Here is a 71669-nt window from a genome sequence, read left to right as displayed (position 1 = left end):
CAACAACAATGGGAACAACGCCCCGACTACGAGAAGGTACTCAGCTAGACTTACCTGTCTTAAACCAAAATAAAGCGATACCAAGGATTATGCAAAGCTTTCTTTAGTGGGCTAGCTGGCTCGTTTGCGAAAAGCATAAGCTATCAAGAAGAAACCATTTTAAGTACTTTGCATCATCTTTATTATGACCTATCCATCTAGGTAAGCACCTATACTATAGCAATCACTTGATTAACCAATAACATCCAGTTACCAACTTAGATTTAGCATATCCCATACCATCCAGATAACCATCAGTGTTCCATCATAATTACTATGATGTTGTAGCTCGAGTCAAGTGCTGACTATCCAGGAGCGATGGCGATTCGAATCGATTCCTAACCAGCTAGTGATTTATTCCTCACACAAACCACACCCACCGATCAAGTGAGCTATAGATCACTAATGACACTTTCCAAGTAGCCGCGGGATAACAGTCATAGACCGCACTACCCAGGGACCGCTCGACAGCCAGGACGCACCTTGGGCTCACTCTTCGCATCCCCGTCATACCCCCTTCAGCACCAGTCTACGAATCTGAGTTTATCCCGGCTCAAATAGTGTCACTAGCTTCGTGGTCAAAAGGTACTTTATTCGGCTAGCTAAATGTGAGGCATGCGTTCAACATGACAAGAGGGATGAGCAACGATCAGTCCTTAATCGACACAGACGGAAAACTAACAGCACCCCAGAAGCCTGTCTGGTTGCCTCCAACTTTTCCGTTCGGTCTCCAATTATCCATCACACATGGTTAATTCTAGGATATCATTCTTTCCATAGCTAAATTCTTTCAGTAACCACCTATAAATGTAGGTGACCGGAAATCACTGATCGCTACCGGTCTAAGCAAGGCTAAGCAGTTATTTGATCCTGACCTAACAGGGTGAAAAGGTAATAAGGTAGGCAAGGATAGTAATAAATGCATCAACGGTTTCAATCAACTCCTACAACTTAATGCAACAATATATAAACTCATATAGAGAAAGAATTGCTTTTATAAAGTAGGAGGCTTAGAATGCTCCGGGGCTTGCCTCGTTCGAACGAACTAGGTTGATGATCCACGCACTCGGGCAAGTCCTCTCCTTGCTCTTCTTCCTCTGGCACCTCCTGTGCCTGGATTTCTTGTGGATCTGTCCTGGTCTGCTCTTCCTAAACTGCTACTAGCAACTCCTCCTACGATCCTGTATGATGCAGATGTATAAGTGCTCATGCATAGGTGCATCGGAGAGATGACATGTAATGATCATGATGCATGGAATGTAGATGAACATGTTTTACTTTATTGGACATAGTAGAAGTAAAACTCTTCTACAAGGTAGCCAACATCATCCAAGAACATGTACTACTATACTACTACTACAACCACTGTACTAACATGCCAAGTCACCACAGCAAGCTAAGATGCTTCAAAGATACACCAAAGCAAACATTATTAACTAAACATGCATTAAAGAAGATTATTTTATTTCATTTTAAACTAGGGCTGCAACAGCAACATGTATTTCTGGTGCTCATAAAAATCTGAGAAAATTACAGTAGCATAGTACTACTCTAAGTAGACTACCATAAAATTTCATGGCATTTGGATAAGTAAAATAGCCTACATAAAAATAACAAGCTATGGTTGATAATTAAGCATGAAAACACTTTGTACTATGAAAAGTATCAAACAACAGATTTAATATTTTTCCTATGTTCTACACAGTAAACAATCACTGCATAAAAATTATCATACACATGTCTTATACAAATTTTGCTCTCTATTAAAATAACAAAAATCATCAATTAAAGGCGCTTGAACTACACATCAATATTTCTCTACAGAACATGCATGACATATATTTTTCCTACAAAGTACATCTCAAGAATAGATCAACCAAATTGGAATCATATTTTTCTGATGTATATTCTATTTATTAAGCATTTTCCAAGAAAATAGCAAATACAAGAATTAAATAAAACCCAATACAAAAGTATCACAAAACTGACATGCAACATTTTTATATTGTAGATCTACTTCTAAGAAACACAACAAAATTGGTCTCACTTGATTTCGAGCTAAAATGAGCAAACTATGGATTTTTGAAGCCTTTAAAAGCATTTTTCAGAAATCTTTTTCTTTTAAAACAAAAATCCAGCCGACCCTATTTGCTAGATGCACCCGGATCCACACCCAAAACCGCTCCAGAGAGACAGATAGGCGGGACCCAGCGGGTCAATTGACCCCACCGGTCAGTCAAACCCGAGCAGGGCTCGCGTTTGACCGGCGAGATCTCGCCGTCGGCGAGGTTGTCGGCGATGAGGTCACCACCATCGTGATCATCGTGCCAAGGCGGACACGGCAGTGCAACAGGCATGGCCAGAGGTGCACGAAGGTGACCTCGCCAGCGTGCATGGCAGCATGACGGCTCAGCTCTCTGGCGGGAGCGCGTCTCCAGCCATGGGGTGGCGCGGGGAGCGGCGTGGGACCTCCACCGAGCTCGGACGGTGCTCATGCACGAGAAAAAAGAGCGAGAAGGAGAACGAAGGGGCGAGGTCCACAGAGCAGAGCACTCCGGCAAGGAGGAGCTCACTCTGGTGAGCGATTCACGGTCGATGAAAGCTTACCACGGCGAACCGACGCGAGCACGGGGTGCGCGAGGTGGAGGCGAAGCTGCTGGCGAGATGGAGCGGTCGACGGCGAGCTGTGGTGGCCGGGCGAGCCAACTCTGGCGAGGCGCGGCGCGGGTGGTGGCGGAGGCAAGCGCGCGCGTGCTCTGCTGCTGTGCTGCAGCTGGCGAAGTGGAGAGGCGAGTGGGGAGCGTGGCGTGGTCGGGCAGGTGAAGGTGAGCGCGTGGAGTGGCAGGGCCCGCTGAGGTGCCACCTGTATGCCGTCGCCGGCGTGCGGCGGCCGTGGCCTGACGCCGGTCGGGCACGACGCGCACGCGGGCGGGCGAGCGAGCCAGCGCGGAGGCAGGCCGGGCCGGCCTGTGCTGTTGGGCCGAAAGGGAGGCAGCGGCCCATTAAGGTGAAAATGATTTTTCCTTTTTATTTTCTTCCCCAAATTCATTCAAATGAATTTTTAAACCTTTTCAAAGTAATTTCAAAAGTTGGACCCAAAATAAAAGTTGTTTAGAAATTTAAACTCTACAACTTTGTCAAAAGGTGCAAGGTCTAAATCCAAACAAATTTTGAGATGGAAGTTAAAAGCTAAATAAAGGGTATTTTGACCATTTTTAATAATATTTTTGAAAGCAAAATTTGGGAAAATTTGAATACCAACCTTGCTCCAAAATGCACGTGAAACATTTCTAAGTCATTTGTACTCTCAAACAATCATGTTAAACATCATTACAAGCACAAACACGACCCAGGTTCATTTAAACAGTAATGCAACATACATGTTTCACGAGCATGTTTCATATGTTTCAAAGCATTGTTTCAGTTATTATTTAACATGATTATGCATGTATGATTATGATGCTTGATGATGTATTATGTTCATGATTTGCAGAATGTTAATGCATGCTTAACACTAGGGTGTTATAGTACAGCAGGTTACAGGGTGCCTCGCCGCGCTCAGCCGCTTCCTCTCATGCCTCGACGAAAGAGGTCTCTTCCTTTATCAGCTTCTGAAGAAGGCCGATCGCTTCGAATGAACATCTGAGGCCCAGGAAGCACTTGACATGGTTAAATAGCTCCTGACAAAGGCCCTAATCCTGGTTCCTCCTACCAAGGGAGAACCCCTTCTGCTCTACATCATGGCCACCATGCAAGTAGTCAGCGCCACCCTGGTAGTAGAGCGGGAAGAAGAGGGGCATGCCCTCAAAGTACAGCATCCTGTGTACTTCATCAGCGAAGTCCTATCCAACTCAAAAACCCCCCTACCCCCAAATCTAGAAGCTTCTGTATGATGTCGTTATCACCAGGAGGAAGCTATGCCACTACTTTGAATCACATCCAGTGATGGTCATGACGTCCTTCCCCCTCGGTGAGGTCGTCCAAAACCAGGACACAACGGGAAGAACTGCAAAATGGGCGCTCGAGCTGATGGGTTAGGGCATTGCGTATGCCTCCCAAATAGCCATCAAGTCCTAGGTGTTGGCTGATTTCATCATGGAATGGACCGAGGTCCAAATGCCACCGGCAGTCATCGATTAAGAGTACTGGACAATGTACTTCGATGAATCACTGATGAAGAAGGGCGCCGGTGTAGGGCTAGTCTTCGTGTCACCCCTTGGGGTACGCATGAGGTACATGGTCCATCTCCATTTCCCCTCCTCCAATAATGTGGCAGAATATGAGGCGCTCATTAATGGCCTACGCATTGCCATCGAGTTGGGCGTCCGATACCTTGATGTTCGAGGAGATTCCCAGCTGGTCATCGACCAGGTCATGAAGAAGTCAAACTACCATGACATCAAGATGATTGCATACTACTAAGAAGTCTACCAGTTGGAGGACAAGTTCAATGGCCTCGAGCTCAACCACATCCTGAGACATCTCAACGAGGCGGCTGACGCACTTGCAAAAGCAGCATCCGGCCGAGAGTCGGTGCCAATGGGCGTCTTTGCCAGCGACCAGCATAAGCCCTCGATTCGCTATGAGGAGTCAAAACAAGGAGGTGATAGTCCATCCAAACCCAGCTCGGGGGCTGACCAACCGTCGGCTACATCTAGCTCCGAGGTCATGGAGCTCTAAGAGGACCCAACGGTAGAGCCCAACCCTCTGGTAGACTTGAGGACGCTCTACCTCGACTACCTCCTCTATGACACACTACCAATGGATAGGACAGAGGCTCGACGGCTCACACATCGTGCCAAGTCCTTTGTTCTTGTGGAGGGCGAACTCTACAAGCGAAGCCACACCGGTATCCTGCATCGCTGCATCCCCTTTGAACAGGGGAAATGTTTGCTGAGCGATAACCACATTGGGGTCTATGGTCACCATGCCGCGCCTAGAACCCTGGTCGAAAATGTGTTCCAATAGGGCTTCTACTGGCCTACCATGGTAGCCGATGCCAAGCAAATCGTACACACCTACGAAGGGTGCTAGTACTATGCTCGGTAGACTCACCTATCGGCTGAAGCACTCTAGACGATCCCCATAACCTAGCCATTCATAGTCTGGGGACTCAATCGGGTTGGACCACTCAAAAAGGCACCCGGGGGCTACACCCACTTGCTTGTCACCATAGACAAGTTTACAAAGTGGATAGAAGCTCAACCGATTTCCATGATCAAATTCGAGCAGGCCATACTGTTCTTCCTTGACATCATCCATCGCTTCGAAGTCCTGAACTCCATCATCATGGACAATGGCACATAGTTCACTGGTAAGAAATTCCTCTGATTTTGTGATAAACATCACCTCCATGTCGACTGGGCCTCTGTAGCGCACCCCTAGATGAATGGGTAGGTAGAACATGCAAATGGCATGGTTCTACAGGGCCTCAAGCCTAGGATCTTTAACCGGTTGAACAAATTCGGCGCACGCTGGGTCACCAAACTTCCTTTAGTACTCTAGAGCCTGAGGACGACCCCTAGTCGAGCCACCGGCTACATGCCCTTCTTCATAATCTATGGTTCTGAGGCCATCCTCCCAACTGACCTTGACTATGGAGCCCTAAGGATCAGGGCATATGACAAACAGGGAGCCGAGGCATCCCACGAGGATGCCATGGATCAGCTGGACAAAGCATGCAACATCACCCTCCTCTGCTTGGCCAAGTACTAATAGGCATTGCGATGGCACCATAGCAGATGAGTGCGGGGCTGAGCCTTCAACGTCGAGGACCTGGTCCTCCACCTCGTGTAGAGCAACAAGGACCGCCACAAGCTCTCCCCACTGTGGGAGGGACCATACATCATCATAGAGGTACTCTGGCCAGGCGCCTATAAGCTAAAAACCATCGACGGCGAGGTCTTCACCAATGCCTGAAACATTGAGCAGCTACATTGCTTTTACCCCAAAATAAATGCACACTTTTCACTTATCAATTTCGTTATCAAAACTCCCCGATCCTTCGTGACATCTGACCCCAGCGAATAGTAGAGGGTCAGGCCTCACTCAGGGGCCGATATGAGTACATTTATCCTACAAACATTCTTTGTGCCTGCCTTCTTTTCTCACGTTAAGTCCTAAGAGCTAGGTTTTTGGGAACAAGCTCTGAGTAAAACTGGGTGAACTACGAGACACCTATGCCCCAACGGCTACGGTGCCTTCACTCACCAATGTGATCAGAGCTATCTCACCCACACTTCGAGCCTTTATGACCTTAACTATGGGAAGGGTCAGAATGCACTAAACCTCTTTTACAAAAAGAGGGAGAAAAGCTAAAAAGGCTGTTTGCTATAACAAAGAGCTCGTCCATTTTGCACAAATTCGACGCTTGGCTTATCTACCTAAGTAAATTCTTGCGCGGGATGTCCTCATCCTCTATTTCCGTAGGGAAATCTTGTCTCAACAGGTAACACGAGTCAATTGGATGACTTGGCCACTAACAAGAAATGGATAAGGAGCAAGCAGGATCATGCTCATATTAGGGGGAGGCTCTCTGAACCCATCACTCTTACCATCGAGGTAAACCGGTGCCCAGGTCGATCGGACGGCTTAACACCACTGCTGAAAGATAAGCATCCTCACTTGCTTACTTTACATATTAATTCCATTACCAAGCCTCTGACCCCAGCGATGGCAGAGGGTCGGGAATTGCTTGGGGGATGGCAAGGTGTCTGTTCGCTAGACATTCTCTTTGCTCGGCCCCTCCTTACGTTTAAAAAACTGGAGGCACGGTATGCGGGCGCAAACTTTGAGTAAGCTTGGTCAGACCGCTAGGACCCTACGCCCCAGCGGCTACGGTGTTTTTTTCCACCAACACGATCAGAGTCTTTGTCTCTACACTCCAAACCTTAACCTCCACCTTTTGGGAAGGATTTGGAGGGGCCTACCTATAGAATCTCCATCAAGGAGAGGATGTCAGGTCACCTAAATTGATCAAATTCCTCAGGCTACTGCCTAAAGATAGATACGGAAGAATGGGAGGCTCATGCAAGTTACGCCAGATGTTGGACCCAAACCCCACACGGACATATCTAGTAAAGAGCTCCTAGAACCCGTCACTTGTGCCATTGAGGTAACATTATCGACCCCCATTTTTTCTTAAACTATGATCATTCATACATTCATCCATCTAACCGTCCCATACATCCAAGCATTGCACATGTGATTACCGCATCACAACGCTTCGCGTCGCGTCACAAAGTGGTAGTCATCTCATTCGATATGAACGGCGATCGATTGAGATTCGAAGGCTGACCCGTGAAGGGCTCGAGGCCGCCTCATGTCAAACAGAGCTAGGGGAGAAAAACCGAGATGAGCCCTAGCGGCCTTGCCCAACCCCGCTTAGAAGTGGATAGGGACATCTTGACCTTTCTCATTCGATTCTAAACCTTGAGCCAAGCCCATAGAATCTCCATCGAGCAAAGACCAATGGGCCACCTGAGCCTATCGAACAGCTTGAGCATCTACTGGGAGGCAGGTTAAGAAGTAGTGGAATGCCATATGAGGGCTCTACCGACCCTGTTAGCGGATGATGGACCCAGATTTCACTCGAACATGCCCGTTAGCGAGCTCACCGATCACGACACTCGAGCCATCGAGGCAAGTGTCGTTAGCTCAGCCCCTCCAGTTGCAGAAACCATGGATGTGGTGACGCATGAATCATGGCCGACCCCTATCGAACCCCAAGGGCTTAGGGGCTCAAGCCACCCGATCCTAGATCAAAAGACCATTACCGACCCTGTCACAAGCAATGGAACCGAATTCCATTCGAACATGCTCGTTAGCAAGCTCACTGAGCACGTCACTCGAGCCACCGAGGACAGTAACATTAACTCAACCCCTCTAGTTGCGGAAACCATGGACAGGGTGACAATTACAAAAATGAGCCGACCCTTAACTGAATCCCCGCCACGTGTGGGGGCTCAAGGAAGGTTGGACTTGCAAGGAGACCTAACACACGGTCGTAGAATGATAGCTAAGAACCTAGAGGGAGGGTACGGGCGAACAAAAAGAGATGTATTCTCCTAAAGTTTTGCTATCCTCCCCTCGATATTTTAGTAACATCTAACCCCAGCAATGGCAAGGGGTTCGATCTCACTCGAGGGCTGATAAAGGTATAAGTATACCTTTTCTAAAATAGTCGCTGCGTCGGACCTCTTCTTCACACTAAGCCTAGTGGCAAGGTTTGTAGAAACGAATAATGGATCATGTCTGGTGGGACTACAAAACACCAACGCCTCGGCGGCTATGGTGTCTTTGCTCACCAGCATGGTTGAAGTTCTCCCTTTACACCTCGAGCCCTATGGTCTTAACGAATGGAAGGATCGGAATATGTGAGCCTTCTCTTTTCGCATACAAAAAGGGAAGGAAACAAATTCAATCAAACAAAACAAAATAACGAAGTTACGAATTTGTTCTAGTGATAAATAAGGATCAACGATTGTCCATAGGGTACAATGATGTTCATCTGAGATCATCTAACCTAATTGACTAACTATCCCCTCTGGGGGAGAACTATGTCTTCAACTTTGTCCGCCAGGTTCCACGCGACAGGAGCCACTGCCTTCTCTATCTTATCTAGCTAGGAGGCTTCATAGCCAGGCGCGAAGCCAAGGCTCATTATCTCCAAGTCAATACTATCGACCTAGTGGGAGCAGGCAATGGCAAAGGCTTGGGTGATCCCAGAGTGAAGAGCTTCCCTCTCGAGCTGGCGCACCCACACCGTGATATCTATGGCATGGGCCGTAAGCGAGCTGGTCCCCTCCGATTGTGCCACCTCTAGGTCATCGAAGACCACCCCAAGGGCAGCGCGTAGGAGATTGTGCTCGTCGCTCTCCACCTGAAGGAGCCTCTATGCCTCAGTGAGCTCTGTGGCCAGCCCAGTAGAGACGCTCTTGGCCTCCAGCCTTTGGGTTATCGTGGTTCTAAGCTTGGCCTAGAGGGAGCTAACCCCCTTCCATGCCTCATCGCGCTATCGGACAGCCTAGTCATGCTCCCTGCTGGCCACGCCATGCTCCGAGCGGAGCCGCTCTGTGGTCTGGCATAGCTCATCATGCTCCTTGCGTAGCCAGGCAATCACCTTGGCATCCAGGTTTGCCTTCTACTATAGGGCCGCAGACCTCTTCTTGGCTCCTAGCTTAAGCTCTCGCTCTATCTCCACCTCAGCCAGGAGGTTAAGGACCCACTAGCGGGCCTCGATGTCCCTCTAGAGCAGCTCATCCCACTCCTTTCAGACTCTAGCGGCCTCCTCCTCATCCTGTCGTGCCCTCATTGACAGATCCTAGAATGCCTTCTCAGCATTCTTCATGTCCCGACGGGCCTCGGCCTCCCGCAGCTAGAGACTGGATGCCTCCTCGGCCAGGGGAGTCAGCTCAGCCACCCTCTGTTGGGCGACAGCAAGCTGGGCGCTCACATCCCCGTGTAGCCAGGCCTCTTCAGTGAGGTAGTCCCATTTCTCCTTTTGCTCATGAAGGAAATGGGATTTCTCCTGGCTACGAGCGATAAGGGGCTGAAAGAAGATCAATGTCAAAACACAAAGATACATGAACAAAGAAGAAAGCGAGAGGAGAGATTAAGTGAATACCTGACCAGTAGGAATGATGATGTCATGCAGGACGCCCCTGGCCTAGTTTAGAGCTTCCAGCATGGCCGAGATCCCCTCATTGAGACTCTCCCACTCTATGCTCTTAGTAGCATCATCGAGCAAGAAGAGTATCGATGTCGGGTAATGCAGATCCATCTACTGGAGTAGTGGCTCACCCCACGTTGGCGAGTGGTTGCTCCCCGACATCAGGGCCAAGGGCGACTCCTACTGGTCCCCTCCACCATAGCCATGGCACCCGGGGACCCCTCGGCCATGCCTCCCTCCAACCGGCCCACATCGGGTTCCATCCACCGATGGCGTAGATAGTGCTACTTCCTCGAGCCCCGCTAAGGCTACGTCTGGCTACGCCTGGCTTATCACAGTCACTGACGCCTCCATCTGCATTAGAGGGGCCTCGACTGGCGGCATCACGCCCATAGCAGTCGGCGCCACGAGTGCGAGCGGCAGCTCCATTCGCTCCAACATCGACAGCGGAATCGCTTCCATCGCCGGTTCCTCGGCGACCTCTAAGGGCGTTCCCTTAGCCCCGGCGACCGTTTGTCCCATCGAGGGCATGGGACCACCACGTCGGCGCCTAACCGGTCGACGAGGCTACGACACCAACTCTGCTCTCACCCGAAACAAGAGCGTCGTTGAGCGATGGCCAACGTCTCGCCTGAATGGCGACACTCTTCTTAGGCTCCAGCGCCAAAAAGTGCCCCGTCTCAGGACGCTGCAAGAAACAAAAGGCATGAGTCATGCTGAAAACAGAGAAAATAGAGGAGTCAAATGACTTACATCGACGCTGTCGAATGGAGGATATGTTTGGGGGATGAACCCCTAGGTCCTTGCTCCACCTCATCAGGGTGGGGCCATTTTGAGCCTGCCCCATGCTCTCAAGCAGAGGGGCTAGCTACCCTTGCATCCGGAGGCTCGGTGGCAGAGCCATCCCCCTCTGCCCCGCCCCTACTAGCTCTTGAGGCACGGTGGCGGGGCCACTCCCCTCCGTTGGCATCTCAGGCATGGTGGCAGATCCGCCCACCCTAGCTAGTTCTGAGCATGGGCCTATGGTATGGCCCGTCTCCGTCAGCCTCACAGACTCACTTCCCCCCACATAAAATGGGAAGGGTCCCTGCAAGGACGAGTGGATACCTGTCAATGTATCCTTGCTCTTTAGGTCACCCCACATGGTGTGGGCAACTACCCTCATCTTCTTCTTCCTCATCGTCATCATCGTCACTGTTAGTTTCTACCCTATGCTCCCGTGCACGTAGCTTCTGCTGCTTCTTCCTCCTTCGCCTTCCGCTGCCGCTCGGCCGTGGCGCGGTTGGCCATCATCATGGATGGGTCCTTTAGTAGTGGAGCTAGGAGATCTATGAGGATGAGGTTCCTCAGCTGGTCCCCCGCTCTTAATGTCAGTATCGAGGGATCAGAAGCCCAATTAAAGAAGAAGGCACGAGGAAACTTACAAGCACAATATACCCTAGTTCTAACCGCATCGGAGGATGCCCTAGCACCGGATACATAAAAATTGAGGACAACACCGACGTCATCCCACGGAGGCTCCATCGCCTCCTTGATGCACTGCACCACTTCAGAGGGGGAGAGCGCTCCCTCAGTGAGCACCATCCCGTCGAGTGATGCCCCAGGCGCCATCATGTGTAGGGGAAGCGTGCGCCTCATCAACGGCGCCACCCTCCGTGTGTGGTAGGTGCCGATGATCCCCAACCCCTTCATGCCCCTCTCCTTTAGGACTTGGATGGCGGTGAGATGGTCCTAGATTTTCTTTTTGTCCTTCTCCAGGACTCCCCACTTCCTCCATGATTCCAAGACCTCTTTGATGACGCGCCCGGTGAACTCTAGCAAGGGGGTGGCTGCGTCGTTCTTGACATAGAACCAATGTGAATGCCACCCCTTGTTGGAGGTCGACAGACGCATCGGCGGGTACTCGTTGACCCGGTTATTGTGGAGCAGAATGTCGGCGCATCCCATTGGCACGTTCAGCTCCTACTTCTTCTCCCGCTTCTTCAGGAGGGTGATGGCGAAGAAATACCGCCATAGGTCGAAGTGGGGACTAATCCCTTGGAACCCCTCACATAGGGCGATGAATGTCATAGTGTGCTGGATTCCATTGGGATTAAGATGCTATAGCTCTACCTTGTAGTAGTGCAGCAATCCCCGAAAAAACTTGTGGGCGGGGGTGGCGAATCCCCGCTCATGGAAGTGAGCGAAGGACATGATATAGCCGTCGGGCGGCGACGGCGCGTCCTCATCGCCAGGCAGTCGCCACTCCTCGGTGGCGGTCCACGCGCAAAGAAGACCATAGTCAACGAGGCCCTCTAGGCGCTGCAAGGTGATATCAGATGGCACCATAGCTCCATTGTAGGATTGGAGTGGTGGATGTGAATTGGACGACGGCAGAAATGCGGATGTAGGAGGCTTAGGCGATTGACGGCAGAGGTTGTAGATGCAAAGGCAAGGAGGCAAAGTATGAAACCCTAGGGGCGAACCCTTTGGTTTTATAGGGGCGACGGATATAAGAAAGGCAACCGTCTGCCTAGATCTCCACGCCTACCACGATCCGTCACAATGTCACATCGTGGGATTTGTGCACGCAATCCCTATCCTTTCCTTCGAAAAACCCATCGGACGTTTTGCCTCCCTAGGTAGATCGGGACTCGCTACGAGTATGAGGAAAACAAATCAAAAAACGCCTCTACGACCTATCTAGGCCTAGGCGTCTGATGGTTGGCCCATCAATGGGTCCAATAGCCGCTCCAAACACCCCTACGACAAAGGGTGGAAAAGAGCTAGGCTCCACAAATGGCCAGCACCTAGGCACACGAGCACCACGGGTATCTTGGCTCACGATTGAGTCTCAGCCAGGCTAACCCTGGATAGATCCCTGCGAGTAGGATGCTAGGATCCCAATCAAATTATCCAGATAACAAACCACCAAATCTCACAGCCATACCTGCTAAAGGTCCAAATCACCTCCAAGCGATTCTATCCGAATCACCTGGAAGCTCGGGGGCTACACCCGACGGGTGTGCTCGCGTGCACCCTCTGGCAAGTCAAATTACCCCCGGGGGATTTTATCCGAATCACCTGGGGGCTACACCCGTCGGGTGTGCTTGCGCACACCCTCTAGCAAGTCAAATCACCCCCGAGCGATTCTATCTGAATCACACGAGGGCTACTGTCGGGGACCGAGTACTGGGGTAACCAAAGAGGACGAGCTAATAACCATCAAACATTGATGCTTCCAAATAGACAAGAACGTGACTACACCTCTTGCCCAACGACCGAGGGTTAACTCCATCTTGTCCGACCCCCAAAGGTTGGTTTCGCCTCGCCCGACCCCTAACGGCTGGCTCCACCTCGCCCGACGTTTAAGGGTTGGCTCCGTCTCGCCCGACCCCTAAGGGCTAGCTCCTCCTCGCCCGACGTCCTAAGGCTGGCTCCGCCTCGCCTAACCCCCGAGGACAGACTCCGCCTCGCTCGATGTCCAAGGGTGGGCTCCACCTTGCCCGACGTTCGAGGGCTGGCTCCACCTCACCCGATGTCTGAGGGTAGGCTTCACCTCGCCCGACGACTGCGTGCTGCTCCTTCATAACTATGCGCACAGATAAGACGGGGCACTCAAGTCAACCGCAATACCGAGGACCATACCCTGCACGCCTATAGAAAAGTACTGTCAGGATATGACAAGACGGGCACTTTAAGCCCTTCTAGGCAAGTCAGAAGCCCGAACAGTGTTGTGGGCGCCGACATTTATCTTACAGTGTTGTGGACGCCGGCATTTGCCCTTGGGCACAGATTCTGACAGAAGTATACGACAAACACTACGGTCCAGGAGGAAACTCACATCATATACAGTACGGATGTGGGTCACTGCGCCGTCTGCTCCCCGTAGGATCGCGGTTCAGCACCCTGGTCCATCGCGCCGCTTGCCGGGGCAGAATGGGACATGACCACTTGCTGACAAAGCCAGAGCACGACTCTATCAGGATCAGCGGACATGCACCCAGCATGGAGCTGTCCCTGGCACCATCTACTGTGTCAGCGGGGCTCGCTCAGAGGAAAATAAAGATCCGACATCTTTGAAGGACCTCATTGGCCTCTGATTTTTCTTCTTTCTCCCATCTATAATTCCTACCCCTCCCCCCTTGGTCTATAAAAGGAGAGGTAGGACACCCCCACTAAGGGGACGGATCAATTGAACACACGACGCATTACATCTCACAGAGCTGAGCAGCAACCAAGCTCTCAGCACCCATTCGATCTTTCCATCAGAGACTTGGGATCTTCCCTCTCTCGCCCGTTTGTAACCCCTACTACGAACCTTTCAATGCTAATAACACGAGCAGCAGCCGCAAACTGGATGTAGGGACATTCTGCCCGAACCATTATAAACCTTGTGTCTTTTAGCACACCATCTGGGTCCAACGCGCAATAATACACATTTACTAGTTGGTGTTTACTCGAAACACCGAGAACCGACAAGCTCTCCCGCCGCCATCTTCTCTAACTTCGGCGAGACTTCCCCGCCCCGACCTGGCCTGGCTGCCGCTACCACCGCTAGGGCCCCTAAACTGCCTAGCCACCATCCCCACCGCCTGGCCCGCCTGCCTCCCCTCTCAGCCGACCCCTTCTATAGCCGCCAGAGTTGGAGAAGAAAGAAGGGGAGAGGCTCACCAAAACCCTAACCACCAACGCCGTCGTCTTCATCTCCGATGGGCATAGATCTAGGAGGAGGAGGAGGAGCCCGCCTACCTCATCAGCGCTGGCACCACCGGAAATTGCCACAGCCACCGGAGGAAAAATAGGGAGGAGCTGTGTGGGGGTGCGAGCACGGGCGTCGCGCATGAACGTGTGCTATGGCAAATCAAGTGTTGAATTCGTCCAAAACACTCGGTTGCCATATATAGCATTTCTGTTACTTATTTACCATGAGTGTATTGAGTTATGGACACGATCGATACCACGTGGGTTCAATAAATAATGAGTATGATTTTGATGTATGAACTCAAATTTATTAGCTCGATTTTATCAGCGGATGAAGAAGTCCACAATAGTTAGGAAATTTTGTGAGCGTGTCAACCAAGGTTCCACTGTAGGAACGCTTCAGATCTATATTCCCTTCAAAAGGTTTATCTCGTGAATCAGAATCACTTTATGAATTTATTTGGCTACTCTCCAGATTCTTGAAACTAAAATAAAATTAGGAGAAAACATGTTTTTAGTTGTTTTCTAGAATAATAAAAAAGATAATCAGTTTCAAATTATTTTCTGTGAAACATTTGTCTTTATGACTGTTTGGTCGTAATTCTAGTGATTCTGAAACATTTGTTGGTGCTGCCATAGGCACACGATCGTGGTTTCGTGGAGAGCTGAAATTTCTGAGCTCCATCAATCTGGACGGTTGGATAAAGACGCCTCTAACCGACTAGGGAGGAAGGCGGTTCCGGAGTCCGGACCCAAAGTCGCTCGAAAATCTCCGAGTCGTGCCCAATCCCCCAAATCCCAATTGAACCCGCCCGCCTCTCGCCCCAAACCCTCGCCCAGCTCGAGGACCTCGCCGCCGCCGCCGCCGCCCGCCGTCTCCGCCCAACCGCCGCCATGGCTCGCAACGAGGAGAAGGCGCAGTCAATGCTGAACCGCTTCATCACGATGAAGCAGGAGGAGAAGCGCAAGCCCCGGGAGCGCCGGCCCTACCTCGCCTCCGAGTGCCGCGACCTCGCCGACGCCGAGCGCTGGCGCTCTGAGATCCTCCGCGAGATCGGCGCCAAGGTCGCCGAGATCCAGAACGAGGGCCTCGGCGAGCACCGCCTCCGCGACCTCAACGACGAGATCAACAAGCTCCTCCGCGAGCGCGGCCACTGGGAGCGACGCATCGTCGAGCTCGGCGGCCGCGACTACTCCCGCAGCTCCAACGCGCCGCTTATGACAGACCTCGACGGCAACATAGTCGCCGTCCCCAACCCCTCGGGCCGCGGACCGGGGTACCGCTACTTTGGTGCGGCCAGGAAGCTCCCTGGCGTACGGGAGCTCTTCGACAAGCCGCCCGAGATGCGGAAGCGCCGCACCCGCTACGAGATCCACAAGCGCATCAACGCCGGGTACTACGGATACTACGACGACGAGGACGGCGTGCTAGAGCGCCTTGAGGCCCCTGCCGAGAAGCGCATGCGGGAGGAGATCGTTTCAGAGTGGCACCGCGTGGAGCGGGTGCGGCGGGAGGCCATGAAGGGGGTGGTGAGTGGTGAGGTGGCTGCGGCTGGAGGACGCAGCGGGGAGGCTGCTAGAGAGGTGCTGTTTGAGGGGGTGGAGGAGGAGGTCGAAGAGGAGAGGAAGCGGGAGGAAGAGAAGCGGGAGAGGGAGAAAGGCGAGGAGGCTGGGAGGGAATTTGTTGCACATGTGCCGCTACCTGATGAAAAGGAAATTGAGCGCATGGTATTAGAGAGGAAGAAGAAGGAGCTGCTTAGCAAGTATGCCAGCGATTCCCTGCTGGTTGAGCAGGAGGAGGCCAAGGAGATGCTCAATGTCCGACGCTAGAAGACGGTCTGTTCTCAATTTCCATGTCTCAAATGAAAGTTATTAACTGATGTGCCCCTGACTTAAAGTACTGTAGAGTTAAGCAGAGTTCTTGTTTTTGTTGCATTAGAAATTATTTCTGCCATTACTGTCAGTGCCGTCTGCTAGAATTCAGATGACGATGCAATGCCTCCTTTTATAATTCTTAATTCATTGTTTGTGTTGCATTAGTAATATTGTGGTTCTGGATGTTAAAAGCTGTGTGCATCATTGATGAAATATAGATATAGGGAACCCTCAACCTTTACTGTTTTAGAGTAGAATCAATGTACTGTTTGTCATTGCTGTCTGTGCTGCTCAGTTTGTGAAGCTGCACCTAATTAGTTGTGTTCACAAAACTTTCTGAGACCTGTTGAAATTTGGTATCAGGTCTCCTTGGAGCTACTATTACTTTAGCATAAAATATACACAAACTGAAGTTTTTTTCTGTATCAAAGTCAAACCCTTTAGTCATATCATATACTGTTGACTAATTAAACAATTAAGGTCTGAAATTCTTTTGTACTCTGGTTACGAACCTTTGATAACTGCCGTAAAAGCACCTGCCTGTAATGTAAAAAATGGTTGATTCCTTGTCTTTAAATTATGTTTTGTGCTGACTGTTGAAACAAAAAAAAAAACATTCAAGCAGAAATGAAGCACGCCTGATTGTCTGAGCTGCCTCACGAGCAGATACTTCTGCCTTTGATTACAAATCAGTGCTGCCACATTTTCCCTCTCCTTTACTATAGAACCCTTAGATTGTGTTTTGTTGAGCCATTCAGATTTGTGAAATAGTAAGACCACATTCTCCAAGCATATGTGAAGATACTTCTGCCTTTTGATTACAAATCAGTGCTGCACATTTTTCCCCTCCTTTATTATAGAACCCTTAGATTGTGTTTTGTCGAGCCATTGAGATTTGTGCAATAGTAAGACCGCATTCTCCAAGCATATGTGAAGATACTTCAGTCTTTTGATTACAAATCAGTGCTGCCACATTTATCCCTTCCTTTACTATAGAACCCTTAGATTGTGTTTTGTCGAGCCATTCAGATTTGTGAAATAGTAAGACCGCATTCTCCAAGCATATGTGAAGATTTTCTGTAGATGTGTGTGTATTAATTGTATCATTTGCTATATGCGATATTGTGAGCTTTTTTTGCGAGAGGATATTGTGATCTGATTTGTTATACGATGTACTCCCTCCATTCAAAAATAAATCAATTCCTAGAGGCACCCTAAGTCAAACTATTTCAGTTTGACCAACTTTATAGAAAAAGATAACATGTATGACATCAAATAAGTAAATTATGAAAATATATCTCATAATGTATCTAGTGATACTTATTTGGTGTCATAAATATTAGTGTTTTTCTATAAATTTGGTCAAACTTAAAATAATTTGACTTGGGACAACTCTAGAAGTTGATTTAATTTGGGTGGAGGGAGTAACTGAAACACCTTTCCACTGCATGTGGTAAGGAAACAGGTTTGCCTGAAATCGTGTTCAGTGATGTTTCCTCCTTTTTTTGTTTCCATATAGTCACTACCTTGCCTCAAGTTTGAACATACGTATATGTTAACCTGGTTCCTTTGGATCAGGCTGGCCAATTGATGCATTGATGCTTTCGTTGCGATCTGAAGACAAGCACCGAGGTACAGGAAGCAACATCTTTTGAAGTGCTGGCATCGGGGGAACTGAAGACATTGTTGATGTAAAAGGAAACAGGGTTGCCTGAAATCGTGTTTCTGTGTTTAATCAACCTTGGCGAGTGATACCGGTACCTGTTGACAAATTGACGAAGGCTAAACTTGTGGTATTGGTGTGCATGTGTGCACTGTAACTCGTATCATGTACAACCATTGGCTGCAGTGCACTGATTATTGATCCCTTATAATTTCAGTGATATAGCGAATCTGATTCTATCATCTCGTTTGATGATTTTGCCGTGTCATGTACAGCTGTGCGCCATATGCATATGCTAACCATGGGACCTACATAGAATGTCACTTATGCGAGAGAATCTGATGTTAACCGTTTACATACTGTTTGGTTCACTAAAACGTGACGCAACCCCATTACTTATGATATGCATTACAGTTACATCACCTTGCTTCCTACCGTTTGTAATCAGTGTTATCCGATTCCATTTTTATTTTCAAACAAAGATCGCAATCAAGCATCCCAGCTCTGGTTACAGTGTTATTCATTTCCCTCTGCGTTACCACTCACTGAACCAAACACTCTTCCTGGCCTCGTCTCTGATGTATCAGCTCTAACTTCAACGCATAGCCCATTGTGTGCTGGTACAGCTCGTGCAACTGTATTATGGGAGATGAGCTTGAATGCTAACGGGCCATACGACCAAAAAAAAAAGTCCAGGATCATTTTACGCTGTTTTGTTCAACAAATTTCTATGTTGTTAACTAAACAGGCTACAAATGCCATGAGCCATGATGGGTATTACTGTCATGAACCATGATGAGTACTATAACTGGTAGTACTACATAAATGAGAATCAAGCAATCTCGCCCACTGCAACTGGTACCTCACAAAAGTTAACTACAGACTACACTTGTACATCAAATAGTTTGCCTCTGAATTTTGCACATCCTTCAAGCCCACGATAAGAAGCTACGTGCTCTGAAAGTTTGATGATTTTGGTGATTCTTCTCAAATGAAGTCCAACGTTGTACTAATCTGAAATTATTGTCTTTTCAAAGCCCAGTCTTCTTTTCTAAAATTTTCTCAAACCTGTCATCTGAGACTGAAAGCATCTGATTCAAAATCAACCTCACCCCACAGCCAGTCATCCGAGCATACCGTGGTTTTATCCGCTGATCCAAGCTGTACCCAAAGTACTGTGGAAATTTCACGAGCTCACACCTTGGGTATTCCATCTTCAGGAAGAACTCATATTTCGGAAGTAAGTTTTCTTCCAAGCTTAGTGTGTGAATAATTCCAAATCTGTTTGCCATAATGCCAATTTCCTCGATGCTAAATTCCCTCGCCAGGAAGAATTCTGTGATTGGCTTCAGCTTTGCCTCGACATTCAGACCGAAGGCCTGTGGGCTCTTCTGAATAAGAGATGCAGCATCGGCACCAATCGACCGGAAGTACTCAGCGGTTGGCCTGAGATTGTCATCAACGCTGTAGCTCATGAGATGAGGGCATCGTGTCAGGATCCTGCCAATATTTTTCTTGGAAACTCCTAGCTCAGTAAGGAAACTCACGGTCGTCTCCACCTTGTTCCTACTATACGTGAGAAGTGCAGGGAACCGGGTAATCACCTTGCTCCACTGAGCTTTGTTGACACCAATGTTCTCCAAATAAGCCATCATCGGTTTAAGATTATCTGACATGCTGATGCCACACAGCTGAGGCCTCTTCTTAATGATTCCTGGTATGCTGGACTTTGGCACCCCAAGCTCAAGTAGTAGCTCCACCAGGGGCTTGATCTTGCGATCCACACTGTAGTATGCAAATGCTGGGAACTTGCACACGATGTTCTTGATCTCCTCATGATCCATGCCGAGGTCTAGTAGGTAGCGGACTAGCTCAGGGAGGGCACCCCCAGAGGTTGCCGTGGTTATTCGAGCAATTGCCTTTTGCTTATTTGAGCTTGTGGGTGTAAATGGCATTGATGAAGATAAGGCTTCCCTTTCCATAGAGAAAGGATCAGGGAAATTTTCCACCACCTCAACCAAACTATCGCCATGTTCTTTAGAAAGAGCTTCTAGATAGGGAATGAGAGCATCTCTGATCTCAGGTGTGCTCAGCTCCCTTCCTGAAATATCCATAGGTTGTCAAAAGTTCAGAACCAATAAGAAGGCATACATATATACAGAAAACCATGATAAAAATCACAAAACCTTCAGCATATCGAGATCTGTAAGCAATCTGGAGCTTTGAGACCAGGTGCTCAATGAAGCCATCTGATTTGTTGACAATCCGTGCAGCTAGCGTGCTTCGCAAACCTTTCTGTCTCAAAAACAGGGACAGAACAGCTTTTGCTTCCTCTCTTTCTGCTGCAAGCAATCTTGGCCGAACAGATGCAGGGCTCTGAGGCGCAGGCACCCGTAAATAATCAGCATCTGCATCAGAGGAATTCCGTAGGCTACGAAGATAAATTGCCTGTGTAGTGTACTTTTATGGAGAAAATTTATCAAGGGATGAACAGGTAATCTCACATGACTGTGCATTGCAAATTGGAAGCTGGCGGGACACAAGAGTGCAAGATCTGCATGAGCAGAAGGCAACAATTAGTGCACTGGAACCAACAATTAGGGAGTGTGGATAAAGTTTACAAAAATCATTGAGGAGAACAGGGCCAGCAAACAGGTAGTACATTTACAAGCAACTAAGCAAACTATGCCAAGGGGTTTGTCCCAGCTAATTTTGATCCCCCGGAGAAAGAAGCTTTCTTGAGGTAATTTAAGCTGGTTACCACAGCTCCAACTAACCAGTCCCCTAAAGAAATCTTGAACGCACAGAAGCACAGTGGAGTAGCTAAGAATTCAGGAGAGACACTTAGGCCGCCGGGTACCTAGGTTGTTCTGGAGGAAGGACACCCGCCCGGGGCAGCCGCCCAACCTCTCACCCTCGCTCTACAGAGGACAGACTTCGAAGGGGGGAAGGAAACGAGATTACCTGCATGAAGAGGAAGACCTCCACAGGCTGAGCCGCCATGGCGGCAGCTGCAGGCCGCGGGGCTGGCATGTGACCGGGCGGAATTCGAGGCGCGGGGGTGCCTCCAAGCAGGCCATTGCCGGGAGGCGGGACGGGACGACAAAGCACCGCAACAGCGGGTAGCCGGAGAGCGAAGCGACAGTCGATGAGGCGAGGGTAATGTCTGTGCTTTCCGCCTCTGTTCTATTTCTATCTTCTTGTTTTCCCAGATAGGACCCTCAGCTACCGCCAATTTAACATTTGCCCACCTTCTGCTGTTCTTTAATGCGGCTGAAGAATGAAAATGTTCCTCTGCCTTTCTTGTTACCTCTACTTCTAGAAATTCCCGCTTGAATTCACACAAATCCCATAGAAATCCTTAGTCCCCAGAAAGTTCGCACATTCCAAATGTGCCTTGCAAATATACTAGCAGCTGCAGCTCCATGAACGGCCTGCGAGTCAACGGGACGATTTCTCACTAACCAGAACATGCAAAGAGACCACACGGCTCAATGAAGGCCCTGATGCTCGTCCAGCAACAGGATCGACCATTCATGCATACTAGATCGTACGTACTTACAAATTCGAGCTTGCATTCTGGTTGGGCAAGACTGGGTACAGAAACACCTCGGTTGCAATTTACAAAGATGCTTAAGTCATGGCATAAACTTCCGTACTACGCTAAGGGAGGGAACTGGCAAGTTTTATGCAGAAAATGACGAAGCAGTTATGCATAGCAAATACGTCTAGTAGTCCTTAAGTACTCAACACACTTCTAATGATACCGTGGATTTTCTAAGTCATATTCCCGAGTTCAGACCGGGACAGAACCATCAAGCCTTCCTGTTGCCTACTTCACTCTCATCTTCATCTGCGTCATCATTCATGGTTCCCTTCTGAAGCAGTTCCTTCATCTTATGGTATTCATCGTAGTGAACCTTCCGGTACTCTTCAAAAGCTACACAGGGGAATGTGTTAGTTCTTCCTTGCTCCGAACACAAGACAGTCAGATAGGAAAAAAAATACATGGGGCAAACCTTCTCTATACATGATCTTATATGAACCACTGTTTATCACCTATAAAAATAGCTAATTTACTGTATTAAACCAAATTGGGTTCATATATTTTCATTGCAATAGAGCAAATTTTGGTCTACTATCACCATGCAGTTAATAGTTAAAAATCGATGCATTAGAAAAAGTTCTGACTGAAGTGAAGAGAAAACCGAGCAGGCTGAGTCGAAAGGAACTTGATATATTGTACTCCCTCCATTCGAAATTATAAGATATTTTGGTTTTTTTTTTAGATACATTGATTTTACGCATCTAGACATAATGTATATCGAAGTGCATAGCAAAAGCTATGAATCTACAAAAGCCAAAACGTCTTATAATTTGGAATGGAGGGAGTACATAGCAAGTAGATCATGGTATTATTGAGGTGTCGTTTCTATGTGCTAATATCTTCTGAATCCAGAAATGTAAATCAGTCAAAGAGTGTGCTAAAGGTATCTGTAAAATTTAAATTAGCATATAATAAAATCAGATCATGTGAGACTTAAACAAACTCCGCCTATGTTGTCTCAACATAGCAGGTCCCAAGCCCTGGTAAAGGAGGAGGGTTGTGTTAGGCGTGGCGAGCCAACGTTAAATCTAGCCATTCTAATGGAGATGAAACCCGAAAGAAAATCGTTGGGGCGTAACCCTCTTAGCGACGCGCCATATCGGAACCCGGGTATGGTGTTAAATGAGCAAGGGCCGGGTCGTCACCCCTGTGACGCGCCGTGTCGCGATCTGGGCACGGTGTCAAGTGATCAAGGATCGGGTCGTCGCATCCTTAGTGGCGCGCTACATCGGCGCCCGGGTGTAGTGAAAAATGAGCAAGGGTCTTCACATCTGATTCGACGGGTGCGAAGGGTAAGGAAGCTAGTCGAACCAACTAGGATCGTTTAGGCAGTTGGAATGTAGGGTCGCTTACAGGTAAGTTAAGAGAATTAGTTGATACCGCGACTAGGAGACGTGTAAATATATTATGCGTTCAAGAGACTAAATGGAAGGGTCAGAAGGCGAAGGAGGTGGACAATACAGGTTTCAAGCTTTGGTACACAGGGACAGTTGCGAATAGAAATGAAGTAGGAGTTTTGATTGATAAGAGCCTCAAGAATAGTGTGGTGGGAGTGAGAAGGCAAGGAGATAGGATTATCTTAGTCAAGCTTGTCATTGGTGATATGGTCTTGAACGTAATTAGTGCGTATGCCCCCCAAGTAGGCCTCGACGAGAGTGCTAAGAGATAGTTCTGGGAAGACTTAGATGGCCTGATTAGAGCTGTACCCAGTAGTGAGAAGCTTTTTATAGGAGGAGATCTTAATGGGCATGTAGGTACTACAAGCGCAGGTTTCGAGGCAGTTCATGAAGGTTTTGGGTATGGTAGTAGGAATCAGGAGGGGAGGAAGTTCTAGACTTCGCGGTAGCTTTTGACCTGATGATAGCCAACACTTTCTTTAGAAAGAGAGAATCTCATCTAGTGACCTTCAGTAGCGGACAACACTCTAGCCAGATTGACTTTGTCCTCACAAGAAGAAAGGACAAACGAGCATGCTTGGGTTGCAAGGTGATACCAGGGGAGTGTATTGTTTCTCAACATAAGCTTTTGGTGGCAGACTTTCGTTTTCAGGTGCGTGCCCGTAGGGATAAACAAGCTAAGATTGAAAGAACAAAATGGTGGAAACTGAAAGGGGAGACGTCAGAGGTATTCAGGGAAAGGGTTATCAAAGAGGGCTCTTGGAAGGAAGAAGAAGACATAAACAACATGTGGGAGAAGATGACAACCAACATTCGGAAGGTGGCCTCAGAGGTGTGTGGAGTAACCAAAGGAAGCGGAGGCGAGGCTAAAGATACTTGGTGGTGGAACGAGGAAGTCCAAAGGGCTATTAAGGAGAAGAAAGAGTGTTATAGACGCTTGTACCATGACAGGAGTGTGGACAACATAGAGAAGTACAAGGTGGCAAAGAAGACTGCAAAGCGAGCTGTAAGTGTGGCAAAGGGTAGAGCGTACGAGGATCTTTACCAACGTTTGAGTACGAAGGAAGGAGAGAAGGACATTTATAGGATGGCTAGAGTTCGTGAGAGAAAGACAAGGGACTTCAACCAAGTTAAGTGCATTAAGGATGAAAGGGAGCATCTCTTGGTGAAGGAGGATGAGATCCGACATCGATGGACAAGAGTATTTTGACAAATTATTCAATGGTGAGAATACGGACACAACCTTTCAGTTGGATGACTCTTTTGATGACACCAATAGGCGTTTTGTGCGGAGAATCCAAGAATCTGAGGTCAGAGAGGCGTTGAAAAGGATGAAAGGAGGTAAGACGATGGGACCGGATGGTATCCCAATCGAGGTGTGGAGATGTCTCGGGGACATAGCTATAGTATGGCTAACCAAGCTGTTCAACCATATTTTTCGATCGAACAAGATGCCTGATGAGTGAAGGAGAAGTATATTGGTACCGATCTACAAGAATAAAGGGGATATTCAAAGTTGTACTAATTACCGAGGAATTAAGTTGATGAGTCATACTATGAAGCTATGGGAGAGAGTTATCGAGCATCGCTTGAGAGCAATAACGCGGGTCTCTATGAACCAATTTGGTTTCATGCCCGGAAGGTCAACCATGGAAGCCATTTTCTTAATAAGACAAGTTATGGAGCGGTATAGGGAGAAGAAGAAGGACCTACACATGGTTTTTATTGACTTGGAGAAGGCTTATGATAAAATACCAAGGAATGTTATGTGGTGGGCTTTGGACAAACATAAAGTCCCAACGAAGTACGTCGGGCTCATTAAGGACATGTACAACAATGTTGTGACTAGAGTTCGAACAAGTGATGGAGACACGGATGACTTCCCGATTAGAATAGGACTACATCAAGGGTCAGCTTTGAGCCCTTATTTGTTTGCCTTAGTAATGGATGAGGTCACAAGGGACATACAAGGAGACATCCCTTGGTGTATGCTTTTCGCGGACGATGTAGTGCTAGTTGATGAAAGCCGAACAGGAGTGAATCAGAAACTGGAGTTATGGCGGAAGACTTTGGAGTCCAAAGATTTTAGACTCAGTAGAACTAAAACTGAGTATATGAGATGTGACTTCGGCACTACTATTCGGGAGGAGGAAGATATTAGTTTGGAAGGTCAAGTAGTGCCTAGGAAGGATACCTTTCGATATTTAGGATCAATGCTACAGAGAGACGGGGATATTGATGAAGATGTTAGCCATAGAATCAAAGCAGGGTGGATGAAGTGGCGGCAAACATCTGGTGTCCTATGTGACAAAAGGGTACCATAGAAGCTAAAAGGTAAGTTTTATAGGACGGCGATTAGACCTGCTATGTTGTATGGTGCAGAATGTTGGCCTACGAAAAGACGACATGTTCAACAGATAAGTGTCGCGGAAATGCGTATGTTGCGTTGGATTTGCGGTCATACAAGAAGGGATCGAGTTCGGAACGATGATATACGTGATAGATTAGGGGTAGCACCAATTGAAGAGAAGCTTGTCCAACACCGGTTGAGATGGTTTGGACATGTCCAACGGAGACCTCCAGAGGCACCGGTGCGTAGTGGAATCCTAGGCCAGGATAAGTAACGTGAAGAGAGGCAGAGGAAGACCGAAGTTGACTTGGGTAGAGGCAATAAAAGGAGACTTGAAAGGATGGAATATACCCAAAGACTTAGCCTTAGATAGGAGTGCTTGGAAGACAGCTATTCACGTGCCTGAACCTTGATTGCTTCTGCTGGGTTTCAACTCTAGCCTACCCCAACTTGTTTGGGACTTAAAGGCTTTGTTGTTGTTGTTGTTGTTGATGTGAGACTTAAACACTTATGCTATCTCCTTTCATATGTCACTTCATTGGATTTATGGCAAAAATAAAAGGAGCACATACAGAAGATAAATTGTGACATGGTAACAGGATGATGAAGAATTTGCACAAGCAACCCATGATGGCAAGAAGAGCTATTAGTACTCCAACTTGAGCATTGAAATGCATAATAGGATATAATCGAAGAAAGATGTCAGATTGATAACCTTTCCCTTGTTTTATGGCTTCTTCACTGTCACACATATCCCAACTATTTCTGTCAAAAATCTTCCCACTTGAAACAGCTTCAGCTAGAGCAGTCTTTATGGCATCAGCATGAGCAGATTGATCCACTGAATCTTCACTGAGACGTAACGGTGAAACAGGCCCTGCTCATCAGAGTGGGTCATCATATTCATGCTGTTTGAGAATGTATAGTGGATGCATTAAGGAAAAGAAGCAATCTGGATTCAGTGTGCAAACCCCAGATTCAATACCTTCGTCTTCATCGATCATAGGGTGGTAAGGTGTCTTAGGCTCCGTGATCTTCTCTCTTTCTGGTTTATTTGACTCAATGTCATTCAAGTTCTCCTCATCCCATTTAACACGACCCCTGGAACACATCAACTGTGGTATTTTGCGGGGCGAACCATTATGTCAGAAAAGAAATTGATACAGCACAACTAACCTAGCCTTCTTGGGTTCTCTAGCTTTCATTGTGTTCTGACAAACGCAGGGCAGCTCAAGAAAACAGCCTCAGAATCTGCAATAGGTTACCAGGTAAACATCAGCAAAGGGAAGTCAATATAATGTATCCCAGGCACCTTGGGATGATCAAGGCTCTAATAAGACATCATCCTGAACATCACTATTTACTGAAACCTAAAACTCCTCAAGTCCACATCTACCAACATATAATAATATCATAAAATAGAACAGAATATGCGGGTGGAACTGTGAACTCTTAGCTGAAGCAGTCACTATTAAATCCGCACAAAACATTAACCGTGTAAAACACTGTACTACCAAGGGCACATTGATTCCATAGGAATTAGCACCACCGATAAAACATGAAATCAACAATCACTCACCAATCAAGCAAGCTCTGGGTAGAACCAACACAAACTAAAAGAATAAAAATAATAATAAAAGAAAACAGCACGAAGGAAGAAAAATGCTCTAATCTTTCAATACACCACAGATAAATAAAGGGCGCCCACCAGAATCGCACCCCATTCGCCCCGCTCACAGAAATGAGGAATGAGATCCTCTGCAGTTGGCCAGAGAACTTCTGTCTACGGTTGCTGAAAATCTAGCCGCCCATTCCTATGTAACGGTGACCAAAGCATATACAGATGCCCCCCTCAGCTCGCTGGGCCTGGCCCAATATCACGTAGCCTTTCACGTACCAGAGACTCGGTATTTTATTTCCTGGCGCGGCTGCTCGCCACTTTTGGCGCCGGGACTACGTTTTTGGAGCGAAAGGGCGTGCGGCGGCGATCGGACTATGCTGCTATGGTGCTCTCCATCCATAAGCAGGTGCATCTCCCATACAGGAAGTAGAAGAGGAGTGCCGACACCAACGGCGGGCGCGCCGCGCCTGCGAGGGCTGCATCGCCGGCCCGGTGCCGCGCATGACGAGGAAGGGAGCGCCGCGCCGATCTGGTGATGCGCCTGGCGAGGATGGGGCCGCCGCGCCGACCTACTGCCTGCAATGGCGAGGATGGTACCGCGGCGCCGACCTGCTACCTGCAGAGGAAACGCCCGCTTCGCTGCGCTTGGAGAGGACGGATGCGCCAGATCCGGCGAGGATGGGGCTGGCCGCGCCGGAGCCGCCACACGGGCGCACGGACAGCGCGAACAGGCTGCGCTCGTCGCCCTCCACGACCAGCAGGCGGTGGTGCAGCTGCTGCGGCTGCGGCTCCGACGACGCCGGCGCCGGAACGCGGAGCGGGAGCGCCTTCCCGTAGGTGGGGAGCGTGTCGAGGGGCCAGGCGTGGTCGACGGCGAGGTGGTCGCGGAGCCTCGGCGGTGTGGCCGTGAACGGGCACCCGGCCACCGCGCAGTGGCAGGGCGCGTAGGCGCACGCGTCCTGGTGCGTGGCAGTCGCGTGGTACGCGACGGAGGCGCCGCAGCCGTAGGACTTGAACGGGCACGGCACCCTGGCGTCGCCGACGAACAGGTCCAGCTCCGGCCCGCAGTGGGCGAAGGCGGTGGCGCGGTCGCACTTGCGGCAGTGGCCCCCGTCGAGGCAGGCGCCGCACAGCAGGTGCCCGGCCTCGCACTGCAGCCAGCCAGAAGGATGAAGACGACACAGCCGTGGCGCAAAAGAATCAATCTTCGTTCTATCCAATCCAAGGCCATTGTAGGAAAGCAAACAAACCATCTGTTGCCTAGATTTGGTTGTCGTGACATCTCACCTTGACTACGGGAGGCTTGAGGGGGGCGGTGGCACTCGGCGACGGCGCAGTGGAGCAGGCTCACGTCGACGCTGATGGTGATCCGCGGCCGCTCCAAGGCTTGGCTTGCCTGCTCGGCCGCAGCGGCTTCTTCGTGTGATCCTCCGCCGCCGTGGGCGTGGGCTACGCCTCCCTGCTCCGGTTCTTCCTTCACTCCGGCACTCAAGACCGGGCAGCTGGAGCCGGACAATACCACCTTGGTCTGCTGCTCCTCGGCCATCTCCGTCCGCGTCAATGGACTACTAGTACTACTAGTATATTGGCCTGAGAAGGGGACGCTGGAGGAGACTTTATACGGTGGAGTACAGTACAACCTCAAAACATTCGGAAAGATATTGGGCCAGGCCCAGCGAGCTGAGGGGGGCATCTGTATATGCTTTGGTCACCGTTAGATAGGAATGGGCGGCCAGATTTCCAGCAACCGTAGAGACAAGTTCTCTGGCCAACTGCAGAGGATCTCATTCCCCCGGTGGTCGGTGGAGGAATGAGCGGAGGAGTGAGAGGAAGCACGGAACCCTGGCTTGGCGAGGACGGTCGCCGGGCTGTTTTTCACGAAAGGTAAAAAGGTGGGGGGAATTAACCGTGTGCCATTAAACAAAATCTCAATATAACGTCGTCAAATTGCAAGGGTGAAAAGTCAAAAATACCTTTAAATCTAAATATATTATTAATTTTTTTGAGTATCCTAACGACTTCAAATGAAAAAACTCAAAACTAGAAAGTTGCAGATCTCATCGAGATCTATAATTTTTATATAAAAATTATCTTCATTTAACTCCGCAAAAAAAATATGATTTTTTTAAGATATATTAATCATATCAAATCATATTTTTTGCGGAATTAAATGAAGATAATTTTTATATGAAAATTATAGATCTCGACGAGATCTATAACTTTCTAGTTTTGAGTTTTTTCATTTGAAGTCGTTAAGATGCTCAAAAAATTAATGACATATTTAGACTTAAGGGTATTTTCGACTTTTCACATCTGCAGTTTGACGGCGTTAGAGCCCAAACTGACGGCAGTGGCATAGAGGGCGCAAAAAAGTTAAAACAGTAACGCTGAAGACCACTAAACTTTTCTAGAGACACACAGAGTATTGCGCTCTTTTTAATGGCACATAAAAAATTCCCGTGCCTGGGGCTTTCCCAGTGCACCACACTGCCATGCTGCTCTTGATTCCAGGTATAAATATTCAGGTTTCAAATTAGTCTCAGTAGAATTTCAGAAATAGTTTTATTAACTAGAAATAAGCTAATATTGTATATAGTATAAATAACAATGGATGAACAAGTTTTATGTGATAAAATAAATAATTTTATAGCGATGAAACTTGTTCACGCTATTTTCAAGGTACGTGAGTCTTAGAAACTGGACATCACACCTTGTTGAGAGTATCTCCACCAGTTTCTCAATAATCTTTCACCAATAGGTTTGTATTGGGTAGTTCAATATTATTTTTATGATTATTGGAGGAGGTTGCTACATCAGTACCTCAATATATCTCTTCCCATACACATATTAAAGATGTGTCCCACATTGTGAACAGGAAAAGATAGCTGAAAAGTAGTAGTTGAGATGATAAGATACAAGTCATCCTTTGTTTGTGGGGAGATTGATCTCGTTCGGCTAACTGAATTTTGGCTGAAACTAGCTGAAAAATACTATTCTAGCTGAATTATTGTAAAAAAAAAATATTATTCTAACTAAAAAAGCTAAATAAATCGGATATAGGATAAGTCGAACAGACCCAGCACAACGCAAGCAAACACTAGCTGGTGGTCTCATCGAAAAGAAAGGTCCACGTAGATGAAGTACTAGCAGGGCATCAAATGCCACAGCGCAGGCGTATACGTGCGGGGACCAGCGTAGTGCTACTCTGCTCCACGTACTGCAACTTTATGCTGCGACGCAGAGCTCTTTTTCCAGCAAACAAGCTCACAACGCGTGTTGAAATGGTAGCCCTAACCTTTTGTCACACCAAGCGGTTGTGTCTTCTGCAAGTTCTACCGACAGTCTGCGAGGCTAACACTTCGAGTTGGATATGGCCGTTGCACGCGTATGTGGAGGCCGGGGCATACATACAGAGTGGAGCGTTGGGCACACCCTAAGTGAAATATTAGTGGCCACGAAAATAAGGGGGTGATATTGGAAAACTCTTAAAACAAGGATACAAGTACAACTATATCTAATAATGTGATAGTTTTACGGGGATACGTCAAGGTGTTGGGTACTGCTGGAGATACTATGAGACAAGCATTATGTCACATATGCTATTACTCTCGTGGTACTATACCAGAATCATTTATAGAGATAGCGAGCTCTATGTAAAAAAAAAAATCCATAGCACATGCTTGAACGTGTATGTTTGAGCAGTAAGAAGATCATATAATGCATTTATATGATGAGATCACTAAAACCCATTACCCACATGTGCATAGAAAAAGATGAACATGGGAATAAAGACATTTGGTAGTGGTAACCTAAGACGGTAGGAGTCTACGTTGCCAAGATTTGGAGCGTGGGTTCATCCATATCTACACATAATGCTGCTTTAGGCTCAGGCCAAGAGGCTTGTTAGCCTGTGTTGTTGCTGTTCTTATGAATCAACGGGTGCATTTTCTTTGGAACCTAGGAAAGATGCATGAGCTAGGTAAATCGTCCTGTTTGTTTGGCTTATAAGTCATACTTTTTCGGTCAACGAATTATATTTTTTTCTTACAACAAATCAACCAACAGTACTATCATCCATGACTTATCAGCCAAATAAACCGGACAAATATCTCGGGCGTTTGTTTTCCTATGCGTACGGCTGAGCAAACTACCTAGCCAAATCTCTCTAGGACATTATAGCACCCAAACAAGACTGACTTCGCTAGGATGAGATTGTTGATTGAGTTAAAGCTCTCTAATAGAGTTTTAACCAAACGTATTCTACGTGCTCGGACCTTCAATATCAGCTTCATCTAACTACATTTTATGGATTTGTTTCGTTCTGCATCTATGCTAGTGGTGCCATTACCTTCCATAGTAACTTTCAATTTTTTTCTTTCCCTAATACCAATTTTCTGTTAGAGAGTTAACAATCCAATATACAAGGACATGTTTGATTGTGGGCCACAACTTGCTACACCTATAGACTTGCCATGATTGCTTAGGCGAGTGTTTGGTTGAACTGAAGTAAGGTTCGCTGCGATCCAGAGAAGCGCTCGCACAGATTCTACGCCAAATGTGTTGCGGCCAGTTTCTCCGCCTCCACCGCAACTCTCCTGTTGTGCACCTCCAGTGAAGCCACCGCACCCTCAGGTGCGCGCGGGCCCGGCGAGTCCGCGGCGCCCCTTCCTCGCCTCCACCGTGGACCACGGCCGTCCGAATCGAACGGATAGGCCCTGCTCGGAGGTTGAAGAAGAAGGTCAAAAATGAATTGGAAAGTTTTGCAGGGTTCCAGATGCGATGTCATGGACTCATTTAAATAGTGCTAAACATAGCTTTTCTCTGCGGGTAGATTTAGCAAAATTGCAGGGTTCCCAGTGCAAAACGTGTTTTCCTTTTTCTGTTATCCTTTTCTTTTATGCATATAAATCGGCTGAAAATTCTAAAATGCATATCTGTAGTTATATTGCTCCAATTGCTATGAAAATTTTATAGTAGACTATTCATGTCATGCTTGTGCTATGATAAAAATTTCAAGTTCATTGGTGCATATATGACTAAGTTATTAATTTACCTAGGTTTATGCTTGTTAAATGGTTTATAATTAATAAAAGTGTCTAAAAACATAAATGTGTTTACACACGCTAATATTTTTTGAACATGAACACCCAGGCATGTAATCCAAACAGCTACCCCAACTTTTTGCCTAACATTTGTTACATAAACCAAACAGCAGCCAGATTATTTTGCCACATCTTAGTTCTCAACCAAACACTCTAAACTTGCCACATAATGTGGCTAGCCACAAGTGTGGCTGGTACCTAACCTCAAGTGTGGCTAGGAACCAAACATCCCCTGAGTCATAGCAAACTTTTTGATAGCATGTTACATAGCAGCAAGGATATGTTATGATGAAATCGTATGTTGCAAAATTATGTTTCAAGTGGTTCAGATGTTTCAAAAGTATGTTGCAAGTGTTTTATATGGATGTTGCAAAAGTAGATCGGGATATTGCATATGTTGTCAGTGTTTCATAGGCATGTTGCAAGGGTTGTATCAAAGTGTTTTATCTATTTCAAACGTATGTGTTTCACACATATGTTGCAAGAATATGTTCCAAATGTTACAGCTGTTTTTCATTCTTATTATGTTGCAGTAAGTATTTTCATGTTGCAAGTGTTTTATCTGGATGTTGCATATGTTTCACACATATATTGCAAATGTATGTTCCAAATGTTTCATCTGCTTTAGACTTATGTTGCATTCAAGTGTTTCATGTTACAAATGCGTCATGTTTTAGAGGTATGTTCAGAGAGTTATGGAGGCACGGCCCGGACGTCGAGGAAGGGGCGCGGCGAGCCGGGGACCGGCAGATGGGGCGCACAACGCGCCTAGGGGCCTACGGACAACGCGTACTTGTCCTCATCAAGGCTCCCGGGTCCCGCCCGCACGGAGAGAGAAGGGGTCAGGGGGAAGAATGGCGGACACAGTCAGGGTACGCGTGCAGGGCGGGACGAGACAGACGCACGTGCGTGTGCAACAGTAATACAGCGTAGGGGCAGGCGAGCGAGCTAGGTCACTAGCATGCGCGAGGCGTCCAGACACGCTCATCTACTCTGGACGTCCAGGCACTAGCAAGTCCCCATTGCTCTGTGTTCCTACTTGTAGGGTGAAGCCATTGGAAGTTCGCACGCCAACCAGTCAATGCTGTTTTCTGTCTTTTTTTTATTTTGAATAATAAATGCAGTCAATGATGAATTGAAGAGGTCATGGAGGTCAGGAGGGGTTTCCTGTCCCTATATAAGGAAGGGAACACTTCAAATTTTTTAGAATGTTTAGACTAGCTCGAGAGGCTGTTTATGCATTCTTTTAAGATTTCCTGCCCACGAAGAACGCCCAGCTAAGACCTTGTTTGGCTGTACTCTTGAAATGAGATGGATGGTAGTGCAGCCAGCCAAGTCAAAGCTTCGATTCCCTGTCCAAGTTCGTCGAATACATGTTCTTTCGGGGTACCTGTGGTTCCTATAGCTTTGCCTGTGCTCATCTAACTCACAAAAAAAAAAGGTTCAACCAGAATATCTAAGATCTTTCCGCGATTATTTTGTATGTATACAAAACTCAAGATGCTAATAATCTCCTGCATGAAATAGAGGTCTACATACGCCAGGCTATATATGGTAGACGGTTGTATCTTCAGATTCCAGACTCCACCAATCGTCCCTTCCAAACATGCGTTTGCACTCGCCGCCCCAAGCAATGGACAAAATAAAAAGGTTAAAACAAAGTTAATGAGGCCACAAGTCATACAAAGATTTTAGAATACATCGATTTAGGATACGACATCATGACATCTATGCTGAATGACACCTGATTATATGCCACCATATTATGGGAATGGCATCTAGCAGCCGGATGTACAGAAGATAAGAATCTTTTCAACCTATCAAATATATGAGATTATACTCAATTCAGAAAAAATAATGCAACTCTAGTATAGTACCAGAGTCAAAGCTATTAAGTTTGACCAAATGTATATAAAAAGGTATCAACAATTACTATACCAAATAAAAACCATTAGATTCTTAATTACAAATATTTAATAGTATACCTGTTTCATGTCATAAATATTGGTTTTTTCGATAGATTTGGTCAAACTTTATAGTTTCACTAAGGAGAAAACTAGAATTGCACCTTTTCTAGTACGGAGGTATAAATCAAAATAGTTATTCACTGATCAACATAAACTATCAGCTGCCCCCCGTTGGTATTTAAGTTCGTCTAACTTAAATGTGTTGACTTTGTCTCCATAGGTGCCGTAACAGGCTGCCATGTTTGCTACCAGTGCTGAAGTCCCCAGACCACAGGTAGCCATTAAACCGATGACACATTTCAAGCTGTATAAACAAACTCAAGAAAGTGTTGTTTAATCGCACATGGTAAGGGTAAGTTGATAATAATCAGATGAACTGCCACAAATCAAGATTCCTAGATGTTCTGTGGTACATACTCCTACTTTAGATCGTGCTACAGACGACATAATTCCAAGCAACTACAAATGCACTGGACAGTAAGAGGCTATAATGACATAAGAATGGTAAATATCGTACAAGTTCAGACAACTGACATAAGAATGGTAAATATCGTACAAGTTCAGGCAACTGAGAAAGCAGTTAGGTTGGAATCTCACAATCACAATTACACCAGTATCAAAGACATGAATACGTTCTACCAAAATTATATATCTTCTTTGTTGGTGGCTTTTGTTTGGTTTCACCTAACTTAGCACAACTTGCTTTCCAGGCTTCATTGTATTTTACTATTGTTGTTTTTATTCTTACCAAAATCATAAAAACACATCAACCCAACAAATAACACAGAGATAATAGAAGCACTATACCTATGCGCCACAAGCATCGCAATAAGGAACATAGTCAACTCGAATTCCAATTTAGGCATAGCAAACCATTAGCGCATTTTACCCAACTAGGAAAAAAGAATAACATAATTCACATGGTAGCATCCTATCAGATTTTATAGTTAACTAGTTATCTCTGGCAGATTATAAAAGCTCAAAAGAAGGAGCAGTATTATCAGCAGATTATTCAACAACAACAATCCCCAGTAAAATAAGGAAAAAAGATGGTATAGCAAGTGGAATTGGACATAATACATTGGCACACATCTCAACTAAAGTCAGTAGAAAGCATTCATGTAACTCCACAGGCAATTCCACCATTTTATGGCATGAAAATTAAAAAAACAGTAGCCGATAAAGCAAGACACAGCAATCATAAACTAAATAACTTAAAAGTTATATATGTTTGTAGCTTTTAAGGTTCGACCAAATCTTGTCCTAAACGACATGTTTTTATGATAGGAGGGAGTAGCAAAATATGACAATTAAACCACATAAGGAATGGTTAGGATCAACCTTGGAAGAAGTTGAAAACCAAGATTGATCAATTGTTTGGAGAATGAACAGGTAAACCCAGAACTGCCTTACACCTCAACAAATGTGTTCGGTAATATCATCTAACCAAAGCACAAGGAGAAATTTAGCATATTCTTAACCTTATTCTTTTACCTGCCTTCATAACTATTCAAGCAATAATAAGCATAGAATCCTAACTCTAACCCTGAACAGGTGCCAAGTATGGTGGGAACAGTTCATGCCCATGCAAATAAAGAAACAAATTGATAATGATCGTGCAACGAATCACAGGAATGATAAATAATGATGATGAGCTGATGAAACAGAACTGGAGTGGGAAGACGAAGAGGGCAGAGGTTACCATAGTAGTCAAAAGAGCTGAGCTAAACTCTGTCAAGCGAAGAACAGGTGGAGTATTAACAAATAATTAGCATATAAACCCATATAAACCCCTGATTGTACATAGAAGATAGGATAGTAAACTGACCACTTGGATTCACAATTACAGATGAGACCTTTGGAGGCCCGACCACAAAAAAAGTCAGTAAGGTATATAATCTGGCATCCACGAATCCTTCCTCTCTTGATACAGCCACAGCTTTAAGCTGCAGACGTGTCACATAATGTTTGAAGTGAGTTATGTAAACTTTCCAAGAAGTCCTTCAAGAATTAGTCATCAATTGAAGTCTAATTGGTAACAGAAATCATAAGGACCAGGTCTAACAGAGCATATATAGTTATATACTATTCCTAAAGAAAGGTATCTAGCCTAACAAATCCTGGCAAGAACGCTAGTGACAATTCAGTAGTTTCTCACAAGAAATGACTGCTGAAGCAATGATAATTTACAATAAATAGGCTCACCGATATGAATATATCAACACAGGTGCAAGGATTAGTAGACCAAGCAACAATGTTAAGAACCTAGTGTCTTCAGTAAACCAACACCTAATAAGAAACTAAAAATGCTTCACACCTCAGACTGATTTGATTCCTAGATCGTAGAAATGTTTCTACACCATTAACATATGTCGAACCAGAAAATTTGCCTGTCAGGTAAACACTTGCACTGTTGAAAATGAGCAGGCTATGTCTATAAGACAAGGTACACCAAGCTAACTAAAGGAAGCACCAGAGGGTGTTATGATTGATCTAACTCTGTTCAGTACAAACCAGATCCTTCAGCAAATTTAAATAAGAAATTAATAAAGATATAGATTCACCACATTTTTACACGATAACACATCAGCAGAGGGAACAGGCTCCTCGGCATTTTACCTTACAATTCCCATTAAGAGGGCATTGATTTCCTTGCGAAAAGAAAAAGGCACCAGTCCCTTCACTTCATTCAACTCTTGCAAACAAGATGAAAAGATCACAAGAAAATGCACTAGTTGAAAAGAGAAAATGAAATGTCACTAATATCTATTTGATTACTGATTACAAATCAACAATTTATAATACTTTACATTACACATGTCAGAGGTGAAACTTGGTGTACGCAAGGCCAGACCTTTTAGATGAACTGAAAGTGCATTAGATCTGCACCTTATAATGATGGTAGGTTAGAATATGAAACCCTGCCATTTGAACACTAGCTGCATGGGAAAGTAAATTTCTGTTCCCCTTTGATTCCTCGCCTGTTATAGAACACAATAAGCTGTCACTGCACACCAAGTAGACAGGATACTTCTCTGTCCAGTTGTACACCTCACCTTGGAACATGTTTACTCACTCAAAAACTGACATTTGTAGCAAGACTGGTCTGGTTTCAGATCAGCCAAAAAGGCCACGATCTCCTATGCTCCCTTGTTCTTTCATCTGTTGCTCCACCAGGGGGTCAGGGCTCTTCATGTATTTCTTGACCCTCCTGCATGTCCAAGAATGTAATATACAGCCATATTAATAAAACATTCAGTTTAGGCATTTCAAGTTTGGAAGCCAAATAATAAAGTAAATATTACCTGTCCTGTTCATTCAGAGCAGGAAACGTTGGCATGAATTCCTTCATCTTGGGCAGAGGAACTTCATGGAACCAATCATGGTTCAAGGCATCATCAGCTGATATGCGCTGTATAAAAGGAACAGGTCTATTAAGGACGTGCAAAATGTGTACAGGAAAATCAGGTGGTGCACTAGAGAATGTATTTTACCTTCTCAGGGTCATATGTCAGCAACCTATTTAGCAGGTCAAACCCAGCTTCTGACAAGGTCAAGCCTCCCGTGAAGGATACAGCTGGAAATTTGTCCCTTAATCTATTGTACCTGATGTAGCAAATCGAAGGTAAGACCTCCATGAAAGTGAACCACTGCATTGAAAACACAAAAATAGCAGCTATAAAGATTGGTTGCCACTTACGGTCGCTTTACGAAGTTGCCTTTGGCGCCGGGCAATTTGGAAAAACCATGCCATCGCTCCTCATTGGGTGTGCCGAGTATCCTAAATATCTAGAGTAGAAGTTAACTGCCATTAGAATTCAGTGATGTAGTTATAACAAACAAAATATAGTAGATCACACATCATATGTCCATATACCTTATCAAGTTGATCTATCTCAGACTTCCCAGAGAAGAGTGGCTCTTTTGACAAGAGTTCTGCCATTATGCAACCTAATGACCACATATCGATAGCAGTAGAATACTCCTTTGCTCCTAATAGTAGTTCCGGAGCCCTGTAATTATAAGGAGCAAACAATGAGTCGTCATTGTATATGTGAGAATGCCAAGTCAAATCGTGATGTAAAAATGCATGGGGCGTTTGAGAAATCTTATGCTGGCTGATAACATACCTGTACCACAAAGTCACAACCATGTTGGGTGTAAGGCTTTAGCAGGCTGCCATATTGACGAGAGAGTCCAAAATCACATATTTTCAACTCACCACGGTTATTCAAGAGGAGATTCGATGTCTTGAGATCCCTACAAAGCAACACTGACATTATTAAATACATACAGAAAGCAAAGAACCCATTTAGTATTATGCAGAATAGCAATGAATAAGAATCAGTAGTTGGTCATTACCTGTGAAGTATCCAATTGTCATGAAGATATTTCACGCCCTCTAACAGCTGAAGCATCAAACATTTGACCTCACTTTGGGTATATGGTTGCTTCATCGCCTCCATGACACCCTTAAGGTCATGCTCCATGTACTCCATCACCATAAAAGTATCATCGGCATGACCACCAACAACTACTTCCTTGACATCCACAATTGAAGGGTGGTCAAAGGATAGAAGGATATTAATTTCCCTGAGAGAAGTCAATGGAAAACCTTCCCGCCCTTTTTCCTTATCCACCTTGACCTTCTTCAATGCAACTATCTCACCAGTTTTCTTGTCCCTCACCCTAAATACAACTCCATATGTACCCTCATTGATTGTGTTGATCCTCTCAAACTCATCAATACTCCTACAGCCCTGAAGCATGTTAAAGCACCTACGTGGTGGTCGTACAGCCTCAGGTGATCCAGACCTACGCACATCACTCCTGGAACGAGTACCCAGCGAACAACCAGCAGAAGAATCAAAGTCATCCTCTTTTTCAACATCCATGCAGTCACCCCTGTCTACCTCAATATTACAGTTTTCACTACCCATCGAGTTAGACGAGCTTGAGGAACTTCTTCTTGATGTTTTACTGCCCATCGCGTCTCCCAGCTCTGGGCTCATGACTTTCTTTGTGGATTTTTGTTCAGGCAAATGAGCAGGTGACACACTCTTCTTCTTCTTGGGCACAATCACCTCTTCCTCCTCTTCATCAGCATCCTGCCCATCTGGAAGTAAAAATGTTTCTCGTTGCACAATCCTTTTCCTCCTCTGTAATCCCATCCCTCCTTTCAGCATCATTTGGAACCACCAAAACTTCCAAATTCATTGGTACGCACCCATCAGCCACAGCCACAGCCTCAGGGGTCGTGTCTGACAAAGGCGGCGGCGAAGGAAGAGGGAGCTCCGCAGCTAAGGCATCAGGCCCTCTCCTGCTCCACACCTCATCTCTTGCCTTCAGCTTTGAAACATTCGAATCGTGGAATCCAGGTGAGTGCTTCCTCTTCTTGGTTGGTGGCAACGCACCTCCATCCCTGCGGACCCCCAGAACCCCATCCTGCCTAGGCACTGGTGGGCGCCCACCAGACTCCGAGCCGCTATCGCTTGAGACCTCACCAGGCTCCTTATCGTCCTTCCTCCTTGAAGGCCGGCTCCTCGGTGGCGGATACGGCAAGCGGTGGCGGCTGTACCCGTTGGACACCTCACTGCCCCTGCTGCCATCACGGCGGCGCTCCGAGTCGCGGTCGAGGCTCGGGCGGCGGTACTCCTTGCTCCTCCTGGAACGCTCTAGGTCGAGCTCCCGCCTCCTGGACACGTCGTGGCTCCTGTAACCCCCGTGCCGCGCCGCAGCCATAGAGTGCAAGCAGGAATCCCCCGGAACGGAATCGATCCGAAGCAAATCCCAAAAAATCGGGGCGGAATTCGACGACAAACCCTAGATCCCGTACCAAAACAGAAAATCCAAGAAAAAATTGGGATTGAATTGGGGAATCGGGGTAACTGGCACTCTGGTCTCAGCGACTTCGCTCTCGTCGAGCACGATAAGCTAATTGTAAGGGGGGCGACGCGGGACGCCGGACTCGGAGCGGGCGAGCGGCGGAGAGTGCGGGTTGGGGGGCTGGGGAGGTAGGCGACGCGAAGGCAGGAGTCAGTCGATTGACGAGGGAAGGCAACTCGGCAAACGCGTGTTGTCCACTCGTTGTTAGGCTGTGTTCAGTTACCAAAAGTTTTTCAAAAAATCGTTACAGTAGTCATTACATTGAATCTTGTGGTATATGTATAGAGCATTAAATATAGATAAAAAAGAACTAATTACATAGTTTGGTTGGAAATCGCGAAACGAACGTTTTGAGCCTAATTAGTCCAATGATTGGACAATAATTGTCAAATAAAAACGAAAGTGTTACGGTAGCCAAATTCCCAAATTTCGTGAACTAAACCCACCCTTATCGTTTGGGATGGCTGATCTGGGCACGACGAGTGAGAATAATTTTCGGATTGTCTCATTTTTCGTTGAAAAAAAGAAAGAGAAGATTAAGAAGTTTCTCAACTCCATCTCATGAATATAGGCCATTGTTCGTTGGGCATCTATCCTAGCCTTTCGTTAGGCATATGTTCTTAAGCTTTTTACCGAATATTTGTTTGTGTAGTCATCCATACGAAGCGTCGTACAGTTTGGTTTTGAAATGTTGACCTATTCACAGTATGGATATAATTTAGATTAAAATATATTTCTAGATATATATATATATATTGTATTCTAGAATGCTGTAACGTGTTAATATATTCGGCTATTATCTACTGCAGTTCTTCTTTCATCTAAAAAACCGCGTTGGACTAGGACTTCCAGCGACCCAGTATATGGCAGGTGGGGTTTGTGATGTTACATAGAACTTGGTCTGGTCCAAGTTGTCAGTGAGGTTGGAGTAGCTAACGGGTAATCACGGACGCCTCTGGGGATCATGCGGTAGGAAACTTCAGTTTGCCGACTTCGATAGGCAATGGCTGTCGGTTTGACCAATATTACCAGCTTGTCAATTTTCAGATTCAGATTTTGACCCTCTCTGTGCGCACAGATTTTTTTTACTTTTACCAAAATGCATAGAACATGCTTCGGAAAAACAAAAAGAAATGCTTCGAAAAAAGAAAAACATGAAATAGGAACTATATAAAATGCATAGCATCATGTCTAGTTGCAATAACGTTTTGACGTCGAAAATCATACGAACAGATAGTGGTGACCAAATAACTAATAGATGACCGAAAAATAAATTAAAATATCTGAGATCAAAACCAAAATAACTAAAACTAAAATGTTAAGTTACAATTTGGTGTCCAATAATTCACTGAAATTAGTCCTATTATTTTGTCCTAGTTCAGTTAACTGAACGATTGAGAAAGCCCCGAAAGACATAAGGGCAAGTTCATAAGTTGAGCCAAATTAGAACATCTCCAAGTCCCAAAAGACATAAGGGCAAGTCCATGAATTAAGCCAACTTAGAACATCTCCAGCAGTCCAATTTTTCTAACCTCCAACTAGAAGAGAATTTTATTTTCAAGATTTTATAGCTCCAACAATTCCTAAACCACCTCCAATGAGAAAACAATCTAACCCCTCAAGTCATAGAATATGCTTCGGAAAAAAAACAAAAAGAATATGCTTCGGGAAAACAAAAACATGAAACATGAACTATATAAAATGCATGGCATGATGTCTAGTTGCAAGAATGTGTCAACGTCGAATGTGAACAGACCGCAGAAATAGTGGTGGGCATATAACTAGTAATAGATGACCAAAAACTATATCAAAATATCTAAGATCAAAACCAAAATAATCGGAATTGAAATGTTAAGTTACAGTTTGGTCTCTAATAATTCTAAGTAACCGAATTTAGTCCTATTATTTTGGTTCCTAGTTCAGTTAACCGAACAATTGAGAAAGCCCCAAAAGACATAAGGGCAAGTCCATCCGTTGAGCAACTTATAATGTCTCTAGCAGTCCGATTTTTCTAACCTCCAATGACAAAAAATGTTATTTTAAAGATTTTGTAGCTCTAGCAGTATCCACCCATCTCCAATGAGAAAATTAAAATCTTAACCCTAAAATTGTATCCTCTCACCCTCAAATTAAGAGGGAGACCTCTGAAAGCATCTAGGACCCTAGTTGGGTTTCGGTGATTAATGACAATACATGATTACTATGACTAACGTGTGTTTTGCAGAGACAATTAAGTTAGGTCATGGTAATGGAGATCGACTGGGCTATCATGGATGGTCATGCCCCTACGATGGAAATCGTTTCGGTTTTCAAAGGATGGATGACAAGGTAAGGATGGACTAGTTCTAAGTGTCGATTGGAGTTGAAGAGACACTTAGAGTAGTTTAGGACTTTGTTTTTTCCTTTGGCCATACTATTAAGGGGGGTATGGACGGGTAAGCTTGACCTAGATAAGTCTAGTGGGTTAGGTGTGGTGCACACTTGACTAACCTAGCACTAGGTAGCTCCTAAAAAGCCCTTAGATTCCATTGGAGCAAACTTCATTCACGTATGATCGAAAGTTGGAAGTGAATGGAGGGTCAAATGCTGACCGGACGCTGGCTTCGGTATGACCGGACGCTGAGCAGAGTCCGAGTCAGTTCATTTGATCAAGGTGAAGTCATCTGAAGTGATCGGACGCTGAGAGGTGAAGTGACCGGACGCTGAGGGCCAGCGTCCGGTCGACTCCAGTAAGGTTCCAAAGAGGGAAAATCACGACCGGACGCGTCCGGTCAGTGCTGACCAGACGCTGGCCAGCGTCCGGTCACACTGTAAACACTAGAGTTTGGGGTGAACTGACCGGCGCATCCGGTCAACATGACCAGAGCGTCCGGTCACCCCGCAGAGGCACATAACGGTTCGTTTTTCAACCCATGTTATAAATACTTCCTCTATTCGTGTGTGGGGGTACTTTTGCTCATTTCAACAGCCTGAGAAACACCTTTGAGAGTGCAAAGAAGAGCAAGGTCCTAGTAAGGTGATTGAGATTTGAGAATCCCAAAGAGAGCCCTCATTAGTGAGATCAAGAGTAGCAAAGTGTCCATCCACCCTTCTCATTAGGCTTGTCGTGGTCAAGTGAGAGTTTGTGCTTGTTACTCTTGGTGATCGTCATCACCTAGACGGCTTGGTGGTGATTGGAGAGCTTGGTGATCATCCGGCGGAGCTTATGGATGATCCAACTCAAGTTGTGAGCGGTTGTGGGTGATTCACCACGATGAAGTGTCGAAGAATCAACCTGTAGAGAGCACTTGATCCTTGCGCATATCAAGGAGGAGCTACACCCTTGCACGGGTGCTCCAACTGAGGACTAGTGGGGAGTGGCGACTCTCCGATACCTCGATAAAACATCGCCGCGTTCCTCCTTCTCTCTTTACTTTGAGCATTTACTTTGAGCAATTCAATTCTTGTCATTTACATTCCTAGAATTGTCCATGCTAGAGTAGGATTGGAACTTAGGGTGCTAAACTTTTGTGTGTTAGATCAATAGAAACACTTTCTAGGCATAAGGGGTTAATTGGGCTAACCGTAGAGTTTAATTATTGCAAAGAAATTTAGAATTAGCCCAATTCACCCCCCCCTCTTGAGGCATCTTGATCCTTTCAATTGGTATCGGAGCCTCGTGCTCATGTATTTAGGCTTAACCGCCTAGAGAAAGATGTCTCACGGGGATGGACCTCCTCCTATCTTTGAGGGGGATGATTTTCCATATTGGAAAAATTCGCATGGAGGCGTACTTAGAAGCTCTAGATGTTGGAATACTTAGAGCCAGCCTCACAAGGCTTCCCAAAACCTCGGGATGCTACTAACCTACAAGGCGATGAGGTGAATTACGAGAAATGGAATGCAAAGGCTCGAAACACCATATTTAGAGGCCTTTGTAAAGATGTGTTCAACCGGGTGAGGAACCACAAAGACGCCCATGCACTATGGTTGGACGTTTGTGCGCTCCATGAGGGAACAAAGAGTGAGCGTGAGGAACGCTATCATCTTGTCATGAAAAAGCTTAACTCTTTTGAAATGCTTCCTAAAGAATGTGCTAATGAAATGTATTCACGTTTGAATGTTCTTGTAGAGGAAGTCAATGGGCTTAGACTAACTCAAATGCAACCATCCGATGTTGTAAGAAAGATCTTGAGTGTCCTCCCTATTGACAAATATGGGCACATTATGACCGTGCTTCATCAAGGTGATCTTTCCACCGCTACACCGACACAAATCTTGGGAAAGATCAATGCTCATGAGATGTACATGCACATCACACCTCAAGATGGCTCATCCTCTAACAAGAAGAAAGAAAAGGACTTAGCATTCAAAGCTAGTCAAGAGAAGGGCAAAGCAAGGCTTGAGTATGAGAGCTCAAGTGATGATGAAGTTGATGATGCAAGCCTTGCTCTCATGGTGAGAAAAACCGCCAAGATGCTAAAGAAGCTCAACAAGAGTGGCATCAAGTTTGATGGCAAGAAGAAGAAGTTCTTCACTAGCTCTAGAAGGAAGCCAATCTCCGAGATAGGATTGCTACAATTGTGGAGAACTTGGTCATCTAGCTCACCAATGCACAAAGCCCAAGAAAGACAAGTTCAAGAACAAGAACAAGGGCAAGAAAGATGACTCAAGTGATGAAGATGAGAAGAAGAAAGACAAGCCATACAAGAAGAGAGATGGCAAGAAGAAGGACTTCCACAAGAAGAAGAAGAGTGGAAAGGCATACATCGTCGGTGATTGGCTCACGGACATTGATTCATCTAGTGGCTCATCCGATGATGATAGTGACAACGAGAAGGTGGCCACCATTGTTATTGACTCTTCATCATCTTCACCGCCACCATCGCCATCATCCTCTACACACCTATGCCTTATGGCCAAGGGTGAACGCAAGGTATCAAATGATGATGAGAGTAGTGGTGATGAACATGCTAGTAATGATGATAGCGATAGTGATGATGATGAATATGAATCACCTTCTTATGATGATCTTGTTAAATTGCTAAATAAATACTCTAAGATCATTATAAAGACTAGAGCTAAGAATGACAAGCTAGAAGCTAAAAATGATTCTCTTTTAGCTAAATGTGATATAGCCGAAAAGGCTAGTGTTGAGCTTAGAGAAGCAAATGAAGCTATGTCATCCAAACTCAAGGAGCTCAAATCTTCTAAGAAAGAGCTTAAAGATAAACATGATAAACTTGAGAGGATGCATAAAGAGCTCATCACTAGCCATAATATGCTAAAAGATGAATATACTACTCTTAAGATTAATCATGATAATCTTGTTATTGCTCAAGAATATTTATTCAATGAGCCACATGATGCTACTAACAATGTTGTTAAGATTGATATAGCTACATCATGTGATGATTTGATCATTGAGAGCATTGAGCAAAGTTCTAGTAGCAAGGGCAAGCAAGTGGTTGAGGTCGATGATTATGATGAGTTTGTCAAGCTCAAGAATGACAATGAAAAGCTCAAGAAAGATCTTGAAGAGATCAAAAGTCACAATACCATTGTGCTAGAAACTCTTGATCATGATGGTGAGTTGATGCTTGAGAATGAGAAGCTCAAAGAAGAAAATAAGAAGCTCAAGGAAGAGAAAAACAATGATGCTCTTAAGGAAGAGAACAAGAAGCTCAAGTTGGAGAAAGAGCATCTCAAGATTGGATTGAGCAAGTTCACTAGAGGCAAGTATCTTCAAAGTGAGCTACTAATGAACACCGTCATGAAGATGGATAGAAGTGGCATTGGGTACATGGCAAACAAAGAGAAGAAGGCTCAAGCTCAACAACAACAAAAGCCAAAGCCAAAGAAGTGTTTTGAGTGTGGACAAGAAGGCCACTTTGCTCATGAGTGCCAAACTCCACCACCACAACCCTTGCCCAAGCATGCTAGACCTTTTGCCTTCAATGCTCACTACATGCTTAGAAAGGATTCTAGTGGAAAGATGAAAGTCATATTCTTAGGACCTCCCAACAAGAATAGGCCTAAGAAAATTTGGGTTGCTAAGTCACTTGTTGAGAAGGTGAAGGGACCCTCAACAAGTTTGGGTTCCTAAAGCTTGATCTCTTGTGTGTAGGTGAACTACAAGACCGGTGGAAGTCATTGGGTTATTGATAGTGGTTGCACACAACATATGACCGGTGATCCTCATATGTTCACCTCACTAGATGAAGAAGTAGATGGACAAGAAAGAATCACATTTGGAGATAACTCAAAGGGCAAGGTTAAAGGAATTGGGCAAAGTGGCAATATCAAATGATCATTCTATCTCAAATGTGCTATATGTTGCTTCATTGAGCTTCAACTTGCTATCCGTTGGACAATTGTGTGATCTTGGCTTCCAATGCTTGTTCACCGAGAAGGAAGTTGTTGTATCTAAGAAGGATGATGATCAAGTGATATTCAAAGGATTTAGATACAACAACCTATATCTAGTGGACTTCACCTCCGAAGATGCAAATTTGAAGACTTGCCTATTCACCAAAACAACACTTGGGTGGCTATGGCATAGAAGACTTGCTCATGTTGGGATGAGCTCACTCAAGAAGCTAATGAAGAATGACTTGGTGAGAGGGTTGAAGGATGTGAAGTTTGAGAAGGACAAGCTTTGTAGTGCATGTCAAGCCAGCAAGCAAGTTGCAAATACTCATCCAACCAAAGCTTTCATGTCAACCACAAGAGTGCTAGAACTCCTTCACATGGACTTATTTGGGCCAACAACATACAAGAGTTTGGGAGGAAATCTTTATTGTCTTAGTGATTGTTGATGACTATTCAAGATATACATGGGTATTCTTCCTTCATGACAAATCCGAAGTTGCATCATGCTTCAAGAAGTTTGCCAAGAGAGCACAAAATGAATTTGAAGTGAAGCTCAAGAAGATTAGAAGTGACAATGGAAGGAATTTGACAACACAAACATAGAAGCCTATTGTGATGAAGTTGGGATAAGCATGAGGTCTCCGCAACATATACTCCTCAATAAAATGGTGTAGTTGAGAGAAAGAACCGGACATTGATCACTCTTGCAAGAACAATGCTAGATGAGTACAACACCCCTGAAGCTCTATGGGTGGAAGCTATCAACACCGCATGCTATGCATCCAACCGCCTATTCCTTCAAAAGTTCCTTGGCAAGACACCTTATGAGTTGCTCAATGGGAAGAAGTCGGACGTCTCTTTCTTTAGGGTGTTTGGTTGCAAATGCTACATCTACAAGAAGCGGCAACACCTAGGGAAGTTTCAAAGACGTTGTGATATTGGTTTTCTTGTTGGTTACTCATCAAAGTCCAAAGCATATAGAGTATTTAATCATGCCACCTGCTTGGTTGAAGAAACATATGATGTGGAATTTGATGAATCTAACGGCTCCCAAGGAGCACATGAGAATCTTGATGATGTAGGTGATGAACCATTGAGGGAGGCTATGAAGAACATTCCAGTTGGAGACATCAAGCCTAAAGATGATGAAGATGATGTACAAGTGATTGATCCACCTTCTTCATCAAGTGTGCCACAAGATGATGATAAAGATGGGAGAGTAGAAAATGAAGACACCCATGTCTCCCATGATCAAATGGTGGTACAAGCACAAGATGTTGATGCTCCACAACCTCCTCCTCAAGTGGTCAATAGAAGAAATACACCTCTACTACAAGATCATCCACAAGATCTCATCATAGGGAGTCCATCAAAGGGTGTAATGACTCGCTCACAAAAACTTGCTTCATTTATTGCTCATCACTCTTTTGTCTCTTGCTATGAGCCTACCAAGGTAGAAGAAGCTCTTCAAGATCTGGATTGGATAAATGCCATGCATGAAGAGTTGAACAACTTCACCCGCAATGAAGTTTGGACTCTTGAAGAGCGGCCAAAAGGAGCAAGAGTCATTGGAACAAAGTGGGTGTTCCGCAACAAGCAAGATGATCAAGGCGTAGTTGTGAGGAACAAGGCAAGACTAGTTGCAAAGGGGTTCTCTCAAGTTGAAGGATTGGATTTTGGAGAGACCTTTGCACCGGTTGCAAGACTAGAAGCCATTCGTATCCTCCTTGCATATGCATCACATCATGAAATGAAACTATATCAAATGGATGTGAAAAGTGCATTTTTAAATGGCTTTATTAATGAACTAGTCTATGTTGATCAACCTCCTGGGTTTGAAGACCCTAGATATCCTAATCATGTTTATAGGTTGTCCAAGGCATTATATGGGCTTAAGCAAGCCCCAAGAGCTTGGTATGAGCGCCTTACGGGACTTCCTCATTAGAAGGGCTTCACCATCGGGAAGGTCGACACCACACTATTCACCAAGAAGCTTGATGGGCACATCTTCATTTGTCAAGTGTATGTTGATGATATCATCTTTGGATCATCAAATGAAGATTCTTGCAAAGAGTTTGGTGAATTGATGATCGAAGGAGTTCAAGATGTCAATGATTGGAGAGCTTACATTCTTTCTTGGTTTTCAAATCAAACAAATGAGAGAAGAGGATCTTCATCTCTCAAGAGAAATATACAAATGATCTTCTCAAGAGATTCAAGATGGATGAATGTAAGCCAATCAAGACACCAATGCCAACTAATGGACATCTCGACCTAGATGAGGGAGGTAACACGGTTGATCAAACTATCTACCGCTCTATGATTGGTAGCTTGTTATATTTAACCGCATCTAGGCCCGACATCATGTTTAGTGTGTGTATGTGTGCTAAGATTTCAAGCCAATCCTAAGGAAACTCATTTAATTGCCATAAAAAGAATCCTTAGGTATCTTAAGCACACACCAAGCATTGGCCTTTGGTATCCCAAAGGAGCTAGATTTGAATTAATTGGCTATTCTGATTCGGATTATGCCAGTTACAAAGTTGATAGAAAAAGCACATCCGGAGGGTGCCATTTGCTTGGTAGATCACTTGTGTCTTGGTCCTCCAAGAAGCAAAATAGTGTGGCTTTGTCCACCGCCGAAGCGGAATACATTGCCGCGGGTGCTTGTTGTGCACTAAATTCTATATATGAAACAAACTTTGCTAGACTATGGTGTAGTTCTAGATAAAGTACCTCTTTTGTGCGACAATGAAAGTGCGGTAAAACTTGCAAATAATCTGGTTCAACACTCTCGCACCAAGCACATAGATATCCGCCATCACTTTCTTAGAGATCATGTTGCTAAAAATGATATATCGTTAGAAGGTGTAAGGACCAAGGATCAATTGGCGGATATCTTCACTAAACCGCTAGATGAGGCGACTTTTTGTCGATTGCGGAATGAGCTCAATGTTCTTGATTTTAGTAACTTCACTAAAAAATGAGCTTGTGTTGTCCCTTGCATTGCATTGTAATATACAACATGTTTAATTTTTGGTAATGCATATAGGGCTTGTCTAACATGGTTAAGATAACCGCCGTAAAACGTGTGAAGAAGCTTAACCTTAGATTAAACTTGACAAGCAACTAGATTTATCTTCAAGTATTGTATTGTATATGCATGAATGTTGTTTTATCGTTTATCTTCAATTACCCTCTTATTACCTATTTTCATAAAAAGAATAATAGCCTAAGGCAAAATATTTTTGAAAAACATAGGGTTTGAGAGAGGTCACTCACATCAGTTCCAATTTGTGTTTATTTGGATCTTATTAGAGTTGGGACTTGATTGGGAATAGGAGCACAAAGGACTTTGAAGATTCGTTGGAAAAGGAGTGATCGTACGCTGCACCAACTCTGATGTCCAACGTCCGGTCAGTTCATAGGAGGTGAACTGCTGCTGAGAAGGAGTGACCGGATGCTGAAACAGTGTTCTCCCAGTGTCCGGTCAGATAGTGATCCTAGCGTTCGGTCGATCGAAGACGAAGGAGACAGCTTGCACCGAACTCTAGCTGCATCCGGTCGGTGTCCACCAGACATGTCCGGTCATGATTCCAGGGGATTTGGACCTCTCTGGAATTGATCGAACGCTAGGTGGCAGCGTCCGGTCGCTGCCACTGGAGCACGCGGTCAGTAGAAAACATGCGTGTTCTGGATTCTTTTCTCGTTTCCTTTTCTGACACATGGGGGACCCCCATATAACCCTATTCGCCGCACGCGTCTTTACCTAATCCACCATCATCGCTGCCACGCCTTGGTTCCTGAGCTGCATCACCATTGCGCCCTAGCCGCTGAGCTAGCCTCCGCCACCGCTGTCCCATGCCATTGTCGCCCACGCTCCAGCGCTAGTGCCCCATGCCTTTACTTTGGGCCGCCACTCCCATACAGCAGCCCTAGGTGCTGCCTCCGCAAGCTCATCACGCAACAAGCTTCATCGCCAAACCCTAGGCGCTGAACCCTAGCCACATAGCAAGCTTTGTCGCCGAGCTCTTACGGCCGAGCCACCCTTCTTCATGCTAGCGCCGCCGTGAGCCCGTGCTGCTCTATCGTGCCTCCCAACGTCCATGCAGTCCCGCTCATCAGCCGTTACACGGCCGTGCCCTAGCTCTAGTGCCACCATGCCCTAGCTTCATCGCTGTCGGTGCCCTAGCCACTGCTCTCCTCGCTAATTCATCACAGTGCGTCGCCAACCCTAACCTCCAGTTGCTGACCCGGTGGTTCCCCGATCCGTTCCTCTTCTCGTTGTTTCACCGGTTCGTCAGGTAGCAAGCCCTCGATTCAATTTCGCACCTAATTGCTTGCTTTCTTAGAGTTTCGTATCTCTAGATGAATAATTAAAATTACTTGTATATCCTATCTATTCTATCATGCAGTGAGTCGGTGCCGTTGAGGTCCTTTTTGTAGTTGTCAGACAACTCAGGGCCAAGCTCGCGAGTACGGATCGAGGCCAAGCCTCGGAAGTGACAGTTGACAGTTATTTCTTGTTAGCGGTAGTTGTTCTTTTCAGATCCAACCTATGGTTCACATCAAGAATGTTGGAGGTGGTCCCGGTGATGAGGATCCGAGACACCTGCCTCGCTTGCCTACAGATCCAAAAGGCAAGGCGATGAAGAAACTTGCAACAAAGAAGCAGAAGTATCCAGATGCAGACATAGCTAGAGCAGCCGCAGTTGTAGAGGCTGTAGAGCGTGCCAAGAGAGGAGGTGCTCGCAGTGGTGTTGTTATTGCAGATTAGCTCTCTCCTTCTACGAGGGCCGCACTAGAGCAGTTTGAGCGCCGTCATGGTGGTCCAGTTGGGACTGTCATGGTTGTGGGACGGCGAGTTGTCTTGGATGAGAGTCAGCCTTAGGGGGAGTCACAGTAGGAGCCACAGGTAGTAGAGCAGACTTAGGAGGGGCAGCAGGCCGAGGAGATAGAGCAGGCACCTCAGCCACAGCTTCACCGCTCTAGTCGTACCCATGCTCCAGTCACACCAAGGGTAGATACACAGCGGAGGGGTTCTTGTCCACCGCCTAGAGCACAGGGTCCGCCTCCAGTGACTCATCTAGATCTGAGGGCTGCCACAGCCAAGCAGGTGCAGCAGCTTAGATTTGTGGATTTTGAGCAGTGGTTTCCACCGAGGCGAGATGAGCGTGCATTAGAGGGCTTCTACACACCACTACAGGAGGACTTCTACAATGCATATCTTAACAGTGATGCTATTTTCATATCTCAGAGGGTGTGCAACATAGAGTCTATTATTGCAGTAGCTGGAGAGCATATTTGCCCCTACCTATCTTACCTGCCAGGGCTCACAGATTTACTTGGACGGACAGGCTTATATGTTCTATCTTGGGTCCATCAGTTCTATACTTCTCTCTGGATTGACCCACAGCACAGATTCATATACTTTGCATTCAGTGGCAGAGATTATAGGCTGACAAGCACTAGGGTCAGAGAGATACTTAGGCTTTAGGAGTAGCCCATCCGGCTACATGAGGTTTGTTATGGACATACAGCGCCCCCCAGACATCCTCATGGTGGGATGGTGCCCCCTACTGATCTAGTCTGCCACTGCTTCATAGAGCCATTCGGTGAGGGGTCTAGCAGGACATCCAGTGATCTTACTCCCACTTGCTAGAGTGCTTGATGCCATTATGAGGAGGACACTGCTTTCGAGGATAGGGTATCATGAGGGCTTGACTCGCATACAGTTGTGGCTACTAAACTATCTGATGCAGCAGACAATGTTTGATATTTGGGATCTCCTTCTATCAGAGATGGAGGAATACTATTGCTGAGGGGTTCAGAGGTCACCGACAGTTGCCCTATGCGCACTGGATCACATTTCTTATTCATAGGGCAGTTATAGTGAGGCCGCCTGAGATGCTAGCTGAGTACAGTGGTGCTATGACAGAGTTCCCTGCATATAACCTGACTTAGATGATCTGCCATAGTACACAGAGTGCACCTAGCCAACCGCATCGTCGTCCAGTGGTGCCAGAGACTGCAGCCTAGTAGGATGATACTATTAGGGGCATAGCAGCTATTGAGGAGGAGCAGTTGTATGCTCAGTAGGAGGGGATGGTCGAGAGCGACCCCAGTGACAGCTCAGATGAGGACTACCATGATATTCCTTAGATGCCTCCTCGACGACATGATCATGAGGCCGGTAGCTCTATTCATCTCCATCTGCACCGTGGACTAACCCCGCTCTACTTGCCATACTTGAGCAGATGAGGCAGGAGCAGGCTCGCTAGGCTCAGGAGACCGCCGCTACCTTTGCATAGTTCCAGGCTCGACAGGATGAGTTTCAGCAGCAGCAGCAGGCCATGCATCAGCAGCAGCTACTCATGCAGTAGTAGCTCCTTGGATTTATGCAGCATGTAGTGACAGCTATTGGGGTTCCACCACCATAGCCTTCACCCTAGCTTGGTCAGCCTACCACCACTTCTATGACTCCAGCATTATAGCCTAGTGGGCTTCAGAGTCAGGGACAGCCACCAGCACAGTTTGCTTCACCTACAGAGTAGGTGTCTTAGTGGTTTGCTTCACCCATGTTAGCCCCGTAGTTCACACCTCTCCAAACAGGCTTCACATCGGCTCAGACTTCCTCGCTACTAGTGCTAGATACTTCAATCTCTAGGAGTCTTGGTGTGACTTTCAGTGAGTTGACAGGGCAGCCTACTCTGCCATATTTGCATGTCCCAAGTCCTTCTATAGTTGCACCTATTACCGGGACTACAGAGATTCTCCCTTCCTTAGTGGCATTATTAGAGCCAGCTGCTCCAGTCATACCTACACAGTCTACAGCAGCTCTAGTTGTTGATCCGACCCAGCCCGCTTCAGCATCGCTTCCAGCTATAGATGGTCAGACAACTCAGAGTTCTGGTTTAGATGATGATGGCACTCAATTCCAGCTTGCTCCTCGTACCTTAGCGCCTGACTCGTCCGCTGCAACCCCGTCGACCGACCCTTAGGTTTTGGTGTTTGACGCCAAAGGGGGAGAGGGATCGAATATGTTAATCTTAGGGGGAGCGACTTAGGGGGAGCTTAGTTTACTTAGACTATCTATTATATTTGGTTTTTATGTGTGATACACTATTATGCATTCGTGTGTTTACTTTTATGCATCAAACTATATCTATGTGATAGTGATATCTACGTGATAGTGATATATGACTTGTATGCTTTCTACTTTGAATTATTTACATGTCATATCACTTGTGCTATGCTCATTTGCTTTGCTTCCGCGTTTTACTCCGATGCGAATGAGCTTTATTACTTGTACTCATGCTTATTTCATATCTTGTGAGTACATCATGTTGGCTTGGGTCATATAAGCTTGCCTAACACTTTGTTCTTATTGCCAAAAGCTTATATGAACCAAGCATGTTAAAAACCTCAACTCTTTCGCATACTCGAGATAGTATTGTCATCAATCACCAAAAAGGGAGAGATTGAAAGCATCTAGGACCCTAGTTGGGTTTCAGGTGATTAATGATAATACATGATTACTATGACTAACAGTGTATTTTGTAGAGACAATTAAGTTAGGTCATGGTAATGGAGATCGACTGGGCTATCATGTTGGTCATGCCCCTACGATGGAAATCATTTTGGTTTTCGAAGGATGGACGACAAGGTTAAGGATGGACTAGTTCTAAGTGTCGATTGGAGTTGAAGAGACACTTAGAGTAGTTTAGGACTTTGTTTTTCCTTTGGCCATACTATTAAGGGGGGTATGGACGGGTAGCTTGACCTAGATAAGTCTAGTGGGTTAGGTGTGGTGTACACTTGCTAAACCTAGCACTAGGTAGCTCCTAAAAGGTCCTTAGATCCATTGGAGCAAACTTCATTCACGTATGATCGAAAGTTGGAAGTGAATGGAGGGTCAAATGCTGACCGGACGCTGGCTTCGGTGTGACCGGACGCTGGCACAGAGTCCGGTCAGTTCATTTGATCAAGGTAAAGTTGTCTAGAAGTGACCGAACGCTGAGAGGTCAAGTGACCGGATGCTGAGGGCCAGCGTCCAGTCAACTCCAGTAAGGTTCTAGAGAAGGAAAATCACGACCGGACGTGTCCGGTCAGTGCTGACCGGACGCTGGCCAGCGTCTGATCACACTGTAAACACTGGAGTTCGGGGTGAACTGACCGACGCGTCCGGTCAACATGACCGAAGCGTCTGGTCACCCCGCAGAGGCACATAACGGTTTATTTTTCAGCCCATGTTATAAATACTTCCTCCATTCGTGTGTGGGGGTACTTTTGCTCATTTCAACAGCTGAGAAACACCTTTAAGAGTGCAAAGAAGAGCAAGGTCCTAGTGAGGTGATTGTGATTTGAGAATCCCAAAGAGGGCCCTCATTAGTGAGATCAAGAGTAGCAAAGTGTGCATCCACCCTTCTCATTAGGCTTGTCGTGGTCAAGTGAGAGTTCATGCTTGTTACTCTTGGTGATCGCCATCATCTAGACAGCTTGGTGGTGATTGGAGAGCTTGGTGATCATTCGGCGGAGCTTGTGGATGACCCAACTCAAGTTGTGAGCGGTTGTGGGTTATTCACCACGACGGAGAGTCGAAGAATCAATCCGTAGAGAGCACTTGATCCTTGTGTGGATCAAGGGGGAGCTACACCCTTGCGCGGGTGCTCCAACGAGGACTAGTGGAGAGTGGTGACTCTCCGATACCTCGGCAAAACATCGCCGCGTTCCTCTTTCTCTCTTTACTTTGAGCAATTCAATTCTTGTCATTTACATTCCTAGAATTGCCATGCTAGAGTAGGATTGGAACTTAGGGTGCTAAACTTTTGTGCGTTCGATCAATAGAAACACTTTCTAGGCAGAAGGGGTTAATTGGGCTAACCGTAGAGTTTAATTATTGCAAAGAAATTTAGAATTAGCCTAATTCACTCCCACCTCTTGGGCATCTTGATCCTTTCAACCTCTTCTCCCTGATCCACCGCTTTTTCTCATTGGGGATGGGATTTTTTTCATTCTACTGGGGACCTTTATAAAATCCCAAAACACCTTTTATATCTCCTCAATAACTAATTTTTGGGTTTGATTTTTCTCCTACCGCTGAAGATGCTCTTACTATCTCATATTTTGCCAAATCATCTAAGAGTTAGTAGTACACCAAAAAGCCTTTTCCATTATCTAAAAAAACCAAAAAGCCTCTCCAACAATACTACAACTTAGACACTTGGTCACATGTATTCCTTTTCCCCAACCACTTTCTTCCTCCCCTGTCACACGGCATGACAGTAATCACCTCCTTCGATTGTATATAGAAGCTGATTTGAGAAGAACGCGAAGGCTCTGAACAGTGAGCAAAACAAAATGCACTATCTAATTAACCTCTATTTTCAGTCAAAATGTAAAATACGCTGGTCGGCACATTTTTCACCCCTACAAATGTTGATATCGAATTGGACGGATGCAGCATATCCCCTCCAGATCCTCTCTTCAAGAGCAGAGCACCACTCTTCGTCGTCCCCCCTGAATCTTTAGGGCCTATTTGGCACAGCTCAGTTTCAGTTTTATAGGTGGTCAATTTTATAGGTGAAGCTGAGTTGTTCTGAAAAAATTGTTAGGCAAAACAGCTTCATGCATGGATGGGAGAGAGAAATGAGGGAGAGAGTTAGAATAAGCTACTTATTTCAATTTCATCCTGACTCATGTCTCTGTGAGATGGGGGAAAACAATTTCATGGGTAAAGCTGTTTTAGAAATGAGTGTTTGGTAAATAAAACAGCTTATGAAGTTGTTGTAAGCTATGCCGCCCTTAATTTACTAGTGTCGCTACCTTGGTACCATACAATTTTCAAAATGAAAATGGTGAATAAGACATAAAGTCTATATGTTCTTTATTGACTTCTGTAGACAAAAAAACAACTGTCTATGACTCTACGTGCCGTGTGCCTGTGTGCATCACAAACCACTTGGCTAAAAGCCTGAAACACAAGGACGCGAGCAGCATCCCAACCGTGGCGTCAATTCGACCAGGACTTGTGTCGAGTGACTGAAACTCTGAACAGCACCCGTGTCGACTGTGGTGCCACAACCACCGCACGCCTCCTCTGGTCTGCAGTCTCCGTCGTCATCACAGACAACGGAAAAAGAATTCCTCGGCTACGTTAGGTATCGACGCCTAAAGCCTGTCTCGATGTAAGGTTTAGGCCGGCCTCAGTATAAGGTTTGATGTTCTTGTTTCTAAGACATGAAACTGTATATAAAACATGCTCTCTCAATGTACAATTTTATTTCACGGTTTCATAAGCTAGCTTTAGCATTTAATTTTTGTACTATGGCCATGTTCGGCTTATCTCATATTCGACTTGTTCGGCTTCTTTTTTTAGCCGGAACAGTGTTTTTCTCTCACAACAATTCAGCCAGAACAGTGTTTTTCAGTCAGCTTCAGCCAAGTTTTAGACCAGCGAATGGGGCCTATGTCGTGATCAAATGTGCCATATAAACTATGTAGCCATTTGATATTGTTTAATATATCGGAATATGATCAAATCGGTAAATAAACATGGTTTATCGTACTTACATGTACAGCCAAGTAAAATAGGATACAGACTAAACTGAAAAGAACAAGAGAGAAAAGATTTGACTAAAAGTATCTATTTTCTATCGTTGAAGACTAACTGAGGTTCTCAAAATTAACAATGCAGCGCAGAACTGCATATGCAGAATCCAGAAACTACTGGCCAAATTACCTGAACAATAATCTGAGGGATCTGAATGACAAGATCTACACGTTCAGTAGTTTGAAGCACACCGGTACTAGAAATTTACACTTGCAAACTGTAATCCATCTCTACAATCCATACTAAGCCCTAACATCACAACCCCTTCAGACGTTTGCCACCCCTAACATGTGGGCCCGACTTATGATAATGTCCAAAATACCCTTCTTTTACAACTCTGTCCTCTCCCTTGTTTCTCTCTCTATCTCGTGGGGCCAAACTGTCAGTGACACAGCACCTTCTTCCTCCTCAAGAAGAGCACGAGGGGACCGAGGGTGGTCAGGGGAGCTCACCCACGCGCCGGTGGTGGCTGGCTGGCCAGAGAGGCGTGTGGGGCTAGCCGTGCGCTGGGGGAACCGCATCGGGGAACCGCACCGCCCGCAGGCATCCCGGAGCCAGGAGGGCATCATCGCAGGGTGGAGGACAGTCGGCGGCGGAGGTAGACCTCCAGATCCGGTCGGGGTAGGGCGGAGGAGGGCCGGTGGCGGCCGGGATCAGGAGCCTGCCCACGTGCCGATCAGGGAGCTTGCCCACCTGGCCGTGCTCGAGCAGAGCTCTGCTAGTCGCACGAGGAAGACGGTGGCAAGATGCAGTAGAGAGCTGCACGAGCCACGACCACCGCCACCTGCGCCCTGTATCCCATGATGAACCATGCCGCGAGCAGCGGCACAGTCGCCCTGGCCACGAACGACCGTGTGAAGGACGCGCCTTCTGGTCAAGGCTCGAGAGGAGGCCCACGGCACGGCCTAGTCCGATGGTGCTCCGTCGTCTCCGTCTCCGTTACCCGCCGCCGACTCCTCGGCCTCCTCCTCGGCCGCACGCTTATCGCTGGGGGCTGACTTACACATGGATTCGGTCGTGCCATCGCTAGGGGCCGCCGCGGATGGGGCCACAGCTGTTTTCGTGGTGGAGGCACTACTCGATTCCGCCTACGCCGACGACGGAGATCACCTCGGGTGGGCGGGCGAGCGGGCGAGCGAGCATGGCTGCGCTGGCGCATGGGCCAAGGCCGACTATCACTTCTAACGATGGCATCGCGGGACAGGGTGGCAGCCGTGGCTATGCGCGGAGGGGTGGCGACACCATGTGCGGCGCGTTCCGGTGCAGGGTGACGATGTCAGGGTGTGGAGTCTGGGGAGAGCTGCCTGGTGTCCTACGCGGCACCATCCTTGGCTTGTCGAGCTCGATGCGGCGGTGCCTCGCATCCGCGCCAGGGAACACACTCGACTTGCGCCCGCACCACGCACCTCTCTATGGCAAAACCGCCTAAAATAACTCACTTTCGGAGGTGCTTGTCTTCCATTAGACCCTAAACACCCCAAGAGTGAGCTAATTTAAGTAGTTCTGTCGAGCACACCCCATGGAAGAACCGGAAAATCCACATTTTTCAATAGGATCATAAATAGGAGAATAAAGCTTACAACATTTTAGCCATTTCTTACATCACTTTCCATGCAACATCAGAGTATAATATTTATTGTTTATAATAGCAGAATATAACCATGTTATCAAAGTTTCAGCGGAAATAAAATCATATAATGACAAGTTAAACATTAACATGATGATCCGTTATATACATCATAATAGGTTATAGGTTTTTCCATTGTAAAACATTTTGGGTGCAAGTTTCAAATAAACTCTATATTCGCAACGTTAAGGAAATCCTCGCTGAGCCCATCTGGAGGTTTCCACACGCAAGTGTCAGCTCCACTTGTTCCTATCACCTACAATAGGGTAGAACAAACCCTGAGTACTCAATTGTACTCCGCAAGGCTTACCCATCAGGAGGAAAGAAAAGACTCCAAGGATATGCAAGGCTATCTGGCTTCTGGATTTATTGCATCTGTAGGAGCATTACTAAACGTGCGTCCTTATATTCAATTTTATTAGTAGTCATCATTAGTTCATTAACTAACCATTCTATGTAAGCACATATGCTACTTTCAAGCATGTGGTAAGCAATCAGAACCATTTTACCATCTTTCATATTCCAGCTCTTACTACGGTGCTAGATTGTAGCCAAGTCATACCATATCACACGACGATTTGTGAACCGATGTATCCCAGCTAGGTACCCCAAAACACACGTCCCGCTTGTACCCCAGGCACAAGCAAGACCAACCCACCACTCTCCTATCAAGGGGTCCAGGTCCCCATCCAAACTTGGACTCTAAGCCCCCACTCCTGAGTCCCGGACTCAGTGTGGTGCTTAGACCTCCACCATCCCCGCCTTCAATCAGTCGGTCTAGAAAGAGCCAAAACCCACGATAAGGGAGCAACGAGGCTTCTCACTCCCATAAGCAAGTATGTGCTCAGGATAATAAGTATGTGACTTGACTAGAATCCATTGCAACGGACGGTCCTCAATTGACACAGGTGGGACAAATGCAACCAGAGCCTCGCTTGGTTACCTAACCAAGTCCAAATCCAAATCCAAAGTATGGTCCCGTCTGGTCTCCAATTATTATCCATATATATTCCATGTGATAGTAACATGATTATAGTAACAATAATATATTTCCTATCTCTCGCGAGTGACAGGCAATCACTCGACTTCTATCGAAGTCCTGTAGCATAGCAATCTACATGATCCTGACATACTAGTAAGACTCATAGGATAAGGGTATATATATGCAAGTGGGTTTCATTCAACTCCTTAAAACTTAATGCACAAGCATAAAATTAAGTGTAGAATAATAGAGGTTATGCACCGGGGCTTGCCTGGATAAGATATAACCAAGTTAGCTTTCATCTTGGTGGCATATCATCAAGTCACCATCTGCTTCCGCTACTCCTGACGACTCTGCGATCCAACATCGCTCCTATCATGAAATACGTGGATGCAACGCAGGGATGTAAATAATCAACGGCAACCGCAACTCTAAAATATGATTACATCTTGCAAGCTAACGAGCTAGCTCTAATGACTAACATACTAAGCCATGTATCCACATGGTCAAGTGAGGCTTGTTTTTGAAAAATGTTTTCGTTCTACAATCCCCCAATTATTTTTGACATTTGATTGATTAAATATATATTTTTATATGAGGGCTCATTTAGTTACCTTAACAAACTAATTCCTATGGAGCTACAAAAATTACAGTGAGCACCTAATAATGTTAGGAATGCACTGTAAAAATTTCAGGGCCAGTACTACTACCAATTCATCACAATAATTCCTACAAGTTCATGTTTTACCCATTTTACATGCCTCAAATTAATTAGTCTACTATTGAAAATTCTATGAAACTATGTGAACAAAATACATTAGCAGATAGGTCATGATTTTAGGAACCTAACAAAATTGGTTTCATAATTTTTGTTCCACTACACAAATTTATATTGAATTTACAATTTTAGCTTAGAAGCTAAATTAGCAAATACTTGGAAAAAAGAAAAGGGCCGACCTTAACCCAATCCGGCCCAATGGCCCAGCGTGGGGTACGGGCGCATGCGCACCACGACGACCCAACGCGGCTGAAAGCATCTAGGCCCCTAGTTGGGTTTCGATGATTAATGATGACCCGAGATTACTATGACTAACGTGTGTTTTGCAGAGGCAATTTGAGTTAGATCATGGTAATGGCAATTGATTGGGCAATCATGGTTGTTATGCCTCTATCGATGGAAATCATTTCGGTTTTCAAAGGATGGATGACAAGGTTAAGGACGAACTAGTTCTAAGTGTCATTTGGTGTTGCAGAGACACTAAGAGTAGTTTAGGACTTTGTTTTTCCTTTGGTCGTACTATTAAGGGGGGTATGGACTAGTAGCTTGACCTAGGTAAGTCTAGTGGTTTTGGTGTGGTACACACTAGTCAAACCTAGCACTAGGTAGCTCAGGAATAGCTCTAAGATCAATTGGAGCAAACTTCATTCTCATAGGATTTCGAGTTGGAAGTGAATGAAGGGTCAAATGATTGACCAGATGCTGGTCTGGTTGTGACCGGATGCTGGAGGGTGAGTCCGGTCAGTTCATTTGATCAACTGTAGTCGTCTGGTACTGACCGAACACTGAGTGAAAGTGCACCAGATGCTGGGTACCTATGTCTGGTCAACTCCAGAGAGGTTCTAGAGAGTCTATCTCCTGACCGGACATGTTCGGTTGCTGCTGACCGGACGCTGGTCAGGATTCGGTAACTGGCCGGAAGTTGAACAGTGAAGTGACTGGACTCTAGGTGCCAGCGTCCGATCAACATCGGTAAGGTTCCAGAGAGCGTTTTTCTTGACCGAACGCGTCTAGTCAGTGCTGACCGGACGCAGGTCAGAGTCCAGTCAGAGCTTAACGGCTCTTTCTAACATAGTGGCAGATATAACTGACCGGAGCATCCGGTCACCCTGCAGAACGCTGACTCAACCTCCAAACATTATGTTTTGAATGAGGGGATATAAATACTTACTCCACTCGTCCATGGGAGGTCTCTTGCCCATTTGTTTAGCTGAGAAACACCTTGAGAGTGCAAGGGAGAGCAAGAGCCTAGTGAGGTGATTAAGATTTGAGAATCCAAGATTAAGGTCCTCATTAGTGCGAGAGTAGCAAGTGTGCATCCACCCTTCTCATTAGGCTTGTCATGGTCAAGTGGGAGTTTGTGCTTATTGCTCTTGGTGATCGCCATCACCTAGATGGCTTGGTGGTGATTGGGAGCTTGGTGATCATCCGGTAGAGCTTGTGGATGACCCAACTCAAGTTGTGAGCAGTTGTGGGCGATTCACCGTGATGGAGTGTCAAAGAATCAGCCCATAGAGAGCACTTGATCCTTACGCAGATCAAGGGGGAGCTACACCCTTGTGCGGGTGCTCCATTGAGGACTAGTGGGGAGTGGCGAATCTCCGATACCTCAGGAAAACATCGCCGCGTTCCTTTCTCTCCCTTTACTTTGAGCATTTACATTTGAGTAATTCATTTCTTGTCTTTACATTCCTAGAATTACCATGCTAGAGTAGGATTGGAACCTAGGGCGCAAAACTTTTATACGGTAGAACAATAGAAACATATTCTAGGCACAAGGGGTGAAGTGGACTAAGTGTAGGGTTTAATTATTGCTAAAATTTAGAATTAGTCCAATTCACCCCCTCTTGGGCTTCTTGATCCTTTTAATTGGTATGGGAGCCTCATGCTCGCTAAATTAGGCTTAACCGCCTAGAGCAAAATGTCCCACGGGGATGGACCCCCTCCTATCTTTGAGGGAGATAATTTTTCTTATTGGAAAATTCATATGGAAGCATATCTAGAAGCTTTAGATATTGGAGTTCTTAGAGCCGCCTCACAAGGCTTCCCAAAACCTAAGGATCCCACAAACCTTCAAGACGATGAGGTTAATTACGAAAAGTGGAATGCAAAGGCTAGAAACACCCTCTTTAGAGGCCTTTGCAAGGATGTGTTTAACCGTGTGCGGAACCACAAAGATGCACATGCACTATGGTCAGACATTTGTGCGCTCCATGAGGGAACAAAGAGTGAGTGTGAGGAATGCTACCACTTTGTGATGAAAAAGCTAAATTCATTTGAAATGCTTCCTAGAGAAAGTGCCAATGAAATGTATTCATGCTTGAATGTTCTTGTAGAGGAAGTCAATGGGCTTGGACTCACATAAATGCAACCCTTTGATGTTGTAAGAAAGATCTTGAGTGTCCTCCCCATTGACAAATATGGGCATATTGTGACGGTGCTTCATCAAGGTGATCTTTCCACCGCTACACCAAGTCAAATATTGGGGAAGATTAATGCACATGAGATGTACATGCACATCACTCCTCAAGATGACTCTTCTTCCACCAAGAAGAAAGATTTGGCATTCAAGGCTAGCCAAGAGAAGAGGGGCAAAGCAAGAGTTGATCATGAAAGCTCAAGTGATGATGAGGTTGATGATGCAAGTCTTGCTCTCATGGTGAGAAGAACCACCAAGATGCTCAAGAAGCTCAAGAAGAATGGCATCAAGTTCGATGGCAAGAAGAAGAAATTCTTCACTAGCAATAGAAGGAAGCCCATCTCTAAGATGGATTGCTATAATTATGGAGAACTTGGTCATCTAGCTCATCAATGCCCCAAACCCAAGAAAGACAAGTACAAGGGCAAGAAAGATAACTCGAGTGATGAAGATGATGATGAGAAGAAAAAGAACAAGGCATACAAGAAGAAGGATGGCAAGAAGAAGGAATTCCACAAGAAGAAGAAGAATGGCAAGGCATACATTGTTGGTGATTGGCTCATGGATATTGATTCATCAAGTGGCTCATCCGATGATGAAAGTGAGAATGAGAACAAGAAGGTGGCCGCTATTGTAATTGATTCTTCACTATCTTCATTGACACCACCGCCGTCATCCTCTACACACCTATGCCTTATGGCCAAGGGTGAACGAAAGGTACAAAAAGATAATGATTGTAGTGGTGATGACAATTCTAGCAATGATGAAAGTGGTAGTGATAATGATGATGAATTTGAATCACCTTCTTATGATGATCTTGTCAAGTTGCTAAATCAATACACCAAAATCATTAGAAAGAGAAGAGCTAAAAATGAAAAGCTAGAACTTGAGAATGACTCACTCTTAGCTAAATATGACATAGCTGAAAAAGCTAGTGTTGAGCTTAGAGAAGAAAATAAAATTATGTTATCCAAACTCAAGGAGCTCAAATCTTCTAAAAAGGAGCTTAAAGAAAAACATGATAAACTTGAGGGGATACATAATGAGCTCACCACTAGCTACAATTTGCTAAAAGAAGAGTACACCTATCTCAAGGTTAATCATGATAATCTTGTTGTTTCTGATGAGTTATTATCCAATAAGCCACATGATGCTACTAACCATGTTTTTAAGATTGATATAGCTACATTATGTGATGATTTGATTGTTGAGAGCATTGATCAAGGTTCTAGTAGCAAAGGCAAGAAGGTGGTTGAGACCGACAACTATGATGAGTATGTCAAGCTCAAGAATGAGAATGAAAAGCTCAAGAAAGATCTTGAAAAGCTATCAACCACCAACATAATTGTGATAGAGAATCTTGATCATGATTGTGATATAGCTCTTGAGAATGAGAAGCTTAAAGAAGAGAACAAGAGACTCAAGATGGAGCAAAATCATGATGAACTTAGAGAAGAAAACAAGAAGCTCAAGTTGGAGAAAGAACATCTCAAGACCGGTTTGAGTAAGTTCATAAGAGGCCAATATCTCCAAAGTGAGCTACTTATGAACACCGTAATGAAGATGGATAGAAGTGGTATTGGGTATTTGGCAAATCAAGAGAAGAAAGCTCAAGCTCAACAACAACAACACAAGTCAAAGCCTAAGCCAAAGAGATGTTTTGAGTATGGACAAGAAGGTCACTTTGCCCATGAGTGTCAAGCTCCACCACCACAACCCTTGCCCAAGCATGCTAGACCCTTTGCCTTTAATGCTCATTACATGCTTAGAAAGGATTCTAGTGGAAAAATGAAAGTCATGTTCTTAGGTCCACCCAATAAGAATAGACCTAAGAAAATTTGGGTTGCAAAGTCTCTTGTTGAGAAAGTCAAGGGCCTCCATCAAGTTTAGGTCCCTAAACAACAAGCTTGATATCTTGTGTGTAGGTGAACTACAAGACCAGTGGAAGTCATTGGATAATTCATAGTGGTTGCACTCAACATATGACCAATGATCATCATATGTTCACCTCACTAGATGAAGAAGTAGATGGTCAAGAAAGGATTACATTTGGTGATAATTCAAAGGGCAAAGTTCAAGGATTGGGTAAAGTAGCAATATCAAATGTGCTATATGTTGCTTCATTGAGTTTCAACTTGCTATCCATTGGTCAATTGTGTGATCTTGGCTTTCAATGTTTATTCACCGAGAAGAAAGTAGTTGTATCAAAGAAAGATGATGATCAAGTTATATTCAAGGGCTTTAGATACAACAACTTATATCTAGTGGATTTTACCTCCGAAGATGCAAACTTGAAGACATGCCTATTCACCAAAACATCACTTGGGTGGCTATGGCATAGAAGACTAGCACATGTTGGGATGAGCTCACTCAAGAAGCTAATGAAGAATGAATTGGTGAGAGGTTTGAAGGATGTGAAATTTAAGAAGGATAAGCTTTGTAGTGCATGTCAAGCTGACAAGTAAGTTGCAAACACTCATCCAACCAAAGCTTACATGTCAACAACAAGAGTACTAGACTTCTCCACATAGATCTATTTGGACCAATAACATACAAGAGTTTAGGAGGGAATCTTTATTGTCTTGTAATAGTTGATGACTACTCTAGATATACTTGGGTGTTCCTCCTTCATGACAAGACCAAAGTGGTCTCATGTTTCAAGAAGTTTGCTAAGAGAGCACAAAATGAGTTTGAAGTGAAGCTCAAGAAGATAAGAAGCGACAATGGAAAAGAATTTGACAATACAAACATTGAAGCATATTATGATGAAGTAGGGATCAAGCATGAGGTCTCCGCAACATATACTCCTCAACAAAATGGTATAGTAGAGAGAAAGAATTGAACACTTATCACTCTTACAAGAACAATGCTTGATAAGTACAATACACCCAAAGCTCTATGGGCGGAAGCTATCAACACCGCATGTTAAGCATCCAACCGCCTATTCCTTCAAAAGTTTCTTGGCAAGACCCCTTATGAGTTGCTCAATGGGAAGAAATCGGATGTCTCATTCTTCTAGGGGTTTGGTTGCAAATGCTACATTTACAAGAAGCGGCAACACCTAGGGAAGTTCCAAAGACGTTGTGATATTGGTTTTCTTGTTGGTTACTCATCAAAGTCCAAAGCATATCGAGTATTTAATCATGCCACCGGCTTGGTTGAAGAAACATTGATGTGGAATTTGATGAATCTAACGGCTCCCAAGGAGCACATGAGAATCTTGATGATGTAGGTGATGAACCATTGATGGAGACCATGAAGAACATTCTGGTTGGAGACATCAAGCCCAAAGATGATGAAGATGATGTACAAGTGATTGATCCACCCTCTTCATCAAATGTGCCACAAGATGATGATAAAGATGGGAGAGTAGAAAATTAAAATACTCATGTCTCCCATGATCAAATGATGGCACAAGCTCGAGATGTTGATGCTCCACAACCTCCCCCTCAAGTGGTTGACAGAAGAAATTCACCCCTACTACAAGCACATCCACAAGATCTTATCATAGGGAGTCCTTCAAAGGGTGTAATGACTCGCTCTCAAAAACTTGCTTCATTTATTGAACATCACTCGTTTGTTTCTTGTATTGAGCCTACAAATGTAGAAGAAGCTCTTCAAGATCTAGATTGGATAAATGCCATGCATGAAGAGAAGGGATGTCGATGTTTGGAGAGCTTACATTCTTTCTTGGTTTTTAAATCAAGCAAATGAGAGAAGGGATTTTCATCTCTTAAGAAAAAGTATACCAAGGACCTTCTCAAGAGGTTCAAAATGGATGAATGTAAGCCAATCAAGATACCTATGCCATCAAATGGACATCTCGACCTAGATGAGGGAGGTCAAACAGTTGATCAAACTCTCTATCGCTCTATGATTGGTAGCTTGTTATATTTGACCGCATCTAGGCCAGACATCATGTTTAGTGTGTGTATGTGTGCTAGATTTCAAGCTAATCCTAAGAAAGCTCATTTGGTTGCCATTAAAAGAATCCTTATGTACCTTAAGCACACACCAAGCATTGGTCTTTAGTATCCTAAAGGAGCTAGATTCTAACTAGTTGGCTATTCCGATTCAGATTATGCCGGTTGCAAAATTAATAGAAAAAGCACATCCAGAGGGTGCCACTTGCTTGGTAGATCACTAGTGTCTTGGTCCTCCAAGAAGCAAACAGTATGGCTTTGTCCACCACCGAAGCAGAATACATTGTCGCGGGTGCTTGTTGTGCATAAATTATTTATATGAAGCAAACTTTACGAGACTATGGTATAGTTCTAGAAAAGGTACCTCTTTTGTATGATAATGAGAGCGCAGTAAAGCTTGCTAATAATCTGGTTCAACACTCTCACACCAAGCACATAGATATCCGCCATCACTTTCTTAGAGATCATGTTGCTAAAAATGATATATCACTAGAAGGTGTTAGGACCGAGGATCAATTGGCGGACATCTTCACTAAACCGCTAGATGAGGCTACATTTTGTCGGTTGAGGAATGAGCTCAATGTGCTTGATTTTATAACTTCACTAAAAAATGAGCTTGTGTTGTCCCTTGCATTGCATTGTAATATAAAACATGTTTAATTTTTAGTAATGCACTTAGGGCATGTCTAACATGGTTAAGATAACCGCCGAAAAGCGTGTGAAGAAGCTTAACCTTGGATCAATCTTGACAAGCAACTAGAATTACTTTCAAGTATTGCATTGCATGTGCATGTATATTGCTTTGATGTTTCTTTTCAGTTATCTTTTGAGCACCCGCTGTGTTTATCCACAAATAGGGAGAGAATTTGAAGCTCCTATTGGTCATAAAACCCTATTGTGTGACCACATGTTGCTCCTCACCTTTTATTGCATATTTTCTTAAAAAGAATTATAGCCTAAGGCAAAATATTTTGAAAATTTTGAGGGTTTGAGAGTGGTCTCTCACATCAGTCCCAATTGGTGTTTATTTGTGTCTTATTGAAGTTGGGACTTGATTGAGAAAAGGTAGCGCAAAGAACTTTGAAGATCTGCTAAAAAATGATGACTGGACGCTGCACTGGACTCTGCTTCTAGTGTTTGGTCAGTTCACAGGAGGTGAACCGATGCAGCACAGGAGTGACCGGATGCTGCATAGTGTTCTTCCAGCGTTCGGTGTGAAGGTGATCCTACGTCCGGTCAAACGAAGAAGAAGATGTCAGGATCGACCGGACTCTGTCCTACATCTGGTCAAGGGTAATTGGACACGTCCGGTCATGACTTGAGGGGTTTTGGACCTCTCTGTTGTTGACCGAACTCTGAGTGGCAGCTGAAAGGTCCTAATGGCTAGAGAGGGGGGGTGACTAGTCTATTAAAAATTTCTACAACAACACTTAACAAACCGGTTAGACAATTATGAGGCGAAGCAAGTATTGCGCTAGCCTACTAAAAAGCAAGCCACCTACCACAATTCTAGTTTATGTAGTTTCAATCCACACAATAACTATGTCACTACACTAAGTTAGTGTGCTCTCAAAAGACTAACTAAAGAGTCACACTAACCAAACTAACAAGCTCTCACAACTAGCTATACTAAAGAGCTTGACAACTAGTTTGCGGTAATATAGATAGTGAGCGAGATAGTTATACCGCCGTGTCGGGGAGTGAACCAATCAATCACAAGCATGAATACCAATGAAAATCAATCACCTCGAAATCACATGATGAACACAATGATTTTTACCAAGGTTCACTTGCTTGCTGGCAAGCTACTCCTCGTTGTGGAGATTCACTCACTTAGAGGTTCACATGCTAATTTGTATCACACGCCAAACCCTCAATAGGGTGCCGCACAACCAACACAAGACGAGGATCATACAAGCCATGAGCAATCCACTAGAGTACCTTTTGGCTCTTCGCCAGGAAAAGGTCAAGAACCCCTCACAATCACCACGATTGGAGCTGAAGACAATCACCAACCTCTGCTCGACGATCCTCGATGCTCCAAGCCATCTAGGTGGCGGCAACCACCAAGAGTAACAAGTGAATCACGCAGCGAAACATGAACACCAAGTGCCTCTAGATGCAAACACTCAAGCAATGCACTTGGATTCTCTCCCAATCTCACAAAGATGATGAATCAATGATGGAGATGAGTGGGAGGGCTTTGGCTAAGCTCACAAGGTTGTTATGTCAATGAAAATGGCCAAAGGTGTGAGCTTCAACCGGCCATAGGGCTTAAATAGAAGCCTCCATGAAATAGAACCATTGTACCCCTTCACTGGGCACAACTCGGGGTGACCGGACGCTCTAGTCGGATCGATCGGACGTTGGCCCTCAACGTCCGGTCACGTGATACATGCCACGTGTCCCCTCTCTTTGAATACTGTTTGCCCGATCTTAATGGTAAACAGTCGACCAAACACTGTGGCATAAGTGACTAGACGCTGAGCTTCCAGCGTCCGGTCGTTTCCAGTAAGGTTCTAGAAACAAATTTCTTCGACCGAACGCGTCCGGTCAAGCTTGACCGGACACAGCCAGCGTCCGGTCACACGGTGACTTTCTTCTGCACTGTTTGACAACATGACATGACATAGCCTTCCAGTGTCCGATCACTGAGTGACCCAGCGTCCGGTCAGTTGATCGACGCCAGCATCCACGCTGCTACAACTGACTAGACGCCCCGGTCCCTCTGAGACCAGCGTCCGGTCACCTTGTGACCAGCGAGACTAACTCATTTTCACCTCTAACTTCTTCACCCTTGCTCAAATGTGCCAACCACCAAGTGTATCACCTTATGCACATGTGTTAGCATATCTTCATAAACATTTTCAAGGGTGTTAGCATTCCACTAGATCCTAAATGCATATGCAATAAGTTAGAGCATCTAGTGGCACTTTGACAATCGCATTTCGATACGAGTTTCACCCCTCTTAATAGTATGGCTATCAAACCTAAATGTGATCACACTCTCTAAGTGTCTTGATCACCAAAACAAAATAGCTCCTACAATTTATATCTTTGCCTTGAGCTTTTTCTTTTTCTCTTTTTTCTTTCCAAGTCCAAGCACTTGATCATCACCATGGCATCATCATCATCATGTTATGATCTTCATTTGCTTCACTACTTGGAGTGTGCTACCTATCTCATGATCACTTGATAAACTAGGTTAGCACTTAGGGTTTCATCAATTCACCAAAACCAAACTAGAGCTTTCAATCTCCCCATTTTTGGTAATTGATGACAACCCTTATACAAAGATATGAATTAAAATTTAATTGAAATCATGTTGCTTGCCCAAGCATATTTACCATAGGTAAAAGGATATGGACAAGTTTCATGAACTCCATATGGTAGCAATTGCTCCCCCTACATATGTGCTAAGAGTTTGGATTGTAGCTTGCACATATGATTAGATAGGAAATATAGGAGTCAATGTCTACCAAATGATGCTAAGGTATAAAAGATGGACCTTTGAAGAGTGATACCAATCGGAGTGCACCATTATACCATCCTTAGCACCATGGTTAGCTAGATACTACTTGATAGCTAGATACCACTTGTAAAACTTACTTGGAAATGAAATCACTAGATGACCTATGCATGCTAGATTTTCATTTCATTATTCAATCTTACAACTAGCATACATCACACAAGCATGGATATTTAAATGTAAAACTTGTGCCATGCAAGCAAACATATGAAATGCACACTCAAATGCACCATACAAGTTCATGAGCTTGCTCCCCCTACTTGTGTGCTCAAGATTTTAATTGATCCTTTCCTTTGTCATATCTTTATACTATCTTTGTTCACTATTTTTTTTATGTACTAATATCTTTTCGTATCTATGTTTTTCTCCCCCTATGTGAAATTCTCCTCCTTTATCTTTTCACTATCTTTGTACAATATTTTCTCCCCCTTTGTCATCAATGACCACAAAGGTTCAAAATATAGATAGGTTAAGATTATCAATGTCAATCAATGGGGTGAGGATCATATTCTCAAATTTGGTTCAAACTTAGAATATTTGCCAAAGATATTTAACTCAGTTTGATCCAAGGACAAGCTTCCTCACACCTCCAAATAAGGGTTATCTTGTACCATGTTGAGTTAAACACTTAAAGCTCATTTTCTAGATTAAACACTAGGTTTATAAACATGTCATATGCTACCACTAGATCAAGTCAAGCATAGAAGCAATAGTGATACCATATAAACATCAAATTCATTTGATTTTTATGAATGAGCCTAATAAAATGGAGAGATTACTAGATGCACTAAATATGTCCTTAGCAAGAATGTATGCCATGCCAATCAACTTTTACCTTGGATTGCTTGAAGGAGAGGCATGTCATATAAGTGGGGGATGCATCAACACATATTTGAGAAATTCAATATGTTCAATTCATTCCTTAGCTTGCAAAACCTTTTCTCATCCAATGGCTTGGTGAATATATTGGCAAGTTGATCTTCGGTGCCTACACTCTCAATGCAAATGTCCCCTTTTTGTTGGTGATCTCTTATGAAATGGTGGCGGACATCAATGTGCTTTGTTCTTGCATGTTGAACCAGATTATTGATCAATTTGATTGCACTCTCATTGTCACATAGCAATGGCACTTTCTTGAACTTGATTCCAAAGTCACTCAAAGTGGCCTTCATCCAAAGAATTTGTGCACAACAACTACCGGTGGATATGTATTTGGCTTCGGTGGTTGTTAATGCAACACTATTTTGCTTCTTTGATGACCATGAAACAAGTGACCTTTCCAACAATTGACATGTGTCCAAGGTGCTCTTTCTTTCGACCTTGCATCCCTCATAATCTGAGTTAGAGTAACCAATTAGCTCAAATTTTGCTCCTTTGGGATAACACAAACCAACATTTGGTGTATGCTTCAAGTATTTCAATATTCTCTTTGTTGCCTTCAAATGTCTTTCTCTTGGTGAGGCTTAAAATCTTGCACACATGCATACACTAAACATGACATCCAGCATTGATGCGGTCACATAGAGTAGGCTTCCAATCATAGACCGATAGAATTTTTGATCCACCATATTTCTACTTGCATCACTAT

At 45.1% G+C, this 71669-nt stretch overlaps 4 protein-coding genes and 1 long non-coding RNA gene across 8 annotated transcripts; 1 reads left to right on the top strand and 4 right to left on the bottom strand.

The window, feature by feature from the left end:
- Nucleotides 1-15099: 15099 nt before the first annotated feature.
- Nucleotides 15100-18185, top strand: LOC136467255 (uncharacterized). Its single transcript, XM_066465880.1, has 2 exons — nt 15100-16228; nt 17846-18185. The coding sequence occupies exon 1, from the start codon at nt 15287-15289 to the stop codon at nt 16220-16222; it is 936 nt and encodes a 311-aa protein (XP_066321977.1). The 5' UTR covers nt 15100-15286; the 3' UTR covers nt 16223-16228; nt 17846-18185.
- Nucleotides 18186-18546: 361 nt separating this feature from the next.
- On the bottom strand, nt 18547-21114 carry LOC136467253 (transcription termination factor MTERF5, chloroplastic-like). The gene is made up of 4 exons (XM_066465875.1): nt 20895-21114; nt 20435-20484; nt 20117-20338; nt 18547-20031 (listed from the first exon to the last, which is right to left on the bottom strand). The coding sequence occupies exons 1-4, from the start codon at nt 21008-21010 to the stop codon at nt 18962-18964; spliced, it is 1458 nt and encodes a 485-aa protein (XP_066321972.1). The 5' UTR covers nt 21011-21114; the 3' UTR covers nt 18547-18961.
- Nucleotides 21115-21371: 257 nt separating this feature from the next.
- LOC136467254 (protein phosphatase inhibitor 2-like) lies at nt 21372-28444 on the bottom strand. 4 transcript variants are annotated; one of them, XM_066465879.1, is made up of 6 exons: nt 28193-28444; nt 27182-28056; nt 26461-26535; nt 26270-26399; nt 26000-26161; nt 21372-21870 (listed from the first exon to the last, which is right to left on the bottom strand). In XM_066465879.1, exons 4-6 carry the CDS (start codon nt 26394-26396, stop codon nt 21746-21748), a joined length of 414 nt encoding a protein of 137 aa, XP_066321976.1. In that variant the 5' UTR covers nt 26397-26399; nt 26461-26535; nt 27182-28056; nt 28193-28444; the 3' UTR covers nt 21372-21745. The 4 variants fall into 4 exon arrangements, with proteins under 4 accessions (XP_066321976.1, XP_066321973.1, XP_066321975.1 ...); XM_066465876.1 differs by having other exon boundaries at nt 26270-26385; XM_066465878.1 differs by lacking the exon at nt 27182-28056 and having other exon boundaries at nt 26270-26385.
- A 5005-nt stretch (nt 28445-33449) lies between these two features.
- Nucleotides 33450-34591, bottom strand: LOC136467252 (uncharacterized). The gene is made up of 2 exons (XR_010761544.1): nt 34076-34591; nt 33450-33824 (listed from the first exon to the last, which is right to left on the bottom strand). It is a non-coding gene; the product is annotated as an uncharacterized lncRNA (long non-coding RNA).
- Nucleotides 34592-36723: 2132 nt separating this feature from the next.
- Nucleotides 36724-40030, bottom strand: LOC136467251 (cyclin-dependent kinase G-1-like). Its single transcript, XM_066465874.1, is given in 9 exon segments — nt 36724-37185; nt 37280-37386; nt 37469-37580; nt 37675-37763; nt 37852-37987; nt 38105-38127; nt 38129-38234; nt 38337-39082; nt 39084-40030. Coding segments are annotated over 9 exon segments (2046 nt in total). The 5' UTR covers nt 39717-40030; the 3' UTR covers nt 36724-37091.
- Nucleotides 40031-71669: the final 31639 nt, after the last annotated feature.

Source organism: Miscanthus floridulus, chromosome 7 (genome assembly GCF_019320115.1).
Source record: "Miscanthus floridulus cultivar M001 chromosome 7, ASM1932011v1, whole genome shotgun sequence".
Lineage (NCBI taxonomy): Eukaryota > Viridiplantae > Streptophyta > Magnoliopsida > Poales > Poaceae > Miscanthus > Miscanthus floridulus.
The sequence above is the reverse complement of the archived record's forward strand: the minus strand, read 5'-3'. Positions and strand labels throughout refer to the sequence as shown.

Excerpts from the sequence above, each read along its gene's own strand:
- LOC136467255 (XM_066465880.1), top strand. The coding sequence starts at position 15,287 with ATGGCTCGCAACGAGGAGAAGGCGCAGTCAATGCTGAACCGCTTCATC.
- LOC136467253 (XM_066465875.1), bottom strand. The coding sequence starts at position 21,010 with ATGGCCTGCTTGGAGGCACCCCCGCGCCTCGAATTCCGCCCGGTCACA. Across the intron at positions 20,339-20,434 it reads AATTTGCAATGCACAGTCAT|ATGCTGATTATTTACGGGTG; the intron begins GTGAGATTACCT and ends CCTCTGATGCAG. Across the intron at positions 20,032-20,116 it reads CAGATCTCGATATGCTGAAG|GAAGGGAGCTGAGCACACCT; the intron begins GTTTTGTGATTT and ends TGGATATTTCAG.
- LOC136467254 (XM_066465876.1), bottom strand. The coding sequence starts at position 26,489 with ATGAAAGCTAGAGAACCCAAGAAGGCTAG. Across the intron at positions 26,386-26,460 it reads AGAGAACCCAAGAAGGCTAG|GGGTCGTGTTAAATGGGATG; the intron begins GTTAGTTGTGCT and ends GATGTGTTCCAG. Across the intron at positions 21,871-25,999 it reads AGCCATAAAACAAGGGAAAG|CTTTTGAAGAGTACCGGAAG; the intron begins GTTATCAATCTG and ends TCCCCTGTGTAG.